Below are 72,089 nucleotides of genomic sequence, written 5' to 3'. Positions count from 1 at the left end.
TGAACCTCCTATGGATCAATAGAACCACTCAAACCAAATTTTACAACACTTTGATAACCGATGTTGTGGCATCAACTACAAGTAGCTCCCATGCATGGGATGCCATTATATCTCCTCGTCTCTAGTGTGGTGAACTACAGTACATGGCCCCTTCACTCAGCGTATTGATGGTGTTGATGTGAATTATTCTCTCGAGTCTTAATTATGATGAGATTGATCTCATGTCGGAAGGTTGTTTTCTTTGTGATAAATGAATGGCAAGGCTTGGCTCCTCCATTACTTTGTCTCTCTATATTTGGTGAGAATATCTTTCCCACCTAGATCTACTACACTCTTTCCCTCTTCAGAAAGCAAGGTGTCACCTTGCTCATGTCTTAGATGGCTTTGCTAAGAGATTAGTGGCACTGCCTCCATAATTTGTATTCATTTGCTATCAATAATCCTTCGCTCCATTTGGATTTGCAATCCCTTATTGTTGCATAGATATGTTCGAATTGGTGATTGTGCTTCATTCAAGTGATCTTCTCCCTCAAGATTCCCCTCCCTAGAGCTCAATAATGTGTTTGGTGCATGAGTCGCCATGAGTTCTTTGTGGTTCGATGAAATTGGGTATGAGGTCAATTCTGGTTGTCACTTTTTGTTGAAATATGGCAACAAGAATATTCCAATTTAATTTTCCCTTGAATTAAATTGTGAATTAAAATTGAATTTAGTTTTAACAACTACTTGGAAATAATTAATTAATTATTTCAAATTAATTACTTGGAGAAATTCAAGTTAGAAGCCTTTCTCAAGTCATGCAAGAGTTATCCCTTAAATTACGGACATAAGATTGAGTTATATTTGAGTTGTAATTAGTTAACTCAGTTTACTGAGTTAAGTCCAGTTAAATTAGTTCCAAACTGCTTGAGGATCTAATAGTGAGTTAAAAGTCAGTTGATGCATGCATGCACTCAACTAGTGCTACTCGAGTTAATTGAAGATTCCCTTATCAGAAACTCATGCATGTCTATTCTGAGAAAGACCCAGTTGATATTAAAGTCAAGGACAATGTACTATCAGTGCATGTGTTTTCTCAAAGAGAAAAATCATGCATGCAGTCAAGGATCTAATCCTTGAGGATTGCGTAGTTTTGGAAGAGATCATCCACTTAGTAATAGGAGAATCATCCACAAGGAACAACGCAAGGAAATAGGAACTTGGAAGGCAGAGAGGAAGGCTCGAGAGAAGCCAAGATTGCTTGTGAGCACCTGTGAGGATTATACTGAGAGTCGGCTCGCTGTGAGATCTAAGGCTTTGTATAATTCCTATGTATTTCCACCATGTATGATAATACAATAGTGTGGGGTTTTTAGCTGAGGATTTCCCAAAGTATTTTCATGTGTCTTGCGTGATTGATTCTTCTTCTGGTTATATTGATTAGCTCGATATTTAAGCTTCCGCAAATTGATAGTAGAAGTAAGTTATAGTATTATGCTTTGATTTATATTGCATTATCGAGTAAACCTACGTAGATTATTCTACATGGTATCAGAGCTGGATTTCTAGAAATCTTCTACATGTTATCGAAGCTATGAACAGTATACTGAGAACAGAATTCGAAGTTTGAAGTTCGGGGTTGCAGGTGCAAATCAAATTCATATCATACTTCAATATTGGCCAATAGCATTATATGGCTTGAGACTTGAGTATGCCTTGGAAGGTAGCTTGAATTACATATCATGGAAAGATAGAATGGAGGTTGTATTAGAAGACAATGGCTTGAAGGAATTCATTGATCAAGAAATCTCAAAGCTAGCTTCAACTAATGCACAAGAGTTGGCTGAGTGGAAGAAGTGTGTGAAGAAGGCGAGACGGATCATACTTGAGGGAGTTCAAGACCATATTGTCTCGAGTCTCCATATGAAAGACCTCTACCAGAATAGTAGCGACTAGAGGAAATTGACGCTCAAGGATAAGCTTTGAAGAATCAATGTGGAGAAGGGTGATACTATTTCGACATATCTGAACAAGCTCGCCACTTGCAGAGATGAGCTTGGCAGCATGGGAATAACTACTGTCGATGATGATATGGTGAGCCTCGCTCTCCTTGGCCTTCCAAAGAGTTGGAATAGATACCAAGACTCTGTGAATGGAATGGAGAAATTTCCGGATTGGGAACGACTATGGTTGGATCTTATGCAGGAGGACATCAGGAGGAGGACACAAGATGGTTCTTCATCCAAGAATGATGATGAAGAAGGGGAAGGCTTCCCATTTCAAATCAAATTCTTCTCATGGAGGGAAGAAGGGTGAGATGTCTAAAGTAAGATGCTTTAATTGTCACAAGATGGGACATTATGCAACTAATTTTTGATCAAAGAAGTCCAAGAGGAATCCTCGGCAGGATCGGAAGGTGAGGCATTAGCCTCTCAGTTCGAAATGGACTTTACCCTCATCACATGCATGGTCTCATTGATGATGGGTTGTGTCTGGTATCTTGACAGTGGAGCCTTATTCCACATGACCGATGATAAAAATTTATTCAATGCCCTGGAGGAGAAAGACCTCAAGATGCGCATAGAGATGGGTGATGACAGAAGGTATAGTGTTTCAAGAGTGGGCACGGTTGCTTTTCAGAGCGAGCATGGAGCTCCTCTCACCTTGACAAATGTGATGTATGTGCCTGGACTGAAGAAGAACTTGGTATCGGTCACGATGTTGGAGGAAAAAAGCTACGATGTTGTCTTCAGTAAAGGAAATGCATTCCTAAGACACATAGCCATGGGTGAGACCAAGAGGATATGGATTCAGGTGAAGAATCTCTATAAATTAGAGGTAGATGATTGTGCAATATTGAGTACAAAAGTAGAATTGGTGCAAAGCGAAGACATTGGCGAATTGTGGCACAGGCGGTTGGGCCAATTGCATCATGCAGCTTTGAAGATAACGCATCAGATATCTACAGGACTTCCCAAAGGTAAACTTCAGCAAGTTGACACATGCAAAGGTTGTACCTTTGGAAAGTACACCAAGTATTCCTTTCATGATCGAGACAGTCGAGCAGAGGTTATCTTAGAGAGAGTTCATACTGATTTGTGTGGACCATTCTCGATGGCATCCACAATGAAGAAAATGCATTATGTGATTTTTATTGATGACTATTCTTGTAAATCCTAGATTTATTTCATGCAGAAGAAGGACCAAACCTTCACAAAGTTTTGTGAGTTCAAATCTTTGGTCGAGAAAGAGTCAGGGAAGAAGATCAAGGCCTTGAGAAGCGACAACAGTGGATAATATGTCTCTCAAGAGTTTAAGGACTTCTGTGGAGAGGAAGGAATTAAATGAGAGTTGACGGCACCTCGTAACCCACAACAAAATGTGGTGGCCGAGAGGAAGAATAGAACTATTGTAGAGGCAACACAAGCAATGTTACATGACCAAGGCCTATGACTTCACTTGTGGGCTAAGGCAAGCAACACAGCGGTCTATTTGTACAATAGAATCCTGCATCACATATTTGGGATGAAGACACTAGAGGAAGCTTTCTCCGATAAGAGACCAGATGTGCGTCACTTCAGGATCTTTGGCTCATCGGTATATTTCCATGTGACAAAGGATGCACTGAAGAAGCTTGAGCCTACAGCAGAGATGGGGATATTTGTGGGGTACACTGATACACCTCACAACTATCGAGTGTACTTGCCTACCAGTCGGAGGATAGTGGTTCGCAGAGATCTCAAGTTTGATGAGCAGAAGGCCATGCGAATTTCCCTTCAGTGGGAGCTCCAACTACAAGCTATGGAGGAACTGGTGGTTCCTAAGGGGGAGGAGCCTCATACTAATGTGGAGCAGCTGCATGTAGAGGTTCCAGGGGTGGAGAGATCCACTCAAGCAGAGTCTTCTAGATATGGACGGAAGCGCACAAGAGAAGCTGATAGATTGTTGGAGGATGTGAGAGTGAATGTGGGAGCACCATCTTATCAGCGCAGATAGAGGAGGTCACCTGAGAGGTACGCTAGATACATGGCCCTTGCTAGGGAATGTGTTGAGACCAAGGAATCTTCCTTTGAGGAAGCAGTGCAGCAGCCAATTTGGGTTGATGCTATGGTGGACGAGTATGACTCCATAGTTCATAACAGTGTTTGGGATGTGGTTCCTAGACCGGAGAACAAGTCAGTTGTGAGTTCCCGTTCGCTTTACAAGGTAAAGCAAGCTGTTGATGATAGTGTGGAGAAGCATAAGGCAAGATTTGTTTCCCGTGGCTTTTCACAGGTCAAGAGGATCATGTTGTTGTAGTATGTTTCGACAGAGGAGCAAGATGTTGACATTTTGACATAGGCATTGTCAAAGTGTAAATTCGAGTTCCATAGAGACAGGATCGGGATGGCGGATAACCCTTTCTTGTTGAGAGGGAGTGTTGAAATATGGCAACAAGAATATTCCAATTTAATTTGTCCTTGAATTAAAATCGAATTTAGTCTTAACAGCTACTTGGAAATAATTAATTATTTATTTAAAATTAATTAGTTGGAGAAATTCAAGTTAGAAGTCTTTCTCAAGTCATGCAAGAGTTATCCCTTAAATTAAGGAGATAATATTGAGTTATATATGAGTTTTAATTAGCTAGCGCAGTTTACTCAGTTAAGTCCAGTTAAATTAGTTCCAAATTGTTTGGGGAACTAATAGTGAGTTAACAGTCAGTTGATGCATGCATGCACTCAACTAGTGCTACTCCAGTTAACTAAAGATTCCCTCATCATAAACTCATGCATGTCTATTCTGAGAAATACCCAGTTGAGATTAAAGTCAAGGACAATGTTCTATCAGTTGCATGTGTTTTCTCAAAGAGAAAACTCATGCTTGCAGTCAAGGATTTAATCCTTGAGGATTGCGCAGTTTTGGAAGAGATCATCCACTTGGTAATAGGAGAATCATCCACAAGGAACAACACAAGGAAATAGGAACTTGGAAGGCAGAGAGGAAGGCTAGATAGAAGCCAAGATTTCCTATGAGCATCTGTGAGGATTGTACTAAGGGTTGGATAGCTGTGAGAACTAAGGATTTTCCCAAAGTATTTTCATGTGTATTATGCGATTGATTCTTACTCTTCTGGTTATATTGTTTAGCTCGATCTTTAAACTTCTGCAAATTGATAGTAGAAGTAGGTTATAATATTCTTCTTTGATTTATATTGCATTTTCGGGTTAACCTACGCAGATTATTCTACACTTTTCTATACTTATGAACTTTGCCTACTCTGAGGTGGTGGACTATGCTCTTGAGCATTGCATGTATCCCACTGACCCTATTCGATTTTGGTTTATCTTGGTTGTTCCTTGTTTCTTCCCCTTCCCTGTTCCTTTGGGCATCCCCTTAAATTATTTAGGTTCTCTTTGAATTGTTTCACTCCCCTTGTTTTGTACATTTTCATCGCCTCCCTTCGAGCTCCCCTTGCATTAATTTGTACTTGACTTCGCCCTACCTTGCACACCTCACTACTGCCCCTCCATCCTGATAATCATGTCCTCGATCCAAAACTCGTAAAGATCCTATGAAGATTCTAGCAACATCGAGATGAATCTTGGACATTCTCTCCTCGTGGAAATTATGGATATAAAATGAAAAATCCTTCAACAAGACAATTTCGTAATCTTTGTTATAGATGAAATTCAGTGCCTAAAGCACAATTCAGCTCATTAGAAGGACAAGGTTGATGTTCTTCGGAAACAACTCCCATCAAGTGAAGTTAAAAGTCCTTCTCATGGCCCTCAAGAAATTTTGATTTGAACTATCCAACATATGAAAAGCCCCACTCTCCTCTTTGATGAGAACCTATTGTAAATTTGTTTATTTATTATTCCAAATTTACAGAATTTATATATGCCGGAATGATACTGTAATCCTTTGGTAATAAGAATTCCTTCTCTAAAAACCTTACAAAAATTGTAAAACCTAATGAATTTAGTATATTCACCATATCCAAGTACAAATTTAATACAAATATCTACTCAATCATTTTTAAAATAAAACCATATCATTTTAAAATATTTTTTTCATTTAAAATTGTGTATACAAATATTTTTAAAATAAAACCATATCATTTTAAAATATTTTTTTCATTTAAAATTGTGTATACAAATGATTAGATTAACTATATTTTAGTTATAGAAAAAAGTGAAAAAAATGGTCGTCAATAATAAAAAATAGTTTGAATTGATACATTTATGAATCATAAGATATGACAATAGATTAATACTCAAAACAATAAAATATGGAAATACTCTTTTAAAATAAATTAAAGAATTTCTACTAAAGTTCTATTAAAATTAATCAGAATCTCTATCAATAATTAAACAAAAAATATAGTAAAAAATATATTAGTTAAATTAAACATTTAAAACTTTAAATAAATAAATAAGATAATAGAATGAAAAGTGAATATTACTTTTTTTGATATTCTCATTCTATTTGGGACATCTTAATTTATTTAGGTCTATTATCAAAATCAAATATGTTAAAATTTAGTATTTCTATTTGGGACATCTTAATTTATTTAGGTCTATTATCAAAATCAAATATGTTAAAATTTAGTATTATATAATGTAATTTCATTTTTTAATGTTGTTAAAAATTTCTGAAAGTGAACTGTGTAATGTTTTTGGATAGATAAAAAATATTATACAAATCACTTCCAAAGATCTAGGAATAATGGTAAAACATTAGGCATGTCATTTCCGGAAATCTCTAATAATATAGAATAAAAGTAAAAGTCTGCCATCGCTTAAACCTTTTTATACATTTTAATAGTTACCATTTTTTTATTTTGTAAAGCTTCATTTGATAACCAAATTGACATGAAAATTCAGAGTTTATTTCCATCCGTCCTTTCCATAAGATCAGACAACGAAAGCTATCACTGCTTCTATGAAATATAAAACGAGCAAAAAATACGTTTATTTTTTGGTATTTTAATAATCGCATTTATCCGAGCATTACGCTTTTCATTGTACCGAACGACAGAAACAGAACGGTACTTTGACAAGGCTCTCTACCCATTTACGCATTTTTTTCGCATGGACATCCATCACATTTTCTGCTTTTAACCCTCAGTCGTCGCGAAACAGTAGTTTCAGAGATACCTCTGCGGAATATTTCGTGCGGCGGCATCTCTGGATAGCACTATCCAGATAGATCGAACGTACAATGGAAATCCAGAATGGAATTGTTGGATAACAAAGTGCGCACAAAATCCCTTACGCCCTCGTTAAATAATGGGTTTTTTGTGTGGGTGCATGACAACTATTTGAATTATCTATGGGTGAACGCAAAAGTGGTAACGGGAAACTTCGCGGCAGTTGCCACGTGGGTCCAGGGTAAATTGTGAGAGCCGTGCAACAACGGATAGTGCAATACATGCTTGCGTGGAAAACTAGTAACGGGAAACTTCGCTGCACTTGCGGCGTGGATCCGGGTATATTGTGAGAGACATGGAACAACGGATACATGATAAAAAAAAAATTTACATTATTGATAAAATGTTACAAAGAAGAATCGACTTTTTACGGGTGAGGCTTTTTCCGATTGTAAATTCCCAACTACATAGACTTTTTGTTTAATAGAAAGGTTTGAAATTTTCGATCAAAAAGATTCCTTGTTGCAATTATCCTCTCTGTACTTTAATTGCAGTGATTTTATTGATAGATATTAGAACTTGTTAGGATAATGATGGTCATATGAATAAATATTATATAAAATGAACCATAGGTATTTTTGGTGCCACGTATTAATAATTTATCATATTGATATATGACATTAGAACAAAGTATTTTTTATAAGTTAAGAAGTTTTATGGTAAAGTTTGGATGAATTTTCATTTTTTGATATTTTTTTTTCAAGTCAATTTTTCATTTAAAAGGTTCCAATTGTTACTATTCCACAATGAAATAAAAATTTTTATGGTAAAGTTTTGATAGATCTTTATTTTTTGATATTTTGAAAAATGCCTCTGATATTTCTCTCTCAACTCAATTTTTCATTCAAGAGGTTCTAATGATTACTATTCCATAATGAAAAAAAGTGTATCTTAGGTATCCTTTTACAATACAAATGGAATTTTATGCCACATCATTGGTATTTAGGCATATCTAGTAAATCTATACAAATACATTTGGACTTATAGAAATTTATGATAAAATGAGAATCGTTTATTTATTGTTGCTCCAAGATGTTCTTCACTGTGGTGTTTGATATTGTAGAAGACGAGGGTTTCATATTAAACTCAAGCGCTGATTTTGAGGAAAATATGGATTATGTATGAAACCCTATACCTCGGGTTTCGATCGAATGGTAGAAACACTATGCTTAGCACTTATGTGGGTTAGATTTGCAAATTTCCCTTCACTTATTTGTGCTTTACCCTCTATTTGATCCATTACCAATGTCCTTGGAGAATTCCATTACAAAATCAATGAAGAAAATAACCATAATATAGTAACATATGTTGGAATAAGTGTGGAAGTGGAATTCAACAAAAGTTTTTAGCATAAATAAATTTGATGAGTAAAAACTTATCCTTGACACAAAATTTGCATTATGAAAATGTATCTTTTCACTATAGAGTTTGTTTTGAAATATGGAATTCCATAGCACATTGCCCAAATAGGGCTAAGGCAAGCTAGGAAGCACAAGTGGAAATCACTTGATGGGTTGGCACCAAAGAAAAACATTAAGTGATTACAAAGTATGAGTTAGCTAACTTTGCCCCACGTATGGATGGGCCAAAATGGAACTAGAGGAAATTAAGAACACCCCATCAAAAGAGTGAGATGTGGCATGATAGGATATAGTGGAATGAAGCCAACAACCACCGGCAAAAAAAAAAATAGAAACTCTAGAGCTAGACAAACTAGGATTGGAGGGAGTACCACATAATTCATCCAAAGAAATCAAAGCTTGGACAATAGTAATGGAGAAGAAAGAGTCTCCTCTAATAGCATAGTTAGCGAAGACAAAAACTTGAACATGTCATCTAGTCTAGATATGTATTGTTTTTATATATATTATTCTAAGTAATCAATTTTTGAGAATTTTATTGTGGAAGAAATACTAGAAGAACAGGAGATAGCAATATCCAAGGGTATCATTTTCATCTTTGACTATAGTCTTTCATGTAAAACAAAATTTCCAATTTTAGTTTATAAACTAAAAAATCATTCTTTTAAAACAATGATGATGTACCGAATTATGAAAATTTTGAAGGTATATTCATTCCATCTTAGAATGATACAATTTAAAAAAAAATATTAAATTATAGATATAAATACACTTTAACTTATTTTACCAACATTATTATTATTTTGATCAAATGATAGTAAAACTAATTAATGTCACAAATATATATATTAAATACAATTAAAACATGATTTATACATGGAAATCCACTATCAAAATAAATAAGTTGACTTGAAGAAAACATAGAACTTGAAACTACAAGAACATAATAAAGATTCTCTTACTATTTCAATGATAAATAAAATATAAAAAAGTGTGGACTCACAATTACTCAGAAGGAAGATCATTAATCTATTATTGGCTTTTAGTATTTTGACCCATAAAAGCTCTTTGGGGAAACTTAGTGCAAGAACATAATAAAGATTCTCTTGCCAATTCAATGATAAATAAAAGATAAAAAAGTGTGAACTCACAACTACTCAAAATAAAGATCAATAATCTATTATTCGCTTTTAGTATTTTGACGCTTAAAAGCTCTTTAGGGAAACCCCGGCAAAATCCTAACCATGTATTAAATAAAAACCATGTTATGCTGTTGGATCTTTTGGAGTTAAAAAAATATTAACAATAAGGACCCAAACCATATGGAATTGAAGAAACAAAAATATTAACAATAAGGACCCAAACCATATGGAATTGAAGAAACATAAAGAGGGAAACCTTATTTTTTAAAACTTGAGTTTTTATGCGAATGAGAAACCAGAAAACATAATTATCATAATTATTTTTTAATTTTGTATTTAAAAGATAATAAAAAATGAAAATATTTTTTCTCCGTTTAAAAAAGAGACCAAATAAAAACTCAAATGAATTTTAAGAAAAATCCATTTGAATGGGGTAAATCAACAAATAAATACTAATATTGCATACGCAGAAATAAGTCGAAGAAATGGATATAGAGATGTCTCTGGCTAAAGCTTTTCTCAGTCTAATAAAAAGACATCACGAAATTAATACTTTTTATTCAAGTAAAGAATATAAATGTACAATAAAGACCCCAAACTATATGTAATTGATGAAACATAAGGAGGAGAATATAAATGTACAATAAGGACTCCAAACTATATGTAATTGATGAAACATAAGAAAGAAAACCTTATTTTTTAAAACTTGAGTTTTTATGTGGAATGACAAACCAAAAAGCACAGTTATCATAGTTATTTTTTAATTTTGTATTTAAAAAATAATAAAAAAAAAAAAGGTTTTTTTCACTTCTTAAAAAAGAGACCAATTAAAAACTCAAGGGAATTTTAAGAGAAATCCATTTGAATGAGGTAAACCAACAAGTAAATACTAACATTGCATATAAAGAAGTAAATACTGGCATTGCATAGTATCGCTAAAACTTTTATAAGTCTAATAAAAAGACATCATTAAATTCATATTTCTTATTCAAGGATTGTTACCTTTTAACAGCTTTAATCTCTTCCCTTCTGAGACTTATTTAGTTACCAAGAATCCTTTCTTAGCAACCTGGTAAGAAGTTTTCCTAGCAGCCCAGGAAGAAGTTAGTAAGATAAAAGGGAAAGAGAGAAAGACGATGGATTAGTCTATAAAGAGCAAGAAGTTACCAGTATATTAATTAACCTTAATTTTCCATATTTGTAGTCTCTTTTTTTTGTATCATGCTTTGAGCACATGAAGAATGTGGTCTTGAAGAATTGTAATTTTTATAATTGGGAAAAAAATTATTGTATGTGAGATATTTTGAAATTTAAATTTAATATTTTTATAATTTTATTATAATTTAATAATGTTGTTTTTTTTTAAATTGGTTATTATATATATAATATTTTATTATTTTCTTGTTTTCTATTTCTTTATTATATTATATTTTTTTTATAAAATGTAAATGATGATGATGATGATGGTTAACGTCCACTAAGACCAAATAATGGTCTATCGGACCTAAATAAACAAATTATCTATTTTGATTTAAGATTTTATTCCTATGCTCAAAAAGCTTGGAGAGAAGCCTCCCGAGCTCACTATAATTTTGACATTGTAAAAGGCTAGGAAGGTCAGTATTGTAACAAAGATTGTGAAACTGAGATCTAATGTGGTTATACGCGGGGCACTCTAAGAGGAAGTGGTTTTCATCCTCGATGTTCCTATTATCACATATATGGCAGATCCTTTCCATCCATGGCGTTTTAGGAACTGCCCAACGACCTGTCTCACTATGGAGCTCATGAGAATTCATTCTAATCTTTGCTATATTAATTTTCTTCTTTGAGCTAGTTAAAATAGAGAGATACTTTTGATCTTCTAGGGTGGGGTTGATGACCTTCTTATAATAACTTAATTTTCTTTTAGCCGCTAAGTCTTTCTCACACCACATTTTTTCTTTGAACTTAGAAGTAACAATATCTTTAATGTTATTTATGTTTTGCAATGCATCATTTTCGTTGATCTCCCAATAGTTTAACCAGGCCCTTGTGTCTTTATGCCACCCTCGATTGAGCCTTAGGTGGTTTTGGCTAGAATTTAAAGCTAGCTTAGGAAGTCTATGATCGTCTATGTTACTGATTTTGTGCTTGTACAATAGAAACCTAAGCATAGCTAGGCTCTCAATAGGGGAAAGACCTGCTTCTATAAGGAGAATAGGATAGGGTGTATTACTTTTAATTTTCAGGTTATAAGTTATAAAACGCTTCTGGATTTGCTCAATATTTCTCCATGATTCTCTAGAGATGCTGCAACCCCAAACCTCATAGCCATATAAGATAACAGGAGTGACTAAAGTTTCAAAGAGGAACTTCTTTTTATCCCACATTACAAGGTTTGCTATTTTACAATTATTTTCAAGACCAAAGTAAGCTTTCCACCCCCCATTAATCCTTTTCTCAATGCTATGGTTCCAGTTGAGCTTGTGATGAATATCAATTCCTAGGTACTTGTAAGAATACACTTCCTCCAAGTTATTATTGTCATACATAAAATTAGCGTAAGTGTTCTTCTTGGATTTGATAATCATAACTTTTGTTTTGTTAGTGTTAACAGTCATACCCATGGTAGAGCAGAAATCCTTAAGAAGCCTGAGTTGCTTATTAAGATCAGATGGGCACCTTGCCAAAAGAACAATATCATCAGCATAAAGAAGAAGGATGACGACTATCCTAGCTAAGATCATGCCATCACATCCTGCTTCCTCTAAATAGCCTTCGAGCTTATCGATGTAAATGCCAAATAGGGTAGGGGAGAGGGGGAAACCTTGTTTAACTCCGATGTTATACTTAATATCTTTCGACCACCTTTCATTGCTCTTTAGCTTGGCAATTACATTCTCGTATAACCTTATAGCGGCAGCTCTCAATATAATGGTGTTGTTTATAGTAATTATATATATATTTTTAATAATATTTTTTTTTCTATCATAAAAAAATGAATTACATTACATCACAGTATATTAGGTTTTCTCTAATCACTCTATATTAGGTTTTCTCTAATCACTCTACACACTCTATAAAATTCTATTTTTCTTTCTTGGACATAGGCTCTAGGATTATACATTGGCTTGTATTTCGTGCTTTTTCTCTTCCAAATGTCTATCCAAATAGAGGAATTGTCTAAAGCAGTCACCCCCTTTCCTTGAGATGTTTCCATTTCTGAGTGCTCCTGTGTATTTCTTGGCTCCTTGCCACTATTTGAATCGTCTGATTCATGGGTACATTTTTCCCCACTCCTTGCAGATGCAAAAATTATGGCTAGAATTGGTGTCATACTAAGTGACGGTTGAGCTTCCTCCCCTCATGGTTGAGATGGAATATCATAATTCTCACCTGGGTATGAAAGAGCAATGTTGGCATCAATATTCTTCAAATCTAAGAATTGTCCTACCCATGAATCACAACGGACTCATAACCATTGGGTCCTTTTGCACCTTGCCATCCACGGTTTTTCTTCTTTTTTTTAGGGTGAAAAGAGGTTCCTTGTGAATATGGTGAAACATTCTCTAGGTGTTCGTGCTACTGGTAAGAACTACAATGAAAAGACGTATTTTCATGATCCATCTGTTGGGAATAAAACCTATCTCCCCATTTATTGAGGATTTTATATGTCAAACCTTTATTGAGGTCCACTTCAACATAAATGTGAGTGAATATGTGAAATCCTTTTAAAATCCTTTTTGAATTAGTCTTTATGAAGTGGCCTAAAAAAATTACCAAATCTTCTAAAACAACTGGATGTGTCAAATGGATGGGAAAATTGGGAAACCTCACCCACACTAGAGTTTTGAGATTTTACAAAGTTAAAATATTAAAAGTTGGAAACAAGGGTTGAAGGGAGAGACTAGATTGACCCCACCAGAGCCCCAAATAAAAAAAACCTTTGTTGGTCCTTTATTTTCTGAAAAATAACAATACAAAATCCATTTGAGCATAGATTATCGTAGCATTTGGATACCAATTCTGGTGAACCTACTCCTGCAAGCCAATGAAGAAGGCTAAAAAAAAATTAAATGACATATAAGCACTTTCTGCTCATAGTTTGCAACTATGAAATTAATTGAAATAATTTTCACCTCAAGAGAGGGGGTTTCAACTAATTTCTCCACCATAAATGTTCATCCAAAGATATCTTTAGGGTTCCATGAAGGAGGCCTTAGTTTTAAAGCATATTTAAACAAGATTTGTGGGGTGAGATGGATGCACCTCCCCCTTTGACTCCACCTTGAATTCTTGCTACCGTGTAAATCACGACATCTTTGAAAATATCATATTCACTTAGGACTTAAATGCCTTCAATCATCAATTTTGCTTAAGGAAAATGTGAGTTTGAAAACTCGATGGAAGGATTATGCCTCTGAACCAACACAACCCAGGTCTGATCTAGATAAAATCACATTGTAGAAGCTTTTTGCACCAACGGCACGACACGGCACAAATTGTCATTTCCTTATCCCCTTAGCCTAGAGTGACAACTTTCTTATTATGATGGTGTGGGGATCATTGGATCAAAACTGCTTGAATTAGGAACTATTCTAATCCTGAAATTGTCGTCCTTCATGAATGAGTCAAAATAATTCATGAGTAATGTGCATCTTCTCTTGTACCCTTTTCCCAAGCAAGAAAACAAGATATGAGTTCGAAACCTGCAAACAAAATGATTCTTGTGAGATTGATTTCACTAGGATCAAGAAACTCTCCAAATCTCGGCTCTAGATTGTTGCAAACCTTGCATTTCCAAACCCTTCAGCATTGACCATTCGTGAAATCCTAGGAAAGCAATTTTTTCCCATCTCTATTTTTCATCATACTAAGATTGTTCATAATAACAATATATATATTTTTTTATTTAGTCAACTAAAACTTTATATCTATATGATAAACCAATTTCAATTAAATTTATGTAATTTTAAGCCATTAAAATTTTTGAAAATTCATTTTTATTATTTTAATTTTAAACGAGTTTAAACATTAAATATATTGTTTAAATATTTAATTATTGAGTTTCACAAATAAGAAAGGAACAACTCATTAAAATTGAAAATCAACGTTCATAATTAAACATACAACTTCACATGTATAAACTGTTTGAACTGTGGATTGGCATATTTATTATAGTGAAACATTTTATAATGATGATGTTGAGAATGAATTTTCACTAAAATCTATGTAAAATAAAAAATTATTTTGATTTTTTTTAATTTTATTTTTATATTTGAAAAATAATTAGAGAAATATCAACAAATCACTATACATTAACTAATTTAAAAAATCAAAATTATTAGTAAATGACATATTTTGAAAATCAAATTAAATATGAATATTAAATGAACAAAATAACTTCAAAATAGATTCACAAATATAATTATTTAAATTTGGCTTTAACTCTCTTGAAATATTTCAATGAGTATCATTATATTAATATTCTAATTTTTAAACGTATTTTGATTTTTAAGAAGGCAATACATTATTAGCTTCAATAAACGAATTTTAAATTGATTAAATTATAAATTATAAACATATGAAATAAAGATTATCGAAAATGCTTTTTTAAATTTTTATTATTATATAATTTCTTATGATAATCTAGAATTTATATATTAAATATACTTAAAATAGAAACTACACACCATAATATTCGATTTTGTTTCTTAATTTCCCACCATCTTAAATGCATTGACATAGTTTCTTGATTTCTCAACATCTTAAATGCATTAACGTTATATAATCTAGAATTTATATATTAAATATACTTAAAATAGAAACTACACACCATAATATTCGATTTTGTTTCTTAATTTCCCACCATCTTAAATGCATTGACATGGTTTCTTGATTTCTCAACATCTTAAATGCATTAACGTGAAAGGCAAATAGCATTCATACTTGGAATTTCAGTTTTATTTCCTTGTAAAATGAAAATTTCATAACATTTTTACATTTTTCATGCCTTTCATTTTACGTTTTATTTAAAATTGTGAGTGTCAATTTCTTGATGCAAGAGCATCCAGCTAGGGCACCATGACCGGGTGTTGGTCTCCACCAAGGTGGAAGTTGTGTTAGCAAATTGGTTTCTTTATATTCACTTTGTCAAAGTAGAGTGTAAGACTTTGTTTTTCTTTTAATCTCAGTGTTAGTTAGGGATAGTTTGGTCGGTTAGGGTCACTAGTTTGTTTGTCTTTAATCAACAGTAGGATAATAATTGTTCTCTCATTTTAGAGGAAAAAGACAAATCTGTTCAATGTAAAATATTGCCGCATAGGTAGAACCGAATACAAGCATAGTTATGTAACTAATAAGAATTACAATTGAAAAAGTAACTACACAGTTCAAGTAACTGTGAACATAAGCTATAAATGTACATGAGAAAATCATTGAAAAGGTTCAGCATTTAGCATACAAGCATTGATAATAAAAGAGCAGACAATTCGAATCCATCTGTGTAACCAAAATATTTTCTATATTGCTTCCTAATTCACTGCACAATCATAGTAATTGACACAGTGCATGCAGACTAGATTATCTATTTTTCTTTTGCTAAAGAAACAGAGTCTAGACAGTGAGACTGTAACGAATTTCCAAAATGAGGGTTTGTAACCCCTGAAGGGGAATGTACAGGAGCAAACGCATGCAATTCAGACGAAATTTAACACATACGCACAGTCATACAAATCAAAAACTATTTTTCTTAATTTCAAATCCGTCCACCTGAACGAATACAAGAGTGTCTACAGTGCTTTCTGTTCATTAAAGAAATTACGAATACAGCCACAAGATAACAAGCATAGTTCGAGGGCGTTCCAGTTAGAACGAGAGTAGTAGTAGTCAGCAATTACCATAAAACCAGAGGTAATTCAAAACCAACGATTTCCCTGTAATTACTTTCTAATTATAAGATAAAATGTCTGAATATACATAGCAGAGTTCGAACATAGTCTACGAATAGTCACAAACCCAACGACCGACAAAACCTAGATGAGGGTTTTGGGAAACGGCTCCCATATTATACAAATTACAGTCAACAAGCATAGAACCGAGGAAGCCTACATTAAAAAAAACGACCAGGATGCTGGACTACAGCCGAGAGATATCAATGACAAGTATTGAGGAAAACCAGACCCTCAAACTTACAGGCCCTAGTTTTAAAACCAAAAATCCTTAACGGTAACAGAGCCTACCAGGCAGAGGCTGAAGTGATTACTCTAGGCACGCTCAACTGCAAACCCATAACCTGCAAAAGAACAAAGACCAGACTGTGAGTAAATTGTCGGCAGTGGGAGGAAAAAGAAATGCATGATTGTATACAAGGAAGGGATACATTTCCTTACCTGAAGGGTTCGCAGCAAGAACATAGCACAGGCCATTGAGCCATGAATTCCATACCTCGATTGAGACAAAGGAGTGACTACATTAGAAGTAGAACAACGGAAAGAGAAAATTGAATCATGGACAGACGAAGTTACCTGCAGTGAGGCCGAAGATCGGAGAGCACCATTGTTTTGCAATCTGAGTGCATGCCAAACCACTAAGATTTACCAGCAAGACGACCTCATACCAAGACAGAGACTGTGGAGCAAAGACCAATTAAAATAGTTGCAAAAAAAGCACAAGAATATACTCACACGCGACAAAACCGTCTTCGTTTGCATAGCGAACCAGGACCATAAGCTAACCAAGCGAATGTAAGAGCCAGACCTTCAAAGAAAGAAACCTTCAACATCACACCCAACAGTTGCAGCGTAGCTACATGTACAGGTAGCATAGCCTTACCAGAGCAAACCCTCAACAGCAAGGAGCAAAGAGAAGAAAAGATCGAGTGATAGACGGAGGGAAGGTCTTGGTGTGAACGAGGAGTGGGAAACACAACACAAGGCACAGTACAACACATTAATTACACACATAATTGCCACCACACCAGATTCCAGAAATATCCAAGGTCGAGTCGTTAATCATAACCTAAACCACAGTTAATCATCCTTTATATCATTTAATTATTGATTAATCTAAATAGTGTTGGGCTGGTCCCATCACTTCCCCTTATCCAAAAATTCTTTTTCTACTACTTTTACATCTCTACTTTCATTAATTTCCCTCAAAAAATGGTGGTTTTTTTCCTAAATTAATATGGGTTTCGAGATATTATTCATATCTTAATATTGGATTTATATTTTACTCAAAAAGAAAAGATTATATTCTCTTGATGCTTAATAATTCGATGAAGGATAGGAAGCTAATCCCTATCCACCATGTATACCTTAGTACACTTTTGTAGCCTCTTTGGGAAATGACCGTTGTCAAACTCCATCTTAAAATTCCATTTGTGTGACACAAGATTACTCTCATCTTAACAAAGGCCTTGCCAAATTCTACATGCTAGATAACAATTATTGGGAAAATGTGTATTTTGATTGTTCACTATTGAAAAGTACAATATATGAGGAAAAAATCTAAGGGATGGGTGCAAAATTTAAAGTGGAATGAATTAAAGGTCAACAACCACCACTCCATAAAATTGAGATACTCATAATAACAACTCCTCTTTTACAAAAATAAATATAACAACTTAGGAATAAAACACTCATCTATCTCATACTACATGAAAACATTCACACCCTAATGGAGATTATAACTTATCTCTTTATAATATTTTTATGTACACTTTCTCATATTCTATCAACACAATTTGTTATCGTATCCAAAAGGGAAGGATTGCTATCCACAGCTACAATCACCATAGTTCATTGCTTCAATGGATGAAGAGTTGAATGTGAAAATAACCCTTTTTTACAGCACAATTTTTGTATTGTATCCAAAAGGGTAGGATTTCTATCCACAACTACAATCACCATAGTTCATTGCTAGAACTGAATGTGGAAATAACCCTATTTTATGGGGCTCCCAATAGACACCTCTATGGCTGAGCCCTAGCCCTGACTTGAAATTACTAACATGTTCCCATCTTAATAAAACATTGTATTTTTATGAAAAGTTATATTATTAACTAAAAAAGAGAAAATCAATCTCACTAAATTAAACAAAACAAAATAAATATTTGATTTTTTTTTTATATTTATTAAACTTTTTATTTTTGAAATTTCTTTTATATTTAGTATAACTTTTTAATAAAATTTAGCTGATTAATAATTTTAAAATGAATCTACTTTTTATTTATTTATTTTCCAAACTGTGATTAAGCAATATCACAATTTTTTTTCTATTGAAATATGTTATCATCATTACAATCTAATATTTAAACTATGAATACATAATATTCTTAGACTCTATTCATTTCAAATTTTTCCCATATTTAAGGATTCTAAACCTAAACCTAGTGTTTCTCTAATAAGACAAGCATTCATTATGTTATAAAGTTAGTATTGGAACCATTATGTTCATTGAGATTCTGACAAAGTCAACCATGACAGTTTATGAGGCAAGCCATTGATGATATTTTCATTGCCATCCATTCCAGTCCTTGTTACACTTTTACTGGAGTATAATAATGATTTCGAGCTAGAACGCTGAAGTTTATATTCAATGATTGTACAAAGGTTTTTTAATGTTTGAAAAAAAATTTATATTCAACTATTGTACAAAAGTTTTTTATGTTCGAAAAAAAATTTATATTCCACGATTGTACAAAGGTTTTTTATGTTTGAAAAAGTTTATATTCAACGATTGTACAAAGGTTTTTTTTATGTTTGAAAAAAATATATAGTTGAATGGAAAACAAAAACTGATTTGTTGAAACTAGGTCCTTGCTCGAGCAGTTAACCTTTGTATTTAATCATTGTTGTTATGTTAGAAAATCTACAATTTTATCAAGAAAACCAATTATAATCCTTTCTTATGAAAGAGTTGGCAGAGTTTTCGTAGCTTGGAGAGATGTTGATAATTTTCTCCTTGGTCATTTATAATAAAAAATTGTACATACGTTTTCCATTTTTGAAATATGTAAATTAAAAGAAACAATTGGTTTGGTGAAACTCTTCATTCGTGAATTAGCAAAGCCCAATAATAATTGCAATTCATTGACTAAGTTCACATTGCACGTTGTTCTAACGCTTAAGATACTCTCTCAAAAAGGCTACAACAAATCCAAATATAAACACAAACTATTATTCATTTTACTCTGTACAATATCAAGAAAACTAGGTAGAATCCACTCATGTGATTGTAATAGAAAAAGGTTATTAATTTACACGGTTTACATTCATTTTCTCAACACAAGTCTCTCTAATTTATGTATTGATTTCATTTTCAAAACATTACATTACAGTCAAAGATAAAACCATGCTAAATACAATTACTGCAACCTAAAGAGTTGTGGATCACTTTGTGGCATGCAACTATATTGTAGGGATCCTTTCAATGGGTTGAGAATAAAATAATAAACCAAGTGGACCTTTTAACCCATGGTTTTATAGACGAGGCCTACAAAGCATTGGATGAGAGAAACCTATTCTCTCAAAACCACCCAAATGTTTTAAGTGGTATTCTTGTACATCCCTGCTATTCATAGAAAATGGGTGTGATTTCGTTGAAGATTTCCCTAGGGTTAAGGACCGAGACATAAATCTTTCACTCAACACTACCTCAAAGTATTACATTGTCTCATAGCACTGAAGCATGTTCCGAGTGATGGGACCCACCCTTTATACTTCGGTATAAATAATTAATCATTGATTGTTTGGGTGTTATTTGTGTAGCTGGTTGACTTCATGACATTGTATCTTGGTGTTAATGATTTGAGGATAGGTGTCCTGGCCTTGGGGCTCGTTCCTTCCCGCCTCTTACCAAACCCCCGAAACCCTAAGTCAGGTCATTTCACTACTGTTTCACTCTGCTGCTTGTGAGGGAGGTCTCTGGTCCATTTGCTGTACTGTTCTTCGAAACAAGGATTCTGGCTCTAGTTGTTTTACATGGGTTTAGCTTCACCATGCCTAGACATGCATTTCTCTTAAGGTCTCCTCCTGCGTATGCTGTCAATGTTGCCTATTTTGTTCTCGTTTTCTTGGCTCTGGGTCTAGAACCCTCAGTCTCGGCCTCTAGTTTCTATTTGGCTCAGCTCTAGTTACGCTGTCGGCTGTAGACTTTTGTTATATGTTGCAGGGTTCAATGCATTTGTTCCTCTATTTGATTGTTTGCTTGGTTCTTGCCACAAGTTGCAGTTGCAGAGTGGCTCAGCTCTCGGCTCTCATTCGAAAATTAACCAGAGGTAAGTTTGCTGCCCATGTTGGCCTTTTTCTCCTCGTTTTCTTCCGACGCGAACAACCCTTGCTCCTTGTGGGCAGTGAGCACTCTATGGTCGTAACCTCTGTTCATGGTTTCTCTCCTCTGGTTCGCATGGGCTCAGTTTTCTCAGGTGAGTTCTGTTGCTCTTTTCCTCTACTTTCAACCCTGCGTTTATGGCTTCATTTTATTATTTCTAATGGCCTGCTTGTTGGCCATGTAGTTGCGTGACTGGGCTCCATTTGTGGACCTCGCACCCTGACTCCGACACTCAAATTGGGTAGGGTTGCTCCTTGAAAGTTCTTTGTTTGTCTGTTTGAGGGTTTTTCTGTTCGTAGGGTTTATGAGACTTTTTTCGTGGTTTGGCTTCCGCCTTGCGGTTTCTTGGCCTCACTGTGCTTATGGCTCCACTCTATATTTATGGCTTTACTGTTTTTAATTATGGCTGTAATGACATGGTCCTGTGGTGACCTCGCGGTGGTTTTTGGTATTGTCAACTCCATTTTATTTACTGGTCTTTGAAAATTGAACTGTGGATGTTCGGCTTTGACATATATATAGATATAGATATAGATATATATATATATATATATATATATATATATATATATATATATATATATATATATATATACAGTGATTTCGGTTGATAAAAATTTGCAAAGGAAATTGTTATGAGTTTGGTTTTGTACCTGTAGCTTTCTTTTCTTGGGTATTCCTTCGACAGTGGCTCTCTTGTTTCTCCCGTAAGCTTACTCTGTTATCTTGCTGACTTGCTTGGATGCTCTCCTTGTTTTGGTGCTTATTGTTCACTATCTGTCATCATTATACTATGGAAAAGAAAATGAATTTAATTGTATTATGCAGAAAAATGCTAAAGCTGTAATATGTATATGGATTCAGATGTATATGTTCTTCAGAATGTTTCTGTGCTTATCTCTATTCAATTCTATGATGGTTAAAAGATTACAATAGTTGTTTCCTTTTTTCATTTTGTAGAGAACACTGGACAATTATCAAACTGCCAGTAGTTACATTAGGTTGTTTCTAAATAACTGTCCTTTCTTGATTTGAAATCTAAAAGTAAACTTTAAATAAGCACGTAATAAAACACTAATAGTGGGCTGAGACAGCCATTCCTAGAAATTTAAATGAAAATGAAAGTAACGAAAACTAAAATTGTTAGAAGAGACAAACTCCCAGCCATGACCTCCCTGAGTTGGATGCTTCTGCATCACTGAGGTTCTAGGTTGTTGTAGAGATGCAATTACAAAGTCCATGTTATATGTTTCTAATCAGGCAGGATTTTGGTGAGGTAATAAAAAGTGTACATCATTATAGATTTCTTCACGTAATAATCAAACACTCAAACTAAACTCTACTCAGAAAACAATTTAGTGTTATCATTTGACCTGAGAAACTTATTACAAAGCTAGTTGAAATGGCGAGTTGGCTTACTGGCGAATAAATTAACCCTGTTGAGCATCCAGGCCTACTCTTAAATTACAACTTGAGATCTTCAATCTGTCAGGGAGCACCAGAGCCACATGTCCAGAAATAAACATCCAAGCCAATCAAAGTACAAGAATTTCTCTTATGTGAGATTATGGCAACAACTTACAAGAATAAGCCTTCGGGAAATGGCCACGACAAGGATGAAAGTATATTACCTCAGTGATGACACATGAACATGCCCATTGTCTATTTCTTCCTTGCCTGTAATTGTACTTCCTCCATTCTAATGGATGGATCATGGAACAAAGCCACCATTCCATTTTCTTGCGCAATCATGCAGATAGCTTCAAATTCATGCAAGTTGTTCATAGATGGTTGACATTAATCTATCTGCCAATGGTCTGGACATTGAACATTTTCGTCAAAATGATAGTGAGCTTGCGAGCACACAGTCCTCAGCATCTGAGTGACGAATAGTTAATATTGAAATTTGCGCATCTCATCAGATTAGGTTTAGCGTGGCATCAAAGCAAACTTTAAAACTGCATTCATCTCCGACTCTCCACTGAGTACAAACCAGTAGCAAATGGTAATGGTAGATCTAGATTAAATTTACACATATCATTCATTTGGGCAAAGCTACAGATGGTAGTTGAGAGAGTTACTCCTATGAGGTACTAGCATATGGTAGATGAGAGAGTTACTACTATTACGTAGTAGGCTAGTAGCCAGTCAGAGGCAGGAGCATTTAAATAACAATTAATTCAAGCCGTGTACTGTTACCAAGCCTCCACTCCCATGAAAAATAGGTATCATAGTTTTTTATGGTTTAACTTTGAAATTAGATGTCAAAACAAGAGGCTGTATAACACACGACGTGGAAATTTTTCAGCCACCGTCAAATACATCCTCAAACGCAAAATACGTCCTACAGGACGTCAAATTCTTGGCCTGGTAGCATTCTGTCCAAAAATGAGCACATCTACTTTCCAGTCCCATTTCACAAGTCATTTAAGAAGCCATTAGCTTTAGTATTGAAATTGGTGTGGTCTTAAAATGTGGTTCAATGGCTAGTGGTTAGGAGAACTTGTAGGGTTGGAATTTCAAGAGAGGTCTACTCGACGTTTTTAATAGTTTTTATGATTTGTTTTGATAGTTTTAAATCAAGATTTTGATGTTTTGTTTTTTTAAACTGTATTTCATGAATAAATTATTCCACAATGAACAGTTCACCCTTAAACTATATTGGACAGACAAATCACTCTATAACTGACAATTTAAACCATTTGCTCATTAAATTCCACCCCTAAATCTTTCATTTAGTCGTCATAGATCTAGAAGATTTTATACATCCAAAATAATCCAAACAGAAAAAAGCCAATGTGACTTTTCACAAAATAACCCAGTGGAAAAAGCCAAAAGGACAAACGACATCCGAATATAGAGTCCCAGGAATGGAATTTGACGGTTGCCCGTTATAACGCATTTTACCCGTATTTAACGTTTAAAATTATCTTGTACCCGTTTTCTCTAACATGCTTCAAACACATGAAAACGTATTTTTGAAGTTCAACTATTTTTCAAAAACGTCCTTACAGTCATTTATATTCACTGTTTTTTTACCACCTACTAGTACGCCCATTTATTTTCACTTGTTTTTTTCCACCTACGAGTACCAGTGCCAAATGCTCCAGGGCCACGCGGCATTGGCAAGTTGGCGTTTATTTGGAACTTGGAAGATATGCCCAAATGGTGGCGGTCTAATTTCGTTAGCTTTTGTATGGTGGCGGTTGTATTCAATCATGCAGCTTTATTTTAATAGCAGGTCACTCATATAACTTCTCATTTTACTTGGACAACTTTCATATTACTCTCAGAACTGTCGTCATTTTTGTAATCTGAAATACATTCTGCAGATATTTGTGGTTATTGCTAGAGGCAAAGCAGCTCATTTGATATTTAATATGCTTTTTGGTGTTTGATATGATTTGGGTTTTGGAGAGCACTAGCAGGCCTTGGACATGATTGGGGTGATTTGGGTTTTGACTATCAAAGAAGAGAGGGAGGCCAGAAATAAGAGGACTCAGCGAAATAAATGACCAGAAACATAATGGGGTTTGATATGATTTGGATTTTAACGAGCAGTATGGGGGACGCGAGGAAAAGAGGTTGGACAGCAAAGAAATCAAGAAATTAGTGAAAAAAAATACCATGGTAACTGAAATCGACACTCAGAGGTACAATCTACACGGGCTATAACTATCCAACATTTGCTTGACTCCCACAGTGGAATAAACAAGAAAACAGAGTCGCAAAGGATTCAACACTCATCCAAATTATGTCGATTCATGGTGGTGCCCTTTCCTTCCCTGCGGATCGCGGCCTTCACTTGTATGGATGGTGCTTTTTCTCACAATTCTCTTGCACGGTCTCTCACTAAGTCAACTATATGCAGGTTTTTTTTTTTTAAATGGGAGGGGCTAGTTCCCTTTAGAAGCATATATGGGCCCTCTTTTCTTTACATATACGTGTCAGAACTATACGTAACTGACAGCCGTCACATTGGCCCTCTTTTCTTTACATATACGTGTCAAAACTATACGTAACTGACAGCCGTCACATTGGATTCACATTACAACGAATATGCTGCAGGCGCAGCGGTACATATCAAGCTGGGATCAAATACACTGCAGCGCGCAGCACCACAAGACTCGAACGCGGCCGGGGAGCGTGCAAACCGACTGTCCCGACCGCCATATCATGAATTATGCCGATTCATGGTGGTGCCCTTTCCTTCCCTGCGGGTCACGGCCTTCACCTTTGTGGATGGTGCTTTTTCTCACAATTCTCTTGCACGGTCTCTCACTAAGTCAACTATATGCAGGGTTATTAGCTAGAGAAAAAAGGTTTCTATCAACAAGGAGTTTTAGGGTCTTCCAGAGTCCAGACAGTCAACAGAGGAAAGGGATTCGCCTCCAGCCTGATAATCTGCTTCCGTCGTTCACAACACTTGAGAAATGTACAAGTACTTAGCGCAAATACAAATTATTAGCATCTAGGTTAGCTTTCCCTTTCAACCATGAAACTCATTAATACAGAACAAACTATAATGTTCACATAATACATTTAAGCACGAAATACAATGTCTACAGAAAAATACAATGTGTCGCCAGAAACCTCCCATTTAAGTGGTTTGATTTGAAATGGATTGTTAAAATCAAAATGGTTTAATTCAAAAGATTAAAATCTCATTCGATGAGGGCTGAATACCAATGCATCAAACTTTAAAAATAAACTTCAAAAATAAGCTAATTCGATTGGGTTACGCCATTTTCTAAGAAAATGAGTGATGGTCTAAGGTACATGAGACAAAACAACATTGAACTTAGGCATATCAAATCAACATGAAGAGGATCTTATGGCATAATAATCACTTAGCGAACGTGTAATGCCAACCATGGGAATTAACCGAACAACCTCTCATGATAGTCTCATCCACCGAGGGAGTGCTCTTTGCTGCTCTCGGAAATGATTTTCAATATGGACAACAAAGCCCTGCATACGGGTGAAGTCAGTTTTGAGATGACCGACATTTTCCCCATCTCAATGATATCCTTCATTTTTTGGATGACTACACCGATAATAGGGACTGCAACGTTGGCTGCCGCTAAGTTAGCTACCGTTCCAATCCCAAAATTTGCCGTCATAGAGAAAATATATGTAGATAAAAGAAAAAGCACTAAAAGAAAAAGAAGGGGCAAATGCAAGCGCAGCGCGAGACTGTGGCAGTCCAAATCCTGTAACAATTGTACATCTGTACATCCTCTCTTTCATTTTGGCATCATATATGGGTGCAGCAATATGCCCATCAGTTCGATATGGGAATATCAACACGCGCACACTTTGCCTTCCGGTCCTGTCTCCACAAGGACTATAACACCGCGTGAACTTTTTCAATAGCAGAGCACTATTACTACTTTTGATCATTGATTAATCTAGGCATTCAATTTCCCGTTCTTTCAATGGAAAATTTTAATGGAAAAATTTTTGAATCTCATTAATTTTTTGTGGCCGTAGCAATTTGGGTGGATTTAGCAATCATGGGAGGGCTTGAATCTCATTAATTTTTTGGGGCTGTAGTAATTTCATGGATTTAGCAATCATGGGAGGATGGGAAAATTTATGGCAACTTAATTTTCAAATTAGTAGTCTGGTAGTCTTGTTAGTATTATTGGTTGATATTTTTAAATATAAGTTTATCATTACTGTTATTCAAAGGAAATCATGTTCGCTGGAACTATAGTCATATTTCCTAGAACTACTCACTGATAGTTAAAGAAAAACATGTCTCTTGGAACTTCTCATTGATGGTTCGTAAAGGGCAAGCTTACTCACTGATGGTCCGTAGAAGGCAAGCTTACTCACTGATGATAAGAAAATCATATCTCTTGGAACTACTCATTGATGACCTATTAAAAACTAAACTTACTCACTGATAATCAATAAGAAAGTAAGTTTACCATCTTCCTAAATACACATGTAAAATTATCCAAAAATCTTTAATATAAGCTTTCACTCTTACCAGATTCCTTGAACCCCAAAAATTAATCTAAATATAAAAACACTTTAAAACCTTAAAAAATTAATCTAGATCAGAAAAACAGAAACTCTTAATCTTGAAACATAATCTATTTCCTTAAATCAGAATAACACAACTTAAAAAAACACAGTTTCACAACCATGAAAGACATTTACATTACAGTCTCATATCGATAAATGTGTAATTTTCAGGGTTTTTATATTTCGAGTCTGAAATCTAAACTGCAACAATACTTTAAAATCTTTTGATGCGGGGTGAGATTAAAATTTTATTTCCTGTAACTGTCATGTCAATGTTTTTCTGGCGCAAGGAAATCTGTACCTGACTGCTTTCGCAGTATAATTGTCATCTTTTACCAAACAAGAAAAAGTAATGGCCGTGTAAGACGAGTGACAATTTTTAAATTATGTTATTGAAAGGCAATTTTTTAATAAGTATTTATGGATGAGAGTGTCACTCTTGACGAGAATAATTTTATATAAAACGTTTCTTGACGGGAATAATTTTATATAAAACGTTTCTTGACGGGAAGTATAAAGTCCCAACACATCAAATAAAAATTATATAAAAAAATTTCCAAATTCCAACCCTGCATCCGATAAAGAGTTTGTGTTTATTTGACTTTTGACAAAATAACCCATTAAAAAACTTCAGTTGAAAAAAAAAGAGATCGAAATTGGTGTACTGTCACTGATTCTGAGTTCACGTATTTATGTGATTTTTCACAAAACAACCCAGTAGAAAAAACGAAAAGGACAAAAGACATCCATTAAAGAGTTTATGTATTTATGTGACTTTTCACAAAATAACCTATTAGAAAAAGCCAAAAGGACAAAGGACATCCAATCTCTTATTGAAGGTAAATGACTCACCCGACCCTGAAAGACCACGAAGATTCACACTGTTACCTCTGGCTTGGAAAAGTCAAGTGAAGGAGAGCAAGATGCAGAGTGACACCGCCACTAACATTACCACAATGGCAGCCTTTTGTGCAATCCAAGCGCGGTATTCTTCCTTTCGGAGTTGTCTGAACTGTTGAGAGAATTTCGACACTATAACGACAATGATTGCGGTGCTCACAAGCCCAGACAGCAGTAATAGAATCCATTCTGTTCTTCTCCTCGCAGAAGACACAGTAGCTAGAATCCCGGCCTGACTCACGGCATATATATTTAATAACTTGTATATGCCATATGACCGGTTAGAATGGGCTCCATCTGACTGCGAATTGTGTCCATTTTCATCCTCTATAACGTTTCCCGGAAGTAGTTCAGATGTCGGATTGGCATGCTCTGGATCTAATTGTGAATTCTCTCCATTCACATCATCTATAACGTTTACTCGAAGCACCTCATTATTATTATGAACTTGCATGAGTTGCATCATAGCAATAGCAATAACAACATGATTTATAGCACACTCCACTGGTATCTGTGCATACCCCACTTCTGGAGGTGTCAAGACGACATCGCTGTCGCCGTTGATCTCAGCGTCTCTTTCCAAAATGTTCAGATCTGCCATGAGTAATCTGATCCGCCAAATCAAACGTACAATTAGTAACTCAATTTCATATGTATATTAGGATGAAACAAAGCTATGTAAAATATTCAATTCATGAATGACCAAAAGACATGAGCTTCAGATCTGAAAGCATTCCCAATTGCTATTCTCTAAATATTTCGACACCACAATGAAAGAAAAGCATGACAAGGTTTAAGTTGAACTTTAGGCAATGGAAGCTTACCATACTTGACACGTAGACTCTTTTTTGAGAGCAAACAACACCCACTATTTGGCGAAGCATTACGAAACTCTGGGGACATGATGTCGAGCTGGGGATTTCCACGGCGATGAGGGTGACAGAAGGGCTGAAAACTGAAGCTGGGCTGATATAGAAAATCTGACCCTGGTCGACTAAACCAGAGCCCAACATGGACCAGAGAGACCAGTTGATGCGGAAACTCAACATGCTGCGGAATGTTCTAAATGCCGGCAAATCACAATATCTTTTGCAGCTGGATGGGCCAGTTGATGCAGAAGTGTTCTAAATTGCCCCAAACCCCAACGTCTTTTGAAGCCTGAAAGCCTAGCTGAAGCAGAAACTTACAATGCCTCACGGATGTTCTAAATGCCGTCAAATCACAATTTATCTTGCAGCTACGTGACGAAAGGCATCGATCTATACATAGATATTGAAATAAGTCGAAAGACATGCCAGAAGAGTTTTGGGAAAAAGCCATCACAGAAGTTCTTCCAACATTTGTGCAGCGAAACGTAGATCTAAATGGCCACATGGGACTGACTGATACATTAAGCTACAGAAGAAACTATTGAGATGAATATCAGAGGAACTCAATATGGTCAGCAAGGGTATACCTAAACTAACCTGTGAGGTTTACTGTACTTTTACTTCAACTGGTGACATCTGTTATGAACAAGGCAGAAGCACCCACTTACTATATTTGTCCAATCCAACGGTGATCATATATTTGTCCGCTGGACTGAATACCTACGGCTTCCTTGTAAAATGACTCACAAGACTCTCTCCAGGATTGATAATCTCATCAGTTCAGTACAATTTATTCAAACAGAAGCCAAAGATGAGTATTAGAGTGACCTTTGAAGATGCGTTTCTTAATATAATAATATTCAGCAAATGGCGTCCCCGAACAAGAGCAAACGAATGAACAGAGCAGCACCACTGGATCGGTCAAAGAACTAATCGAACTCGTTCTATTCTCTGTAATCAATGATAATGATACCAGTTAAATAATGCCTTTTATCGCACGATACCTATGAAAATGCGCTTCCTAGTATAATATTCAGCCAATGGTGTTCCCAAGCGAAACTGAACCGAGAAAAAGAGGCAATGAAGGGGCAGAGCAGTACCACAGCATCGGTAAAAGCACATTCGAACCCTAGTTCTATTCTCTGCATTCAAATGATAACAATACCAGTTAAATAATGCCTGTTTTTGCAAGTGACATCCAACCCAACATATATTGTACTCCACTGCACTGAATCCCTAAGACGGCATTGTAAGATCTCACATGAGACTCTCATTTCCTTATCAGTTAAATAAAGTTTCACAAATTAAACCACTGAAACTAAAGACTAGTTATAAAGATACCTCTGAAAAACGAAAGCTTAATATATATCCAGCGAAAGTGTCCCCGGAACAAAACTGGATCGAAATAGAACAAAGGAACGAAGAATGGACCGAGCAGAACCAGAGTGGAATAGATGGATAATTGTGAAACGAAACCCTTACCCCTGATGGTTAAATAATATTATTTTTGCGCGTGATCAGTAGGTGAATTACTGACGGGTGTACCCTAAAGCAGTCCTTGGAAATTTCCAAGCAATCGCTGGGTGGGTCCAAGGTATGAAGTGGGAGTCTGTAGTGCAACGGAGTAGAAGCATAGTTGAATGCTGTGGCTCTAATTGCCGTACCCATTGAGAGGCAGGTCCAAGGCGTAGTATAGTATTCCAGGAAAAAGTTAACGGTGAAACCCTCTTGAGGACGCTATCGTATCTATGTCTATTCGTAGACTCCTATGACGTTAGGAGGAGAGCATCCAATGTCTAATTGTAGACCCCTATTAAGATGGAAGGAGGGCAGCCAATCCTTAGATACAGGCTCGGGGCATAAGTGATATATCCCATGTGCATTGTATATATTGAGTCTTGACATGCACTAATAATAGTTTCTTTTATAAAATAAGTTTACCATTTCTTAACAAATTTATTTTGATATAAGGTCAATGGGTAATTAGATTTATAAAATTTGATTTAATTTTGATTTACAAAATGTTAATGTTTATTTTCCGATGATTTAATTTGTTTAGAATTTGATAAGAATTTATTGAAATCACAAGTTTGCTTGGTGAACTCTTCACAATTGAAGTGCCTCAGTGGTTTTTGCGGGTGCTCAATACATATATATAGTCAAAACCCAGTTTAAACAATAGAAATCAATATTTTGGCACAATTTTTTCCCAAATACTCACTAGAAACCACTAGAAACTCCAAAAAGTCGCACTTAAAGACTACTCCAATATAAATATAATATATATAATAATATATTATATATTTTAACAAAATCAATTTAACATCCCAAGATGATAACTCGGTGAGCAAAATAAAATAGATTTAATATAATATCAATTCCTCATAAAATGGAAAAACAATAAGTAATGAAATACAATTATATATATAAGTTGGTTCGCATTTGATTTCTCTCGTTGCGACATTTGATTTCTTGGTTCGCATTCGATATCTCTCTCTGCGGCATTTGATTTCTCTTGTATTCACTCGGGTATCATGACCAGTTTTTCTGCAATGGTGTGCCTAGTCTGTGGCGCATACAGTGAGTCTATCATGACCAATTTTTTGCGGTGGAGTTGCTAATCGGTGGTGCATACAGTGATCCTATCTCATGTGTGCTTCTGCGGTGCAAGCATGCGAAGACATTTGATTAGTCTACGGTCCAAAGGCTTTCAATTTCTCTGCACACTTTGATTTTCAAAAATATCTCTCTGTGGCTCGCTCGTAATGTATCTATACAAATTGTTGTATTTGATCTTTGACGCTTTGGCGAACCCCGACAAGAACTTTGCTATGGTTCTATGGTTCCAATAGTATATATTTCTGTGGTTGAGTAATCACACTTATCTCTGCAATATGTGAATCACATTGATCTCTGCGGTAGGTGAATTTTTTGTGGTCTATATAAATTCAGCGGCCTATATAAACACTGAAATATCTAAGGTGGCATATATATAACTTAGCATTTCGGTGGTGGGTATCTAAACTTTGTGGCATATTTAAACACATAACTCTGCAGCGGCAGATCGAAGTCTTTTGCTTAGATTTAATGAAGATAAGACAATGTGACTCAAGTGGTTCTTCTCTGCAGTGGTTTGATTTTCATTTGGGGCCGAAGTGATTTCTCTTACAGATGCATAAGTTCCTACTTACCTTCCTCTTCTTAACTTTTTCTTATTTACACTATGGGTACTTCGCCTCACATTTCTAAACCCCCTCTAGCAAAGGGAGACTAAGTTAAATTACCCTACATAGTTATTATGAGTAGATTGAATCATTAGAGAGACGAAGAGAAGAAAGATAACCATTTTAAACTAGAATTAACTACAATGCTTAACAACAACCACAAATCGGTAGAAAATAAAATAATCGCACTTGATACTGAACTCCAAGGAATGAAAGGTAGAATTCAAGATATAGAACATACTGAACAATCAATGGTTCAAGAAAATGACACCTTGAAAAGCGAGAATAAAAATCTAAAAGAACAACTACATAATAAATCATCCCTAAATAACACGGAGAATAAATTAGATCTTAAACCGACAAAAGAAGAAATTAATAAACTAATTGTACTCGACGATGAGTGCCATGAAAGAGCCTTACACCTTATAATTGCTGGTATTGAAGAACAAAACAATGAAGACACATTAGAAATAGTAAACAAACAACTAAAAACAAAATCTCAAATTCAAACAACTTATCTCACAAAAGAAATAAGGGTAGGAAAGATATTTGAGTATAACCAAAGACTAATATGTGTCAAGGTTAGTTATAATGACCATAAATTAGATATACTCAGGAAATCAACAAGCCTAAAAGGATCAGAAATATTTATAAATGAATATCTCATTCCAGAAAACCAAGATGAACTTAGGAAAGAAGTTAAAAAGGTCAAGGAGGCAAGAAAAGAAGGGAAATGAGCAATCATTAGGAATAGGAAAGTTATTATTAGAGATAGAGTCCCAAACATCAGTGATAAATAGGGACTAGCATCACTCCAAATCCTCTTCTGGAATTGTCGTGCTTTTCCATGGTGTAAAGGTCCTATGTTAAGTTGGATATCGAGCGATATTGATATTATTCTTTTAGTTGAAACTTGGGAGCATGACAATTCTAGGGTCCCTCACCTTCACTTATTCATTCTTTGGTCAACTTGGAATAAGAAATCCTCCTAGAGGGTTTTGCTGGTATAGCCTATTATATAAGGAACAATGTTTCCTCTCACAGTCGATTTCATAAAATCAACCCCTTCGATTAATACATTTGGATCGAGATATTTAATTCTACCATTAATAGGATCTTTCCTGCAATCTGCTATTTCGCTCCTATATACTCTACATCTTATAAGAAAAACAACTTTGATAAGAATTGTCCTTTCAATACCTTAGAAAAGGACATCTACAACCTAAGGAATGAAGGCAATATCATTTTTCTTGACTACTTTAATGCTAGAACTACTGCTAACCAAGCTATTCTGTTAAGTAACAACTCTAACCCTGACCCCTTGTGGCTTGACGAAGATGGTAACTTAGCTAATAGATTCAAAAGAAATTCTGAAGACATGACTGAGAACTTATTCGACACCGAGCTCCTCCAACTTTGTAGCTCACAAGACCTAATAATATGTAATGGTATTAACCAATGGCCTTCCTCTAGTTAGATGACCTATTTCCATGGGATGGGTAGCAGTGTCGTGGATTATGTGATTTCTGACACACATTTCCTCAATCATATTACAAACTTTGAGCTACTTAGCGAGTACAAGCCTGAATCTGACCACAAACATTTGTCTTTATCCCTCAATATTGTTATGCATACCACCCACATGCAGGAGACCAATTAAAGAACAAGACACATTCGCGTCGATAGAAGTAATGCCAACCTTTTCTTAAGGGATTTAGAAAGGGGTTTAGGCTCCCTGACTTATAATAACAACATTGATAAAATTTATTACCATTTTACTACTACCCTTTCCACTACCATTAGAAAGTTCTCTAATGAGACTTCGTATAAGCAAAATAGTAGAACTTCCAATCCTTGGTATGACAAGAACTGTAAAATTGCCAGAGAGAGATCAGAGATTCTCTTAATGAAATCATTAAGCTCCATAATATAAGTATATACATAGCTCATGAAAAGGAAAAAGAGATCATATATTAATAAGATATAAGATCATCTTCTCCACCTATCTAAAGTTGCACCCAGAAATTTTTCGCGGAATGTTCTTGTTCGTAAAACTAAAGATAATCATTCTATCCCCTTAAAAAAGTGGGACAACTATCTCAAGAAGTTATATGACTCTCCGAACACCATCGGTGCCATTTTAAACACTCCTATTAAGGATGATATATTTTCTCTAGAAGACGTTGAGTATGGGATTTATAAGCTCACTAATGGGAAATCTAAAGATATTGAAGGATACTAAGATGAGATCTTTAAAATGGGAAGATATACCCTCATTCCTCATCTCCACAAGCTTCTCAATTTGGCTGTAAAGCATGGATTCCTTAAGCTTTTTATGCAAAGCCTTATTTTTCCTATATTTAAAAATGGGGACAAAAGAATTACCTCTAATTACAGGACCATTATGATTAGCCACATCCTAGCAAAGCTATATGGGCTCATTTTGGAAAATAAGCTTAGCCTTTGGCTCAAAAACCATGGTAGAAGAGATAAAGAGAAAGATGGTTTTAAGAGACATCACTCGACTATCAACCATCTTGTCACTCTCAGGATCATTGTAGAGGAATGTCGCAATAGTAAAGTCGATCTCTTATGTTATTTTTTGGACTTTAGAAAAGCTTTTGACATTGTTCCTCCAGATAAGCTCTGGGAGAGACTTGAAGAGATCATGGTTCCTCATGAACAGAGGATTGCTATCATACGATACTATCATTGCCAAACTTAAGACCAATGAAGGGTGGTCTAAAGATATGAAATGCAATATCAAGGTTAAGCAAGGGTGTCCCCTATCCCCTACCCTTTTTGGCATTTTCATCGATAAGCTAGAGGAGTGTCTAGAAACTGTAGGTTGCAAGGGCACCGGGTTTGTTGGTATAATCATTACTCTTCTCCTTTATCTTGATGATATCGTTCTTACAAAAATACATGATGACCTAGAAAAAAACTCAAACTCTCCATGTCTACTACTCCAAGATGGGTATGACAGTTAATACCGACAAGACTAAAGCCATGACCATTAAATCCAAAATGATCACCCATGGTAGTTTCGCCTATGATAGCCATTTCTTAGAGTAGCATTCTTCTTATAAATACTTCAGTATTGAATTTCCTCATCAGATTAACTGGAATTACAACATCAAGAAAAGTATTATTGGAGGCTATAAATGTTATTATGAGCTTGAAAACAATTGTAATTAATTTTATCTTTGCATTTGGAGTAAACAAATGTTCCTCTTTGAGACCTTTGTCACCCCTGTTATCTTATACGGATGTGAAGTTTGGGGTTGCAGTATATCTAGAGAGTCGTGGAGAAATATTGAGATGATTCAAAAGAAATTCATAACCTACAACCTCAAGATCAAGGGAAATAGTCCCTATTGTATTCTCTTGATCAAAGTTGGTTTGTCCCCCATTAAAAGTACGACTATGTTTAGATATGTGATGTATAAGAAGAAGCTTTACAACAAGGAATCCAAGAGGTTCCCAGAAATTTCCTCTAACTTTAGTCAAAACCCCCACCTTTGTCTCAAGCGTGGGTGGCATAACGATGCCTAGTCTTGGCTCAACCATTAGGGGATTAAGGAGGAGATCATCATGGGAAGCAAGGATAGTGTTAAAGATATTATTACCTCCAATTTTAAGGACAACTTATGGGATGATAAGGAGCTGAAGGGTAAAAGAAAGCTAAGATACTATAAGGAGGTGATCAACCCCACCCTCAATAACCACAATTATCTCTCTCTATTGGCCAACACTAAGAAAAAAATGAACATCACTAGGATAAGAACTAATTCTCATGGGCTTTGAAGTGAAACTCGGTGATGGTCTACTCCCAAGACTCTCTGGGATGATAAAATATATCATATTTGCAATACTAATAATGTGGAAGATGAAAAATACTTATTAAGTTAGCCCAAATATATCAATTTTCGAGCGCTTCTTTCCCTTCTTTTTGATCATAGAAACAAGATTTTTAAGAATCACAATTAGATTCTTTTTCTTGTCTTGAGGTCAGATATACTGCATTGGACTTAGAGAATGTTAAGAAGTAGCAACAACAACATCATCATAATATATATAAAATAGTTTTTGTGTTATTTTTTAGAAAGCTTCCCAATTTATTTTCCAATCTAATTTGTCTAAAATATGGTAAAGATTCATTGAAATAGGTGAACTCTTCACAATTGAAGTCCCCCAAAGGTTTTTGCAGGTGCTGAATCTATATATGCAATTAAAAAAGCTAATATTTGGCGACAAATTTTTAACCAGATTCCAACTAGAAATCCATAGAAAAATCCAAAAGTCATACTTAAAAATTACTCCATATATTATATATTAGCACAACCACGTTAATAAATGTGGTTAAGATAGGTTGCATGCATCGACTTAATATAGCTAGGACAACCACGTTGGTAAATGTGGTTGAAAACCACGATAGGTGTTAATGGTATAGATCTAATATTAATGATAATAATAATAATATTATTACACAAATAACTATCATAATAAAATTATTATTATTATTATTAAGTATTAATTTATCTAACCACAAGCCTTTGTCTTTAACTGTCATTCTTGTTATGAATACGAGCCACATGTAGGATAATAGTGAAACCCAAAGACACACTCGTTTCAATCGGAGTAATATAGATATTTTCTTAAAAGAGTTAGAAAGGGATTTAAGTTCCTTGACTTATAATAACAATATTGATCAAATTTATCACAATTTTACTACTACCCTTCCCATACTATTAACAAGTTCTCTACTGAGGATCATATAATAAGATTAATAGAACTTCCAACCCTTGGTATGACAAAGACTATAAAAGTGCCAAGAAAATTATTCGAGACGCTCCTAATGAAACTCTAAAGCTCTAGCCCATGGGGCTTTGGATTGACGGCGAATGGGTGCATTGTTAAGGCACTCCTTACGATAAGTCACTGGTTCAAATCCCTTGTGGGTGTTTACCTACAAAAAAAAAAAAAAAACTCTAAAGCTCTGAAATATTAGCATATACACATCCCTCAATAACGAGAAGAAGCGGTCATATATTAATAAGGGACAAGAGCATCTTCTTCACCTTTTTAAAGTTGTGCCCAGAAAGTTTTGGTGGAATGTGCTTGTTCATAAATCTAAAAATAATTATTCGATCCCCTTAGAAAAGTGGGACATCTACCTTAAGAAGTTGTATGACTCCCCAGACACCATTTTTTTTTGGAGCATATTTTTAACACCTTAAATTTTTATATATATCAAGTATGAACATTTCTTTTAAAATGTTAGTGATTTTCATACTGATTTTGAAAAGTGCTGATACAAAATCAACCGCTTTTCTTAGAGGGCTTATTTTTTACACTTTAATTTGTCTAATGTATTGAGTGTGGATAAGTTTTTTTAAATATTTGTGATTTTCCTGCCAATTTTGAAAACCGTCAATTTTTTAAAGCATATTTTTTACATTTAAAATTTTCTTATGTCCTAAGTATGCATAATTTTTTTTTTAAATGTTGATTATTTAACAATTTTTCAAGTTATCTTATTCCTCTTCTTGTTTTTCATTCTAAGATATTTGTTTTTTCAAGGGATTTCAAGATATATGGTTTTTTTATTTTTCTTTAATGTTTTTCTCCAATGAATTTTTTAATTATTTTTGTAAAAGTTTAAAAAAATAATGACATTAATATTTTGAGGTTAAGATTTTTTATAAATTTATATATAGTTAATTAATACTTTAATACAAAAAATAATGGTTATATATATATATATATATATATAACCAAAAAATAAAAATTAACTTAACAAAAATAAAAATTATGGGAAAGAAAAGAAAAAACAATTAAAAAAATGTTTAAAGAAAAATTTTAAAAATTTAATAAAAAACAAATAAATAAAAGTGAATTAAATAATTACAAAATAAACTAATAAAAAAATAAAAAATATTTTTTTTAATAAATTAAAAAAATAAAACCATTAAAAAAAACTTGAAAAAAAACGAGTTAGAAAACAATTAAATTATATATATATATATATATATATATATATATATATATATATATATATATTAAAAAATAAATAAAAATAAAAACATTGTAATAAAATATAAAATATAAAACTTATAAAAAAGATATTGAAAAAAAAAAACAATTTTTTTGTAAACCGTTTGAATATTTAAACAAAATTAAATTTAAAATAAAATATATTTGAACTTAAAATTTGATAAAAAAAATAATTTTTAAAAAATAAATTAATTATGACTTTATTAGAAGATTTTTGGGCTAAATCACATTGGGATGTTTTTGTCGACGCGTTTCGAACCAACCAGTGTGGTTCATCGTCAAGATGAGTTGAAGAACCATATTCTGGCTACAAGTTAAATAGAAGAGCAGATCATTCACCAACTGTATTAGATCAGGTAACAACTATATTGGACTGGACAACTAGACTTTCTAACGGCTATATTTGATTGGGAAACGGCTAACTAGATAGGACTACAGGACAGGGGTAGGAATTAGTAAGTTAGTTAGATATATTTCTCCTACCCCTGTGCCATAGTCCTGTCTAGTTAGTCATTTCCTAGTCAAAAATAGCCATTATAAAGTCTAGTTGCCTAGTCCAATATAGTCATTAGCTGATCTAATACAGTTGGTGGATGATCTGCTCTTCTATTTAACTTGTAGCCAGGGTCTGGTTCTTCAACTTGTCCTGACGATGATCCACTCTCACTGGTTCATAACGTGTCGACAAAAGCATCCCAATGTGATTTACACCAAAAAATCTTCTCATAAAACTTGATATGGATCGCAGAAGCCTAAATTCAACAATATAACTTTATTATTAAAATATCTTTAAAAAACTATTAAATAAAAATAATTAAAATTAAATTAATTTTATTTTAAAGAAGTATATAAAGATTTTGAAAATTTATAAAAAATTATATTTTAAAATTTTTAATTTAACAAATTTTAATTTAAAAAAAATTATAGCATGGAAATTTAAAATTTTATAATTTTATAGTTTTAAAATTATAAAACTTTAAAATTTAAAATTTATAACTTTAAAAAATTATAATTTTAAAAATATAAAAATTTATAATTTTAAAAATTTAATTTTTTTATTAAGAATTAAAAAAAAAAAAAAAAAATTTGCCTTGGCCTCAGAATCGGCCCTCGTCCAAGCACAGGCCTGAGGGCCAAATGAGTGGACACTAGGCTAGCTTGGCTAACCCTTAGGACCCCGCCTAGACAAAGGTTGATTCCTGGAATCTGGCTTCAGCCAAGCGAGGGCCTAAGGGCTAATTTGGATTATCAATTTTAATAAAAAAATGTTTCAAAATTAGTTTATTTAAATTAAATTTTTTAAATTTTAAATTTTAAATTAAATTTTAACTTAAATTTTTTTAATTTTTAAATATATTTCAAATTTTAAATATAGTTGAATTTTTAAATTCTTTAAAATTTGTAATTTGTAATTTTTTGTTTTAATTTTTTAATTTTTTTATTGTTATATCTATATATATATATATATATATATATATATATATATATCATTTAAATATATTTTCTTAGCTCATTTTCTTTTAAATTTTTATTTTTTGAATATTTTTTTGATGATGATGATGATGGTGGTGGTTAACGTCCACTGAGATCAAACTTTGGTCTATTGGACCTAAAGAAACAAATTATTTAGTTTGATTTAAGATTTTATTCCTATGCTCAAAAAGCTTGGATAGAGGCTTCCCGAGCTCACTATAATTTTGACATCGTAAAAGTTATGAATGTCAATATTGCGAAAAAGATTATGAAACTGAGATCTAATGTGGTTGTACATGGGGCACTTTAAGAGGAAGTGGTTTTCATCCTCGATGTTCCTATTCTCACAGAGATGGCAGATCCTTTCCATCCATGGTGTTTTAGGAACTGCCCAACGGTCTGTTTCACTATGGAGCTCATGAGAGTTCATTCTAATCTTCGATATATTAGATATGCTTCTTTGAGCTAGTTAAAACAGAGAGATACTTTTGATCTTCTAGGGTGGGGTTGATGACCTTTTGATAATAACTTAATTTTATTTCAGTTCCTAAAACTTTCTCACACCACATTTTTTCTTTGAACATAGAAGTAACAATATTTTTAATGTTGTTAATGTTTTGAAATACATCATTCTCGTTGATCTCCCAATGGTTTAACTAGGCCCTCGTGCCTTTATACCACCCCTGCTTGAGCCTTAGGTGGTTTTGGCTGGAATTGAAAGCTAGCTTAGGAAGTCTATGATCTCCTATATTATTGAGTTTGTACTTGTACAACAGAAGCCTAGTCATAGCTAGGCTCTCGATAGGGGAAATACCTACTTCTATAAGGAGAATAGGATAGGGTGTACTGCTTTTAATTTTTAGGTTATACGTTATAAAATGCTTTTGGATTTGCTCAATCTTTCTCCAGGATTCTCTAGAGATGCTACAACCCCAGACCTCACATCTATATAAAATAACAGGAGTGACCAAAGTTTCAAAGAGGAACTTCTTTTATCCCACATTATGAGGTTTGCCATTTTACAATTATTTTCAAGACCAAAATAAGCTTTCCACCCCCCATTAATCCTTTTCTAAATGCTATAGTTCGAGTTGAATTTATGATGAATATCAATTCCTAGGTACTTGTAAGAATACACTTCCTCCAAGTTATTATAATCATACATAAAATTAGCGTAAGTGTCCTTCTTGGATTTGATAATCATAACTTTTGTTTTATCAGTGTTAACAGTCATATCCATGGTAGAGAAGAAATCCTTAAGAAGCCTAAGTTTCTTATCAAGATCAGATGGGCACCTTGTGAGAAGAACAATATCGTCAGCATAGAGAAGAAGAATGATGACTATCCCAGCTAAGATCGTGCCAGTGCATCCTGCTTCCTCTAAATAACCTTCAAGCTTGTCGATGTAAATGCCAAATAGAGTAGGGGAGAGGGGGCAACCTTGTTTAACTCCGATATTACATTTAATATATTTTGACCACCCCTCATTGCTTGTTAGCTTGGCAATTACATTCTCATATACCCTTATAGTAGTAGCTCTCAACTCAAAAGGAACCTTTAGCTCTTCTAATCTATTCCAAAGGTTGTTTCTAGGAACCATATCGAAAGCCTTTCTAAAGTCCACAAAGCAACAAAAGAGATTGGATTTATCATTACAACATTCCTCCACAATGATCCTAAGCGTAATGAGGTGGTCTGTTGTTAAGTGATGCCTTCTAAAACCCGCTTGGCCTTTGGCCCACTTACCTTCACTTTCAAGCCATATGCTCAACTTATTTTCCAAAATACTACCATATAACTTGGCTAAGAGAGGGCTGATCATAATTCTCCAATAATTAGAGGGGTTATTTGTATCCCCACTTTTAAAAATAGGGATAATGAGGCTCTCAGTCCATGGTTTAGGAAACCCTTGCTTGACTGCTTGATTGAAAATCTTGTGGATGTGGGGGGATGAGGAAGGGACCTCCAATTTTTAAGATTTCTGCCTAGTAACCTTCAATGTCCTTAGCATTCCCATTTTCCAGGCGTTTAACCCCAAAATCAATGTCTTCTAATGAGAAAATTTCTTTTGTTCTGAGCAGGGTTTCAAAGTTATCCATGACATTTGGAGATTCATAAAGCTTTTTCAGATAGGAATTCCAATCGTGTAAAGAAATTTTATTATTTTCTTCAGATTTCCTTGTCAGAATCTGCCTCCAAAATTTCTTAGGAGCTATCTTAGAGAGGTGTAAGAGATTCTCTTATATTTTACGAATGTACTACCTCTTTTTCCTTTTAGTTAGGGCTTTGTATATTTTATCTTGCCCATTTTAAGAGATTCATCAACAACTTCCTTAATTTCTCTCCTCGCCTTTTTACAATCTTTGTCATACCATGGGTTGGTTTTTCTATTTCTTTTATTATTTGAAACTTCAATTGAGAACTTGTTAATAAAATATGATAGGGTTGTAGTAAAATTGTGATAGAGGTCTTCTATGTTGTCTATACTAGATAAAGGGAGCAAATTAGTTTTTAATTCATTTATAAAGAGATCGTTTTTATTTCTATCAAATATTAAGTTATTTTGGCTATAAGGATTATTTTCTATGGGATCTCTATGCATGACAAAATTGAGAGTTATAAGTAAAGGCCTATGATCAGAGTCACGCTCATGGTTGTTTAAGATGTCAAAATTTATTATTTCGTTGTATAAATGGAGATCGAAAATAACATAGTCTACCACACTGCTACTAAGCCCATGGATGCAGGTCATCTGGCTAGAATTGGACCACTTCTTTAGACCGTTGCAAATTATGAGATCCTGAGCACTACAGAGCTTGAATAGCTCCGACCCAAATGAATTCTCCCCGAGGTCTTCAAAGTTGGTTTTGTACCTACTAGCCAGAGTAGGGTCCTCATCTAACCAAAGAGGATTAGGGTTGGAATGATTGCTTAGAATAATAGCTTGGTTGCTTGAAGTTCGAGCATTAAAGTCACCTATTAAAAGGATATTACCTTCATTCCTTAGGCTAGAAATATCATTCTCTAAACAATTGTAAGGAATATTTTTATCTAGATTCTTCTTCTTATAGAAGTTAGAATTGATGGGGGGAAAATAACATATCGCTATGTAGGTCTTCTTATTATTAATGTCAGTGATCTGTATCCAACTATATTGGTTGTAAGGGTCATTTTTATAAATCCTAGCATGGGGGGAGATGTTCTTCTTAATGTAACAAGCTATTCCCCCAATGCCTCTATGGAAGGATCACTTGTTCCAGGTAGACCATATCGTAAAGCCATCTATGTTAGGGACCTTAGATTCTTCATGCTCCCAAGTTTCAACAAGAAAAATAATATCAACATCATTTGAGATCCAACTTAGCTTGGGGCCTTTGTTCCATGGAAAACCTCAGCAGTTCCAAGAAAGAATCCAGAGCATGTTGAATTGCTATTTATTACTATTTTTTTGGTTTCTATCTCGAATAAAGGCTTTTCTATTTCTGATTATTGCGCATTTTCCTTCCTTCCTAGCTTCTTTACCTTTTGAACCTCCTTTATTAATTCTGCTTGATCTTCTGGAATGAGATCTTCATTTATAAATATTCTTGTTCCTTTTAGACTTGAGGTTTTACTAAGTATGTCATACTTATGATCAGTAGAGCTCACCTTTATTCGGATTAGTCTTCCTTTATTCTCAGTTAATTTCCCCAACCTTGCTGCTTCTGTGAGACACATTGTTTCAATTTGTAATCTATTATGTAATTCTGTCTGGGCTATGGCTAAAGCATCCTCATCTACCTCCTCTTTTAAACCAAAGATTATAAGGTTCAAGGCCCTTTTGTTATGCTTATGGTTTAATTCTATTAAATTTTTCATTTCATCTTTAATTGGTTTGATATCTAATTTATCTACCACATTATTTAGGGTGATGCGGCTATTAACTTTTTCTTCTAGTTCTTTAATCATGTCCTTCATTTTAAGACTCTTTAAAGTATCAGCATCTCCTTGCTGGGATGTTTGGTTAGTATCTTGGTTTTGTTTTTCTATACCCTGTAACCTAGTCTCCATTGCCACCATTTTATTCTCCAATAGTTCTATTTTATTTTCTATTTTTTTTGGATCATGTCTTCAAGAGATGCAAATTTATTTTCCAGCATGACTTCTAACTCTTTTTGTAGAATGACTTCTCTTTCTTCTCTACGTTTCTCTAAAGACTATATATACTCATAAAGGCCTTGTAGAGTAACTGTGCTAGGTCTGCCTTTGGTAATCTTTGGTAGCTATGGTGAAATATTCATACTTGAAAATATATGAGAAAATATGTATTATAAAAAGATAAAGATAAGGAATGTGTGCACTTGATATTAGCAAACCTGACCACAAATCGCACTTGCCCCAGATTGAATTGACCGCAGATCCAAAGGTAAAAGCCCACAAGTTTCTAGTCACATCAAATGGCTTGTTATAAAAGTCCTTCGCGCCTGGTGCTGAGAATTCTATAAAGCTTCTGTGATTTGAATATAATCAATTTCATAGGGAACTTGTTTTGAGCTGAAGTATATATGCCGCAGAGAGAACTAAAATCATTTGCATAAGCCGCAAAGAGGCTATAGAGATCAATGGCACGAGCCCTCGCAGAGATCAACGGCCGCAAAGATCAAATGGTTCGTATTAATATTATATACTTAGCTTTCTTTTTTACCTGCTGTAAAGATATGAATGGCCGTCGAAATTAATGGCACGAGCCCTCGCATAGATCAATGGCCGCAGAGATATGAACAACCGCAAAGATCAAATGGTTCGTATTAATATTATATACTTAACTTTCTTTTTTAGGTTGGAAAGATATGAATGGCCGTAGAGATAAATGGCACGAGCCGAAGTATATATGCTGCAGAGAGAAACCATGGATTAAATGTTTTGTATTAATATTATATACTTAACTTTCTTTTTTACCTGCCGCGGAGATATGAATGGCCGCAAAGATTAATGGCACGAGCCCTCACAGAGATCAATAAAATATATAAATATAAATATATTTTAAATTTAGTTTTTATTTTTATTTGATTAATTGTTTTTTTAATTATCAAATTCACTTTATTTATTTGTTTTTTAGTTGGTTTTTTAATTTGTTTTTTAGATGGTTTTTTTATTATTAAATTTTTAATTTTTCTTCTTCAGTTACAATTTTTAAAATTTTTAGTTTTTTTGGTTTTCATGTTTTTTTTTTCATATTTTTTTGGTTTTTTTTATTTATTTTAGAATTTTTATCCGTTTGCTTTAATTTTTAATATGGTTTTAAATAATTTTAATTGTAAAATTTTAGTTCATTTCAAAAAACAATTAATTGTTTTATTTTGTATTAGGTTTAAATTTGAATTTTTTTTTATAATGTCTATTTTTTTATTATTTAAAATTAATTTTTTTAGTTTTTATTTTTATTTCAACTTCTTTTTTATTTTTCTTTTTTTCCTCATTGGATTTTTTTAATATTTTTTTAATATTTATTTTTAACTTTGTGATTTAAATATTTTTTAAAAAAATTTAGTTTGTTTTTTTTATCTAATTCACTTTTATTTATTTATTATTAATTTTTTTAATTTTTTCCTTCATTTTTTTTAATCTTTTTGTGTTAATTTTGTCTTTTTGAAATTTTGTGTTTGTTTTTTGTTCATGTTATATATATGTTGAAAACTTATAATTTTGAAAGATGTTTTGTATTTTTTTTATGTTTTGAAATTTTTTTGGACATTTTTTATCTTTTTAATTTTCTTTTTGTATTTTAATATATTGTTTTATTTATTAGTTGTTATTTTTTAAAACTTTTTGTTTTTTTGTTTTACTTTTAATTTTTTTCATTCTTTTAATTTTTGCTTTGTTTTGTATTTTTTTATTTTTATTTACTATACTTTTTTCTTGTCTTTGACCAAAAATTTATGACGCTTATCCATAGTTTAACATTAGGAATTCAATTATTATTATTATTATTTACTATTATTTAAATATATTTATTTGTAAGGTGATTGGTTGAGGTCTTATTATGGGTTTTTTAGTCTATTAGTTACTAATTTTTGTTTTTAGTTTTATTTCCTTTTTGTTTAACTTTTGGATTTTTGATTTTTCTCTTTTTCTATTATTTATATTTTCATAAATTATAAAATTTTCACAATATTTTCAATTTGAAGTGAATTATTATTATATTAAAAACATACTTTAATAAATTTCATTATAAACAATTGTATATGTTAATAAAAATAAAACACACATACAGATATATGTATCTTAATATAAACAATATTAGTTAATCACATTTCTTAATTTTTTGTGATGGCATTCGATAATACAATATTTTATTAGTTATTTTATTTTTTTGATCAAATCTTTGTCTTTGTTATTTTTTGTTTAATTAAGCTATATTTAAACTAAGCGCCAAGTACTAGCTACTATGTAGCTCTTGTCTATCTACTTATTTATTATTATTTTTTTCTTTTTTTAAGGTTTGTGTCAATCATTAACTAGCAACCCGACCTCATTATGTGTCAATTTGATAGTTGATTTTAAAGTTATCGTTATAATGGATACGTTTGCCCCAAAACGTATCAATTTCATGATTCATTTTTGAGATTTCATTGCAATAGGTCCACTTCACCTACACCACATGTCAATTTGATGGTTGATTTTTAAATTTTTGTTGCAATATGTCAAGTTGTCTTAGGCTAAGATTTTAAAATAGCTATACTTTTAGCATTTAAATAAGAAATTACACTTGGTATAATGACTCTTTTATTCAAGTGTTCATTTTTAAAGATTTTTTAGTCATATATTTTTTCGATAATACCATGGTTGAAATATAATGAAAACTTAAGGTTTTTTACAGTCGTGATATTTTGTTTTAATCCCATTATTGAAGAATTGTCAAAATTTTAAGGTTTTTCTAATCACGATATTTTATCTTTAATGCTATGGTTGAAAACCATTATAAGTATTTTTATCTTTAACGTCATGACTGGAAATTGTTTTAATTGTAGGGATTTTCAGAGACATGATATTTTATCTTTAATTTCATGATTGAAAAAAAACACTATTCCAGCATCAACCCTTTTCGATTTCAAGGTGTTTTTTGCACCAAACAAAATGTCTTTTATTGTTTTTACTATTATTTTTAAAAAATATTGAAAATCTACTTTGAAAAAAAGTGGTGATGCAGAATCAAAAATTTTTGTTTTCGGCTTGTTTTTTCATGTTTTTTTTTTTGGTTTTTTGCTAGAGTTCTTGTTTTGAGGTAATAGTTCTCGTTTGATCAGTAATTATGTTGTTTTCAATCATTGATATCATTCTCTCCTTTTCAACATCTAGCGTTACTTCCACATGTTTAGTGATTGGAATATTGTTTCGTTTTCTTTTCCCCTCCAAAAGTTGTTAAAAACAATTATGAGATTTTGATTTTGCATGGCCACTTAGGCCATTAACTTAAAGAGTGGTAGTTCCCCTTTTTGTAAATGGAGTCTCACTTTTAAATTCAACACATCAAGAGCATTTTATCCTTTCATTACCATTACAATATTTTACAACATTAGCCCACTGAAATCTTGTATATCATTTAGATTTGAATATTATTTTGTGTTTCTTTGATGGGTTTTCTCTTTCAACAAGCTGTACACTATTTGATTCATCATATTCATGTAGATCAACATCAACTTCATTTTGAATATTACCTGGCTGATTAGAATGTTATGCAAGGCCAAATGATTCAACAATGGACAATTGTCTTTTATCCTTCTTAGGATGAGAAATAAGAGACATTCTTTAATATTTACACCTATTAAATAAATTAAAACAATAGAATAAGTAAATACATAAATTAAAAATCCCATAGCAAGATTGAGATAGACAAAAATAAACCTTAGCAAGATGCCATAGGATTTGGCTATAGATTTCCTAATAGGTTATCCATTGCTTTGTTGAATTATGTTTTGTAACATTCAAGAAAACATGTACCTTTATGACAAAGAACAAAGGCTTCATGAAAAATGGTACTTTAACAAGAAATCTGTATGGATTCAAGCAACAAAGCAAAACAAGCAATAATTTCAATGAGAGCAGTATAGTTGTGGAGTCTAATACCCTTGGTATAAGATAGATATTATTTCCATAGTTGGTATATTGATATAATTATGAGAATAAAAATGTCCACCATTAACAATGTATAAGAAAACTCCAACACCCATGCCTCAGATGGAAGGATGGAAAGCAGTTGCAATAAGGGTATCTAGCCACAATGTTGATTTCTTGGGGTGTGAATTCTATGGTGCCTAGGATACATTTTGTGACCATGAAGGTTGGCATTACTTCAAGGAGTGTTGTATTAAAGAATCCATACAATGAAAAACCAAATGCTAATGAAGATATGAGGTGGATAATGAAGAATACCTTATAGTCTAGCGTCGAATGATAAATTTTCTTCTGCGGATGATGGGTTGGAATTCAAATGAAAATGCAAAAAAATGGATGGAGGGAAATAACGTTCAAGGATAATTTTGGAGGAGCGACAGCACGCATAGAGTTTTTGAATGGGTATTCAATGTGCTCCGCCACCCTATGCTAAGTGTAATAGTACCGTGAATGTTGCATGTATTATTGTTGCAGGTTACATCATGTTGGCGTAAGTTGGGGGCCTCAGGGAAATATCCCCAGATCATGACATAACTATTAAATCGTATGAGGTCATATGGGATTTAACTAGTCTCTTCTATGAAACTATCACTGGTCAGAGCGATTTATGCGTTTTGAAATTTTAAAAATATTTCTATTATTTTGAAATATAGAAATTTAATCAAACCTTTGTAATTGATAAGTGATTTTGATATTTTATTTTTTTTCGAAGTGTTGAAGGAGTTTGAACACTATAACGCCAATGATTCTTGTGCTTACAAGTCCAGACATCAGCAATATACTCCATTATATTTGTCTCCTCACAGAAGACATAGTAGCCAGAATCTCGGCCTGATTTGCGACATAGATGTTTAATAAATTATATATGCCATATTTCGAGTTAGCATGGTCTCCATCTAACTACAAATTCTGCCCATTTCCATCCACTATATCATTTACCCGAAGTAGTTCAGATGACGGATTGGGATGTGCTGGATCTAATTGCAAATGATCTCCATTACCATCATCTACCACATTCAATCGAAGCACCTCATTATTGTTATGAACTTGCATGAGTTGCATCATATCAATATCAATAACAACATGATTTATAGTATACTATGTTAGCATCTTATCATACTCCAACTCTCGTGGTGACAAGATGTCATTGCAATCACCGTTGATGTCAACATATCTTTCAAAAATGTTCAGATGAGCTACCATAAATAATCTGATTTTCCTAATGAAGTGTACAATTAGTAACTCCATTTCATATGTATATTAGCTTGAAAAAAACCATGTAAAAAAAAGAAATTTATGAATGACAAAAGATATGAGCTTGAGATCTAGAAGCATTCTCAATTCCTATTCTCTAACAATTTTGACACCATAATAAAGGAAAAAGTATGACAAGGTTTATTATGAAATTTAGGCACCGGAAGCTTACCATACTTATTCATAACCTCTTTTTTAAAAGAATAAAATATCCATTATTACGCGAAGCAGGACAAAACTCTTCGGACATGATGTCAATCTAGGGATTTCCATAGCGATGAGGGTGGTAGAATGATTGAAAAATGAAGATGGGATAATAGAGAAGATATCCCACAAGTCGACTAAACCCGAGCCCAACATGGACCAGAAGGATCAATTGACACAAAAGCTCAACATGTTGCTCGACATTCTAAATGTTGTCAAATCAAAATATATTTTGAAGCTGAATGGGCCAATTGTTGCAGAAGTATCTTAAAATCCCAAAACCTTTTGAAGGCTGAAAGTCTAGTTGATGTAAAATCTTACAACGCCTCATAGATGTTCTAAATGTTGTTGAATCACAATTTATGTTGTAGTCACGTGAGGAAAGGGATGTATCTATACATAGATAATGAAATCAATTAAAACAACTTGAAAGATATGCCAAAAGGGTTTTGGGAAAAAGGCGTCACAAAACTTCTTCCAAATTAATATCGTCTACGAATATTTTATTTGGTAACACCCATTACTCTCCCAACATTTGTGCAAGCAAACACAAATACGCTTACTAAACCTGAGGAAAATCTTGTAAATGGTGACATGATACTCACTGATACATTAAGCTACAAAAGAAACTATTGCGATGAGTATTAGAGGAACTCAATATGGTCAACAAGGGTATAACTAAACTAACTTTTGAGGTTTAATTTACTTTTACTTCAACTAGTGACATCTATTATGTACTAGGAAGAAGCACCTACTTCAATATTTGTCCAATACAATGGTGATCATATATTTTTCTGTTGGACTGAATACTTAGGGCTTCCTTCTAAAATGACTCACAAGAATCCCTCCAGAATTGATAATCCAATCAATTAAGTACAATTTATTCACAGAGAAGCTAAAGATGAGTATTAAAGTGACCTTTGAAGATGTGTTTCTTAATATAATAATATTCAACAAATGGCGTCCCCAAACAAGAGTAAACAAATGAACAGAGCAGCACCACTGGATCGGCCAAAGCACTAATCAAACTTGTTTTATTATCTATAACCAATTACACGACACCTATAAAAATGCACTTCCTAGTATAATAATATTCAACAAATGGTGTCCCCAAGCGAAACTGAATCGAGAAAAAGAGGAAATGAAGGGGCAGAGTAGTACCACAGGATAAAAGCACTAGTTGAACTCTCATTCTATTATCTGCATTCAAATGATAACAATAGGAGTTAAATAATGCCCTTTTTTGCAAGTGATATCCAACCCAACATATATTGTACTCCACTAGACAGAATCTCTAAGAAGACATTGTAGGATCTGACATCAGATTCTACTCACCCCGATAGTTCTTTTCAGTTGAATAAAGTTTCACAAAGTAAGCCATCGAAACTAAAGACGAGTTATAAAGATATCTTGGGAAAAGAAGAGCTTATCCAATGAGAGTGTCCTAGGAACAAAACTAGATTGAAATAGAGGAGAAAGTGACAAACAAGGAACATATCAAAACCAGAGTGGGATGGATGAATAATTGTGAATAAACACACTTACCCACCATCCTTAAATAATATTTAGTTTGTGCCTGATATGTAGGTGAATTATTCACGGGAGTACGCTAAAGTGCTCATAGGAAATTTCGAAGAAATTGCTGGGTGGATCCAAGGGATTAAGTGGGAGTCTGGTACTACATTTGAGTAGAAAAGTAAAAGAATCATTGAATGTTGTGGTTCTAAATTCCTTACCTATTGTTAGGCGGGTCCATGATTGGGGATAGTATCTTAGGGAAAAGATAACAATGAAAAACCCCTCCTGAGGACACTAGTATATGTATTTGTAATCATAGACATTAGGGGCATAAGTGATGGATCCCATGTGAATTGTGTTTATTGAGCATTGAGATGTATTAATAATATTTTCTTTTTAATAAAATGATACACATCAAACAAGATAAGTTTATCGTATGTTTACATAAATTTGATTCAACATTTTATATATATATATATAGAATATCTATATATCTATATATATATATATATATATATATATATATATTGAATTTAATTTAATTTTAATATATAATTTTGTAAAATGTATTATTCATATTTATATAAGATTTAATTAATATTGACGATGATGATGATGGTGGTTAATGTCCATTGAGACCAAACTCTGGTCTATCAAACCTAAAGAAATGAATTATTTAGTTTGATTTAATATTTTATTCCTATGCTCAAAAAGCTTGGAGAGAAGCCTTCTGAGCTCACTATAATTTTGACATCATAAAAGGCTAGGAAGGTCAGTATTGCAACAGATATTTTGAAACTGAGATCTAATGTGCTTGTATGCGGGGCACTCTAAGAGGAAGTGATTTTCATCCTCGATGTTCATATTCTTATAGAGATGGCAGAATCTTTCCATCCATGGTGTTTTAGGAACTGCCCAATGACCCGTTTCACTATGGAGCTCATGAGAATTCGTTCTAATCTTGGCTATATTAATTTTCTTCTTTGAGCTAGTTAGAACAGAGAGATACTTTTTGATCTTCTAGGGTGGGGTTAATGACCTCCTGATAATATCTTAATTTTTTTTAGCTGCTAAATCTTTCTCACACCACATTTTTTTCTTTGAACTTAGAAGTAACAATATTTTTAATGTTATAAATGTTTTCCAATGCAAAATTATCGTCGATCTCCCAATGGTTTAACGAAGCCCTAGTGTCTTTATACCAACCTTGCTTGAGCCTTAGGTGAATTTAAAGCTATTTTAGGAAGTCTATGGTCTCCTATGTTATTGAGTTTGTGCTTGTACAACAAAATCCTAGTCATAGCTAGGCTCTCGATAGGGGAAAGACCCACTTCTATAAGGAGAATAGGATAGGGTGTGTTCGTTCTAATTTTGAGGTTATACGTTATAAAATGCTTCTGGATTTGCTCAATATTTCTCCAAGATTCTCTAGAGTTGCTACAACTCCAAACCTCACATCCATATAAGATAACCAGGGTGACTAAAGTTTCAAAGAGGAACTTCTTTCTATCCCACATTATGAGGTTTTCCGTTCTACAATTATTTTCAAGACCAAAATAAGCTTTCCAGACCCCATTAATCCTTTTCTCAATGCTATAGTTCCAATTGAGCTTGTGATGAATATCAATTCCTAGGTACTTGTAGGAAGACACTTCCTCCAAGTTACTATTTTCATACGTAAAATTAGCACAAGTGTCCTTCTTGGATTTGATAATCATAACTTTTTTTTTGTTAGTATTAACAATCATACCCATGTTAGAGCAGAAATCCTTAAGAAGTCTAAGTTGCTTATCAAGATCAGATGGGCACCTTTCAAGAAGAACGATATCATCAGCGTAGGGAAGAAGGATGATGACTATCCCAGCTAAGATCGTGCCAACACATCCTGCTTCCTCTAAACAGCCTTCTAGCTTGTCGATGTAAATGCCAAATAGGGTAGGGGAGAGGGGGTAACATTATTTAACTCCGATATTACACTTAATATCGTTCGACCACCCCTCCCTGCTCTTTAACATGGAAATTACATTCTCGTATAACCTTATAGCGATAGCTCTCAACTCAAAAGGAACCTTTAGCTCTTCTAATATATTCCATAGGTTGTTTCTAGGAACTGTATCGAGAGCCTTTTTAAAGTCCACAAAGAAACAGAAGAGATTGGATTTATCATTGCAAAATTCCTCCACAATGATCCTAAGAATAACGAGGTGGTCTGTTGTTGGGTGCTGCCTTCTAAAACCTGCTTGGTCTTTAGCCTGCTTACCTTGACTTTCAAGCCATATCCAACTTCTTATCCAAAATATTACCATATAACTTGGCTAGTAGAGGGCTGATCATACTTGTCCGATAATTAGAGGGGTTATTTTTATCCCCACTTTTAAAAATAGGGACAATGAGGCTTTGAGTCCATGGTTTAGGGAACCCTTGCTTGACCACTTGATTGAAATGCTTGTGGATGTGAGGGATGAGGACAGGACCTCCAATTTTTAGGATTTCTATCTGGTAACCTTCAATGTCCTTAGCTTTCCCATTAGCCAAACGATTAATCCCAAAATCAATGTCTTCTAATGAGAAAACTTCTTTTGTAATGACCAGGGTTTCAAAGTTATCCATGAAATTTGGAGATTCATAAAGCTTTTTAAGATAGGAATTCTAGTCGTGTAAAGCAATTTTATTATTATCTTTAGTTTTCCTAGTTAGAATCTGCCTCCAAAATATCTTAGGAACTACTTTAGAGAGGTGTAAGATATTCCCTTGTCTTTTACAAATATACTGCCTTTTTTTCCTTTTAGTTAGGGCTTTGTATATTTTTATCTTGTCAATTTTAAGAGATTCATCAATAACTTCCTTAATTTCTCTCCTCAAACTTTTACAATCTTTGTCATACCATGGGTTGGTTTTGTTATTTCTTTTATTACTTGAAACTTCAATTGAGAATTTGTTAATAGAATATGAGATGGTTGTAGTAAAATTATGATAGAGTTCTTCTATGTTGTCTATACTGGATAAAGGAATAAAATTAGTTTTTAACTCATTTAGAAAGAGATATTTTTTATTTCTATCAAAGATTAAGTTCTTTTGGCTATAAGTATTATCTTCTATGGGATCTCTATGCATGACAAAATTGAGAGCTATAACTAAAGGCCTATGATCAGATTCAGGCTCGGTTGTTTAAGATGTCAAAATTTATTATTTCGTTGTATAAAGGGAGATCAGAGATAACATAGTCTACCACGCTGCTACCAAACCCATGGATACATGTCATCTGGCTAGAATTGGGACACTTCTTTAGACCATTGCAAATTATGAGATCTTGAGCACTACAGAGATTGACTAGCTCTGACCCAAATAAATTCTCCCAGCGATATTCAGAGCTCTGTTTGTACTGGCTAGCCAGAGGAAGATCTTCATCTAACCAAAGAGGATTAGGGTTGGAATGATTTCTTGGAAGGATAGCTTGGTCACTTGAAGTTCGAGCATTAAAGTCACCCATTAAAAGGATATTACCTTCATTCCTTAGGATAGAAATACCATTCTCTAAACCATTGTAAGGATTATTAATATACTTCTAAATAAATATATTAATTTTTTTACTTTTAACCTAGTCATACAAGTACACAAGAATGATGGAGTCCGTCTATGGTGACCAAGGTTTTGTAGATGGTCTTCACTATTCGACTCCATTACATGGAAGGAAATTATGCATTCGCATGTTTTTGGGTCCTCTACTGGTGACAAGGGTAATCATATCTTCATCGACGCCTCTACACGAGAGCCATGCAACAGATACAGAGTGGATCAGATTCAGATCTGTTACATTGGTGTTTCAATTTCTTTTAGGGTTTCAAATGGTGTGACCCAAATAATTCTGAATCGTACATTGGGGAATATGCAACTTGCATTATGGGCTAATCCCAAACCAGTTGGAGCGCATCGGAAATGAGGAAATTTAGGGAGTATAAATATGCCTGATCTACTAGCACCTTGTTCTCTCCCTTTATCATGGTAGCCAGATCAGAGTCATTGTGATCGAAAATTTATCAGTTACATCTCTTTTGAAATCAGAATGGTGGATCGCAAGTTGGATCCTCGTGCTTCAATCTTGTGGGGAAAGTTATTGCAATGTGCTACAAGATCAACTTTTTCTCCCATCCTTTACTCACCAGATCTTCTATTCTAAACGATATTTAGAGGAGAGACAAGTAGAGAAGAAACTACAATGTCCAAGTCTAGCCATTGAGGAGATTTTCCTAGTTTTTTTCAAAACCCTTAATGGGAAATTGATACTGCTAGGTGTCTAGGGAATAGATCTAGTAAAATATCTGAGTTAGTGTGTTATAAATTTATCAGGTATGCCAATATCCTTAAAAAGTCTGATTTTAAGAGGAAATTGCTATACAATGACATTTAGCTAGAAGACTATGGCATGCAACCATTCTACTAAACTTAAGATTTTGAGGTGGAGCTTCGAGAGCGAGATTTTCATTTAGATCATATTTTTTCATAAGGGGTTTAAGTTCGTTTAAGGACAAATTGAAAGGAAAATATGCCACACCACACAAACAATCCCTAAATATGACAATTCCTGTCCCCTACCTAGTTGAGAAGATGGAAAAAGCTCCAGATCTGTCAATAAATTTGTAAACGATGTGTGGTATTTTGACTGTTCTACAGGAAAAATCTATCATTTTCCATTTTAATGGTTTCTAGCCCAAGTATAAACATCTCAATCAGTGGGTCTATCTCAAATGGACTAGAAATTATGATATTTACTTGTGCGCGAAGGGATTTTTTGTGGTTCAATTTGACAATTAAAAAGATTTGGAATATGTCATAAATGAAGGACCATGGTTTTGGGGAAGGGTGAGTCTCTTTGTAACTCCATGGTTTCATGGATTTGATGTCAATATAATGGTGGTTACAAAAATGTCATTATGGGTAAGGTTACATAATATCCCTCTTCCTTTCTAGCACCACCAAGTCTTAGAAGGCATTGGAAATTCAATGGGGAGATTCCTAAAGATGGATTGGGAAAGAATGGACCAAGGTATCTTAATTTTTTCATGCATATGTGTGGATATAGATTTAATAAAGGTCTCCCAGATCGTGTCCACATGAATCGCCAAGATTTCAAGTGAAAACAATGATAATATTTCAAAAATACCGCTTTTAGGTGTCAAATTTGTCATGAGAAAAGGAACTTGCAGAATACATGCCCACGGGCAAAGAAAAAAACAAAAAAAGGACAAAAAAAGCCAAAAGGATGGAAATTTCTAGTTTTTCACTTTATTGATGAAGATGAAGAAACAAACAAGACCCAAAAACAAACGGCATAGACTAAAAAAGGCTCTAAAAGGAAGGCGGGAGAAGAGAAACAAAAGGACTTGACCAAACATACAAAGGAACCCAATTTCCTAGTGGTGGTCCAGACTCCATGAAATTAGTATGAGGAAAAGACCAATAGACAAGGTATAGGTGGAATGAAGTGAACACACATTTCCGAGCGTTTGTATGTTGACAAGGAACTTCCAGCAATAGTAGAAATAGAAGATATGGAAATTGTTATGACTACCCCATCTTCTAGGGCATGGCACAAATTTCAAAAGAAAAATGGTAAAAAGGAGAAAACCAATTTATCTCGATAGATGTAGATTTTGGTAGCTTGGCTACGACGAGGGCTTCAAGAACATACAAATGTTCCTAAGGGACAGTTTATGAATGCTCTTGTGAATCTTCTTATGTAAATTTTAATTTCTATTAATAGAACATTGCGATTTTTCCTAAAAAAAAGATATAAATTTTTTAAGTAAAAGATATAGAAAAAATAAAAAGGATTTTGTACTAATTAAGTAATATATAATTTCATCATCTTATTGGTGGGATGGATTGTAGGATTTGATTAGAATTACATGAGAATTTTATTTTTTGTGGGTATAGGACCTACATTATATTAACAAAAATTTGGTACATAAGATACAAATAGAAATGCATGAGGATTCATGTCTGAGATGTTAGGATATTTCGACACATAGGATAAGTTAAGTATAACTTGGTCTAGTGTAGAGTTAGGTAAAGTGTGTTTCTTTACTATGTACTTTTGTAACTTACAATCCGATGGTCACGATATGTTCTAGACATGAAGTGATCTGAAAATTCATTCTCTCCTCGGTATTACTGACACTTGGCTCGTGGCTTAAAACCCAATTGGTCCATGATCTCTATTTAAAGGGCATGGAGGATCATTTGTAAGGTGACCATTCATGATAGAATCTTATGTAAATTTTCTTTCTTTTACATTAATAAATTGCCTAATGTGGTCGTGTTGGCTTAGGCCATGGATTGTTTCCCTCTTTGAGGGTTCTAACCACATCAAGAATATTGATGTATTGATCTATGATCTGTTTGTGACAGATATCCTTTGGTATACTATCCGAGGAACTTACCTCGTAAATTCCTACATGGTATCAGAGATATTTGAGGGCCGCATCCATTAGTCATCCAAATCTAAAGCCGGTACAACTACATCCAACTTTCATTTCTTAGATCTATTGTTTCTAACTGCTTTCAGGCTGAGATGAATGGTTTATTGTGTTAGGATCATTTGTTCCAGTGAGGAACCCCTTTCTTTTCACATAAAAAGGTTTTAGGTAACCCTATCTACGTCATTTTTAAGATATGGAGGTATACCGTCTTTATTTGTAGTTTTAGTTGTTTATCTCTCTGTTTATTTCAATTTATTTATCACTCTATTTTTTATTACCGGATCTATACCTTTCATTTCTGCAAATGCTCTTTGCCCCGCGACTCTGTGTGATCTGGGCAAATTGGAAACATAAAGGAAGGATTTCTCTCATGCGTATTCTCTTTTCTGCCGCGCCTTAGCGTGATCTTGAAAATTCAGAAACATTGAGGAAAATATTTAGTTTCCAGCGAAATCTAACTTCAAGCCATAAGGTTTGCTTTTTTTTCATTTCCATTTTGGGTTGTGTGGTTTTTTGTTTTGTAGGCAGAAAGGACTTTCTCAAGTAAGCACGCACTCCAAAGCTTCAACGAACAAAAAAAAAAAAACCCTTCCTCTTTTGCAAATATTACTAACCTTTTAAACTATCTCACTTGGTCTGAAGTAACTTTATGAGAATAGAGGTCTTGGGTTCAAGTCTTTCCTTTTGTTGAGTTACTTTTTCAAAAGGCACATGTATCTTATGTTTTAAAGTTACTTTTTGTAAAAATGTTCTCACCCAGTATAAAAAGTGAGTCACTTATAATTCTAAAGTCTCTTTATCTTTTATTTAATTTACAATTTAGTTGGTAGCTTATAAAGTACCATTGTAAAAGTGACTTTCACTTGTTTATAAAAGTGGGTCACATAATTTATTTTAAGAAGTGAGCTAATTAAATTAGGTTTGGAAAGAGGGGGATTTTTTTTTAAATATAACATTATCATTCACTTCTGCACATTCACATTCTTCGTGAGCATATTCAACAATGTTTCTTCAAAATGCCATAAGTTCTTCATTTGGAAGCCATTTTTAGAGCCGTTTTTTTTTAATCGGCCTAATTTTTTGAGATCTTTCCATTGGAACATTTAGTTTCATCATCTACAACTTCAATTTCTATTAAAATGGAAATTCTATTCCAAGTTATTCTTGAGAGCACCAACTACTTCGAATGGGTGTCCTACATGGAGGGTTTACTTATAAGTAAAGGTATTTATAGAATAACATCAGGCCAAGAGTCTAAACCAAAAGATGAAGATAAGGTAGTCAAATAGTAAATAAGAAATATCAACATGTCAGTTGATAGGGATGTCTATGTCTCCAGACCTTAGATTCCGTATCACAGAACTTGATACCCCTGATGAAGCAATGAAACATATCAATAAAGTTTTTGGTATTTAAAAATGAAATTAGAGCCCATCAACTTGGAAATGAGTTGCTTACGTTGGACCCCAATAATGTTTCTTCCATTGAAGATTTTTTTTCCAAGTTCAAGACCCTTAGACTTCTCTTAGAAAGTGTTAAGGTTAAGAAAGAATATGGTAGCCTTATCTATTCCATTCTTACTAAGTTACAATCAACCTACTTTGTGTTTGTTTCCACCTTCAATTCTACTAGAGAAGCCTTATTTCTCAAGGATAAACCTACAAGTCATCCTCTTTTGGTTCATTTTGTGATTCTTTAATAAGAGAACAAGAAAAACTCTTACATTTTGGTCTTCTTAATCTTGGAAACTCTTCTAAGAAAGCCTTAGCCGCCCAGTAGCAACATAGTTCAAAGAATCCTAAGAAGCAACATCCTAAAAGGAATGGTCCTAAACTACCCAAGGGTCCTAAGCACTTTCAGTGACAAAATGAAAATCAATTCAACAAAATGATAAGGAAAATAAAAACAAATGGAAGAATACTCATAGACATTGCAACTTTTGTAATTGAGATGGCCACTTAGAATCGAAATGCTTTAAGAAGATGGAAGCCTTAGAAGCAGCAATGGAGAAGCATAACATCCATTTGGAGCACTCTTCAACTTCAACTTCATCTTCAAGAATAACACTTTGTGCATGTGATTCTCAAGCATCTCGGACTATTTATGCACTAAATGTATCTTCTTCTTCTCATTCTCATGAGTGGCTCATTGATTCTGGAGCTTCTTATCACATGGCCAAAATCAAAGTCATGTTTTCTTATTTAAATGATTGTAACACCAAAAATATATATGTTGGTGATGATAGATCTCTTAGTTTCGTAGCAACTGGATCTATTCATCTAGACAATGGTAAATTTAATGATGTATTATGTGTTCCAACCTTATTCTGCAAACTTCTATATGTATATCATATAACTCATTCAAGTGAAGGAAAAATCGTTGAATTTTCACCTCACGATGTTGTAATTAAGGACCTAAGAAATCCTAGACAGATTTTAGCTACTGGTATTGCTGATGATTCTACAAGGTTGTATAAGTTTAACAACTTTGGGTCATCAACTCTTCCCTCAATATTTGTTGCTCAAAACGAAGAAGTGAGAAAACTTTGCCATGGGCAATTTGCTCACTTAAACTATCACTCTCTTCAAAATATATGTAAAGAAAACATGGTGACAAATCTTCCTATGGTATCTTGCAGAGATGGTGTTTTTTCTGGATGTGTACTTGGAAAACATCATTGGGATAGTTTTGAAAAATGTGCCTCTTGGCATGCCTTAGCCCCTTTATAGCTTGTGCATAGTGATTTATGTGGTCCACTTCTAGTTGTTTCATTCTCTGGCTACAAGTATCTCTTAACTTTCATTGATGTTTTCTTTAGACGCACTTGGGTATACTCCTTAAAACTCAAGAGTGAAGTATTTAACATGTTCTTGGCCTTTAAGGCCTTTGTTGAGAAACAATCTAGACATCAAATTCTGAAGCTACGATCTGGTAATGGCAGAGAATATGTTAACAACAAATTCATCAAATTTAGCACTAAGCATGGAATTCAAATGCAACATACTGTTCCATATACTCCACAACAAAATGGTGTAGTTGAAAGGAAGAATCACACCTTAAAGGAAATGGCTAATTGTATGCTTCAATCTAAAGGACTTAGTCTTAATTTTTGGGCACAATAAATTAACTGTGTAAAATTACATAGAAAATTTCACTCTTACTAAGGTTTTAAAGAATATCACTCCGGAAGAAGCGTGGAGCTCAATTCTAGATGCAAGTCACTCTCGTGTTTCTAGAAGTGAAGCATGGATCCATATTCCCGATGAGAAACATAATGCCTTAGAACCCAAGAGTGAAAAATGTTTTGTTGTTGGATATTATGAAGATGTCAAAGGATATATACTTATTCCACCTAAGTCCAAAAATGTTATGGTTAGAAGAGATGTAAATTTTGCTGAAAATATATCGGCCTACGAGCCTAGTTGGTGGATGTGCCACCTCTCTCTATCCCTTCTACTTCTGAAAATAGTTATTGTTCAGATGATGACATCGAGGATCACAATCCTCCCCAACCTTCTCAGCATCCTCCTTCAGCTCCTAAGCTTCGGAAATGGGCCTGCACTACTCGAGATGCAGCAGGTGCTCTTACAAGTGATCCTACAAATCAGCGACATACATGTTCTCAGTTCTATAAAGCGTCTTCTTTACTGGCTCAAGCTTCAACAAATTGTGATCCTGACACCTTTGTAGAAGCTTCAGGCCATCCAAATTGGGACGCCACTATGAATGAAGAATATCGTTCATTATTGACAAATGATACATGGGATCTTGTTCCTCTTCCAAAGGGACAAAAACTTATTAGATGCATATGGGTTTACAGAACCAAGTTTGGAGCAGATGGAAAAGTTGATAAACATAAAGCTCATCTTGTTGCTAATGGTTTTTCACAAGTTGAAGGCATTGACTATACTGAAACCTGCTGCCTCTTTCAAATGGGAAGTACATCTGATGGATGCTAAATCTGCCTTCTTGCATGGGGACTTACATGAAGAAATCTATATGGAACAACCTCCTGCCTTTATAAAAACAGACTCCAACCTTGTATGTCAGCTTAAGAAATCCCTTTAAGGTCTCAAGCAAGCCCCTCGAGCTTGGTATGCCAAAATGGATAGCTTTCCTTTAGACACTAGCTTTTCTAGGTGTCATTATGAAAATATTGTCTACACCAAGAAACTGGGTAAGTCTCTTATCATTCTTGTTCTTTATGTTGATGATCTTATCCTTACTGGTAGTGATCCCAACCTTATAAACCACGTGAAGCATATCCTTAAAAAGCAGTTTGAAATGACAGACTTAGGACACTTGCATTATTTTCTTGGTCTTCAAGTCTTGCAATCCAAGGAAGGTATTTCCCTTTCCCAGTCCAAGTATGCTTGTGATATTCTATGCCACTTTCACATGGAAGACTATAAGCCAGCCCCTTCTCCCTTTCTATCTGGAGCCAAACTTTCAGTGACTTGTACTTCCCCTAAATTTGATGATACCTTATACATCAGCTTGTAGGAAAACTTTTGTATTTTACCCATGCCCATCTTGACCTTTCCTTTGATGTTGGACTTATTTCTTGTTTTATGCAAAACCCACATGAAATACATTGGAAAGTAGCTAAAATAATACATCATTATGTTTGAGGTACAGTTCAGTTTGGGATTCATTACAGTGCAAAATCATCTCCTCTATTGGTTGGTTTCACTAATTCCGATTGGGTTGGTCACCTTGATGATTAGAAGTCTACTGCAGGTTATATCTTAAATCTTGGTTCTAAATTATGACATGGGCTTGTAAGAAGCAATGTGCCATTTCTCTTTCTCCAGCAGAAGTAGAGTATCGTGGTGACATAGAAGCTAGTAAGGAAGCATTGTGGCTTCATCAGATCTTGTCAGAGTTTAGCTTTCAACAACGACATCCGACTACACTTTGTTGTGATAATCAAAGTGCCACTCAACTATGCAAAGATCTAGTCCAACATCAATACAACAAAGACATTGAGCTACACATGCACTTCATCATAAAGCTCATTCATGACCATGTTATTGAAGTACAATATTTTTCACACATTGTTCAACCGATGATCAAGTTGAAGACATCCTTACAAAGGCTCTCACAAAGGTGAAGTTTACTAAACTTTGATTTATGGTTGGAGTTCAGGAAATTGTCACTAAGGGGGGATATGCTCTAATGCCTCCTTCCTTCTCCTATTGTGTCATATTTATACATCCTTCAATCGTATCCCAAGTTGTTCTTAAGGGGGGATGTTAGGACATTCTGACACATGAAATACTAAAGTATAACTTGGTCTAGTGTAGAGTTAGATAAACTGTGTTTCTTTACTATGTACTTTTGTAACTTACAACTTGAAAATCACGATATGATCTAGACATGAAGTGATCTGACGGTTCATTCTCTCCTCAATATTACCGACACTTGATCTGTGGCTTAACACCCGATTGGTCCATGACCTCTATTTAAAGAGAATGGAGGGTCATTTGTAAGGTGACCGTTCGTGAGAGAAGCTTATGTAAATTTTCTTTCTTTTATATTAATAAATTTCCTGAAGTGACCGCGTTGGCTTAGGCCATGGAATGTTTCCCTCTTTGAGGATTTTAACCATGTAGAGAATAATGGTGTATTGATCTATGATCTGTTTGTGAGTGGTGCCCTTTGGTCTTCTATCTTAGGAATTTAACCTGTAAATTCCTACATGAGAGGCTCTATTGGTAGAATCATAAGGGTGACCATCTTCCCCAAGAAGGGGAAACCAAATGGTCTTTCAAAAGTAAGAAAGTTTGCAGCAAATACATTATCGAAGAAAAATAAAACAAAGATGAATTGAATGGTTCTTTTGCAAAGGATACTATAGCTACAGATTCTTGAACATTGGCCATTGAAAAAAGAATATGAGAAAAAAGAGAGAGATACAAAAAGTCGAAACTGTTCATCCTTGTCGAGTGCCTCATAGTTTGTTAAGAATTGATTCCTTATTGCTTAGACCCACTTCATTGATGTTCATGGTGCTGGAAGGACTGTGTTATGGAAATTCCTCTTCAATATAGCAGAATAAGAAGTTGGGGCACTAAGGAGTAGTCATATTACCAACTAGCAGAGCAACAGATGATTGAATTAGAGTTCCCAAAAACCCATGAGCTAGAGAGCCATGCCCATCGCCAGCATAGATGCTTGAGGGTGATGGAGAGACTGGCTGGATAGAGTTTGATTCAAAGGGGTTAGATGAGGGTAATGAAGAAATATCATGTGGGAAATTCATAATAAGGTCACGAGAAAGACGACAAAGTGAAGTATCAATGTGGTTGTTGTGAGCATTGGACTTAGTAATTCCCTGAGTTTCATCATATATTTTTATTTCTTAGGTCTAGAGGTGGTGGGCTAGAATATTTCTAACCACCTGAAGCTCCTTTCCAAACCTACAAGTTTCTACCACTTCTATGACTGCAACTTTTTAATTGATGTTGTACAGGATGTCTGTATCACAGACTTCGAGGTGCTCTTCCAGTGCAACTATTGCAGGTGCATGGCCCCACCCTTTCCCTCCACGGTAGACATAACTCCTTTCCTTCACCATTGATTATGTTTGGGAGGCATAGGAACTTGTTGAAGGAGTAGGGAGAACAATAGCTAAGGGAGTAAAGTCAGTGAGATTACAGAGAGGAGAAAAGAGCTTAATGTGGAGAGTGAGAGGATGGAAGTGGAAATAAGGAGTCATGATGAGAGGCATTAATGGAGACATGCTCATTTCTAGAGGAAAATCAATTTTGAGTGTGCAGAGAAGCAAACAAGGATGATAGTTAAAGTTGTGAGGACTACGCATGAAGAGTCAAGCCATAATTCTAGGCCACAAGATGCATAATGACGTCATGCTAGGCATTGTGAAAATTATTAGGTGTGATCATCTAGAGAACACCTAGATATGGCTGTAAAATTACATGAAAATTACATTATTTACCATCATGTATTACAATAAATAAAAATCAATCTTGTAAGAAGAGTGACATAGTTCTATATAAAAATACACATTATGAATGAATTTAGCATATAGATATATAGATATATATATAGATATAGATATAGATATTTAATTTATTGAGAAAAATCCATACATATAAACAATGAAATTACACAATTATATTTTGTTTGGGATGAGATATAATGGAAAGCCCAATATTCACCACTATTTATTACAACAAATAAGGACCATTTTTTAAACTAAGTGACTCGGTTTTACATAAAATAATTATAGGTTTTAATCCCATACAGAAATTACCTGCATACAAATTCTAAAACACAGAAAATAAACAATGCAAGAGCATAACACATAAAACACATATACACAGAGAATTTCCCCTGGATCCCAAAAACGGGACAACCAGCTTGATTTTTCATTATGTTCATTTCAATGTTACAATACCTATTGATACATGCCCAAGCATCCAATACCATGGACCAAAAACCATCGTGTCCAACACCATGGACTGAAAACCATCGCGTCCAAAACCATGTGTGAAAATCATACACAAAACCATAGGTAGGTCCACCCAAACTAATATAGGGTCCAAAAAACACCCATCGGACCCCATAGAGGGGGGTTACCTACACTCGTCAAATCCCCTGTGACCCCCCCGCTACGCAATCAACGCAACGAAGGGAGGGCTCTGCCACCCCCCTCTAACCCCCCAGTTAACTACATGGGCTAGTTTTGGAAAGAATATAACAAAACCCAACATTCTCCCATTTGTTGTTTTCTTTCCACAAGGGGCCACAAGATAGCTTAGTCATTTATCTAGCCCTGCAGCACCCATTGTTTCTCTAAACCAAGAGAACTTCTCAGAGCTCACAAATTTTGTCAATGCATCTGCAGTATTCTTCAAAGTGTCCACCTTTACTAGCAACACCTTTTTTTCTTCTATCATATCCCTTGCAAAGTGATACTGAACATCAATGTGCTTTGTCTTTGAATGATATGCAGGGTTATTTACCAAGAAAATTTCACTTTGGTTGTCACGGTCTATCCTTATAGCTCCCCGTACTAACCCCATACTTGAACACAATCTCTGCAACCAAACTACTTCCTTGCTTGCATGAGTGGCTGCCATGTATTCTGCCTCTATAGTTGATAGTGCCAATATAGATTGTTTCTTACTCATCCAACTGACTACACCTCCAAATAGGTTAAACACATACCCACTTGTAGATCTTCTCTGATCCAGATCTCCAGCCCAGTCTGCATCAACAAAACCACGAATATCCAACACTCTGTCTAATCCTGGTCTTCCTTCGTAGCACAAACCATAATCACTAGTGCCATGCAAATACCTAAAAACCCACTTCACTGATGTTTAGTGCTTCTTCCTTAGTTTTGACATAAACCTGCTCAATACTCCCACTGCATGTGAAATGTCCAGTCTAGTACAGACCATTGCGTACCTCAGGCTATCGATTGCACTTGCATATGGAACATGGGACATGTCCTCTTCCTCTTCTTGTGTCTTGGGACACTATTTATCCGATAACCTCACACCTACAGGAATAGGAACCTTCACCCGTTTACTATCCTACATATTAAACCTCTGCAGTATTATCTCGACATACTTTCTCTGGTTTAACTAGAGCTTCCTCTTTTCTCGGTCTCTTTTAATTTCCATGCCCAAAATATAGTTTACAACACCAAGATATTTCATGTCGAATTTGGAGGACAATTAGGTCTTCAAATCCTAGATAATTTCTTTGTCATTTCCAACCAGTAACATATCATCCACATACAAGACCAGATAAATAACATGGTCACCAATTAATTTAAAATACACATAGTAATTTGCTTTACTTCTGGTGAAGCCAAGTCGCCGTATAAATGTATCAAATTTCTGATACCACATCCTTGCTGACTATTTTAACCCATATAGAGACTTCTTTAACTTGCATACCATTTATTTCTTACCCTTCACTGCTAAACCTTCAGGTTGCTTCATGTAGATCTCCTCTTTCAGATCCCCGAGAAGAAATGTTGTCTTCACATCCATCTGTTCGACCTCAAAATCAAAAGTAGCAGCAATAGCTAACAATAATCTAATAGAAGCTACCTTGGCAACAAGAGAAAAAGTATCACCAAAATCAATTCCTTGCACCTAGGAATAACCTTTTGCTACCAACCGAGCTTTCTATTTCTCCACCTTTCCTTCTGTATTTGTCTTCTTCTTGAACACCCATTTGCTGCCAATGGGTTTCCTTCCAGCCAGCAACTCCACCAGATCCCAAGCCTCATTTTTGTATAAAGATGCCATTTCACCATGGCCTCTTTCCAGAGTTTGCCATCCTCTGAATCTACTGCTTCCTTCACAGTTCTGGGATCATCATCAGTAACAGATAAAGCAAAATTTGAACAGAAAGAAGATGGACTATACCTTTCGAGCTGCCTTCTTTCTCGAACTGATCCTCTCACACCTAGAGTTTGTGGCTCTTCATCTTCTAATTCCTCCTCTGTTGTAGAGTCTGATTCTTCCTCCTTAAGCCCAAACTGTATCTTCTCAGGTTCCTTTGGTTGGACTTCATGTTTAATAACATATTTCACCTCTCTGAACACCACATCTCGGTTGTACACAAACTTCCTTATTATTGGGTTCCAAAGCTTATAACCCTTTAAACCATCCTTATACCCAATAAAGATGAACTTTTCTAATTTACTGTCCAACTTAATTCTTTTCTCCTTTGGAAAATGTACGTACGCATCACATCCAAATACCTTCAGATGTGAAAGAGAGGGTTTCTTACCAGTCCATACCTCTTGTGGAGTCTTATCCTACAATGCTGATGAAGGTGATATGTTGACTAGGTAACATGCTGTCTCCATTGCCTCTACCTAGAATTCCTGTCCTAAGCTGACACCACTGAGCATGCTTCTTGCCCTTTCCATCAATGTCTTGTTCATTCTTTCTGCAACTATGTTTTTCTCAGGTGTTCATGGAGCAGTCTTTTGTCGTGCTATCCCACACTTCTTACAAAATTCTTCAAATTCCTTGCTGCAAAACTCTCCATAGTTATCTGTCCTCAACACCTTTATCTTCTTTTTTGTCTGGTTTTCTACCAGAGCCTTAAATTCTTTAAACCTGTCAAAGACTTTAGATTTTTTCTAAAGGAAATATATCCATGTATTCCTTGAGAAGTCATCTATAAATGATACATAGTACATAGACTTACCCTGTGATGGAACCTTCATAGGTCCAAACGCATCACTATGCACAAGTTCTAATATTTGTTTTGCCCTCTTACCACCAGAGGCGAAACTCACCCGATTTTGCTTACCATATACACAATTTTCACAGAAATCAAAATCCAGAGAGCTATTACTCATACCTTCTACCATACCTTTACCATGAAGTATTCAAAGGCCCTTCTCTCCAATATGTCCAAGCCTTTGATGCCACAACATGGTCTTCTCTCCAAAGACCACTAGATTTTTTGCTCCACTTTCAGGAACCACAGAGTTGTTGCACCCATCAACAACAGTGCTACCTTGTAGCTTGTATAGAGTTCCAATCTGAACTCCCCACATCAATACCAGTGCTCCCCAATCCATCTTGCAAGTATCCTTCTTGAACACTGTTTTTACACCTGCATCATTGAGCTTGCTTGTCTATACTTAGTTTATTTTTCAACAGCTAAGCATATCATTCATTAACACAGTGGAAAATTTCATCATTAATCATGTATTAACATCATTAACATTCAAGTGCACAGCAGAATATCATGGGAGGGGAAACTCCCTATAATTATGAGTCTACCCGTATCAATAATGTTAATATTCAGAATTCACATATAAGCTTACAACCAAGGGAAACCCCAATTTTCACCTTCACACTTATACAAATTCACCTTCCTGCACTTGTCGTGCCACCTTGCCCAGCCACCGGGCAAAGTCACTCGTTCGATGTTTCGCCATGCCGCCTGTCGTCGTTCACCCATGCATGGCCCACCGTTCACCAACGCCTTCTTCACACAACTTGACCTTCGTCCAGGCGCGCCCATCACGACCGCCCAAACTTCCATCGTTTACTCATGCCCAAGCTCATCTCGCCGACTCACTCGCCAACCGCACGTTCCTTTGTTCACATTTCTCCATGCCCAGGCGCGTTCACCCAGCTCACCCTCCAATCATGTTGACCACCAATCGTTGACTATGTCATTGTACCGAGAGCACCCGCATGAATCACCTTTCAGCACACCTCCGCACACCCAACGCTTGCCAGTTCACCCATTCATCGATTCTCCCATTTAGCCTCACCCAACGATCCTACCACTGAGCACTCGCACACAAGCTCATCTCATCGACTCACCCTTCCACCATGCGTTGCACCACCTGTCCACCTAACTGTCCGCCGAACACCATCGTGTGTGCTCGCCCTTGTGCTGCTAAATCGCGCCTATCAAAACCATTCGTCATTCGCCTTGTGGATAGCACGCACCTCTATGATACCCAAAACTCATTTGCAGCTTGGGTGCTTCAGCCTGTGTCCGCCTACACCTCCGCCTTAACTCCAGAACCCTTTCTCTACACCTCACCTTTTCTTGTATGCTTTGCACCTTGAGTTCGTTGTTCAAATGATGATCTGATGATGGTTAAACTCCTCCCCATCGTCATGTTCTTATACACTTCATCCACCATGGTTATCACATTAGCTTGCCTAGCCAACCCACCCATTCGATCTATGTTTTAACCTATCAACACGTCGGCCCATTGGTTGGGCGCCCCTACCCCAGGACTGCCTCACCTTATAAACTCTATGCAGCTCCCACACTTAGCGATTTTTACAAGTGATTTCATGTGTTTCACCTCTGCGGCTATGTTTTTCTAACCGGCTCGCCCACGCTCTCCGTCGTGCGCCCGCACCCAAACACATTGAAGCTCTAGGTCATCACATCCTCCTCCATTGGAAGTCATTGTCGCCCTTAACAATCTTTCATCCTAGTGACCATCTGTCACCAAGATATCCATACCAATACCACATAATCCACTTGTTATGTCCTCTATGAACAACCACCTTCTTGATCCATGATTTCAACTAGTCTATTTATTGCAAACATCCCTGCAACATATGTAATACGACCGTCTCCATCATGTGTCATTCCATCATGTGAACTTCTTTTCATAATACTCCAACCAACAAAACATCTTAGTTGGAACCAAGACATCTATTTGACACAAACCCAGTGCACTACGTGCCCCCATGTCATCAAACTAGTTGGGTAGCTAATCCAACCATGACTCTCAACCCATAAGAATGTACCTTCTCCATGCCACCATTGGTTGTTTCTTTAGCATCCTGTCACAATCCCAAACTCAATCAAGAATTCGTTCAAAAGCCATGTTCAGGTCCATGGTATCTCCATCCCATCTGCAACATCTTGTCCATGATGCTAATTCCAATGTGCTGCCACACAGTTGCATTCGTTCCTGCATCATTCACATGTCAATCATAAAGAAGCCTCCTCCAAGGCCCCTTGTCAAGGTGGTGCACCCCTTTCCAAACAAGGTCCCTGCACCAACCCATCTCCAAGGTTGTCTACTGAGAAAGGAGGGACAGGAAGTTTCCTCCCTGACTCTCATCCACCCATGTATCAGATTGGTGCTACGTCCTAAAGTATCCGTGCACAGCCTTAACCTCTTCACATCTACACCCAAGCTTTTGAAGCTTGTCTTTCGTCAACTAAAAGTCATATATGCCCATGGCATACCTGCAAAACTCCACTATGCCAGTTGGATCTCTACCTGCATAATCCTCCCCAACCACTGCCACTGAAGAATTATTCGAACTTACTTCATCTGTAACTCCATTGTGAAGACCTTCGGTAGAACATGCTCCTGCCAAGTGCTTCAAGATTCGTGAGATTGATATCCCACTTCCTTCTTTCTTCTTCACTCTCGCAAAAAAGTCAACTAACTTCTCTTCCTTCATTGTTTGAGTCATACTCCCAAGTCTTCTTTGCTCCACATCCTCATGCTTCACATTTGGATCTTTGGGATACAAAGTCATAGAAGCCATCCTTGTTCTATACCCCAAGCAACTCCTTCTATTCATCGGAACCAACATGGTTCTCCCTTCAGCTGTGATCAAGAGAATGTCCCAGTCGACCATCGATATGGATTGTGCACGCCTAAGAAAATCTTGCTCCAGCACCATAGAATGATCACCCAAGTCCACGATCCTCAAGTCCAACTTTCCAAACCATGAGCCCATTCTCTCCTGAGTGTTCTCCATTACACTAGTAACAACTTTCATGGTAGCGTTGACTGCATTGAAAGAACTCCACTCTCTTCTCATCTTAACTTTCTTCACAAAAGACTTTACTGCTTTCCTACTCATGAAGCTATGAGTAACTCTCGTGTCCACCAAAGCTGCAAATTGCTTGCCATACATAGTCACCTGCACAAAACTCAACTTCAAGGAATTACCATCTCCCTTTGGCTTGATCTTGTACCTTACATCAGCAACCTTTTTCAACAATTCAACCTCAAAAGAGTCTATCAACTTGTGCTTCGACCTGACTTCTTTCTTAAGGTACTTCACTTCCTTGTTTGGCTTTTCTAAGCAATTCGATCCTAGTTTGGCTTGACTTCCTTCAAGCTCATCCTCCATCGCATTCTGCTCAAGTGCACCAACCAAGTATCCATTGACTCCTTCCATCTGCATTGATCTAAGCCTCCGAATATCCATCTAATTGTTTCAGTGGTAGTCCCCAAGTCTCTCAATGTAATCAAGCTCCCCCTGCTCTATCACAATGATCTTTCTATCAAGAAAGTCCCTCTTCATTTCATCCTCAAGCTACTTGACTTCAATCTCTGCCATGGCACTTTTCTCCCTTAGTCGAACTCTCTCATCCAAGACTAAGACCATTAAGCTGGATCTTCTCATCAAGTTCCTTGAGCTCATTAGCTTCCACATGAATATTATTCAAGTATTCCCACAAATTGGCCATGCTGCTCCCTATCTGCATCAAGGGTTCACACACTTGGATTATAGGTTCATAGCATTTCTACGATCCATCTTTCCAACAATCACCCATGCTTTTCAACCATTGAAGTGCCCCTTTGACCGCCCTCATATTGTTTGGCAAGTATTCGTTACTTGCTACACCTTCAACAATCATCAACCTTCAACCCTGAAACTTCAACTCAAATCACCTGCAAACCTGAATCACCTTTTATATTTTCTTTTTCACGTATCAGCCTCTGAATCAACTTGTCAAGTAGTGAAGTTTGTGCTTCAACTCATTCTCTAAATTAGGGCTCTAATACCACCTGTCTTCTCTCTAGAGACCACTAGATTTTCTCCTCCACTTTTAGGAACCATAGAGTTGTTGCACCCATCAACAACAGTGCTACCTTGCAGGTTGTACAGAGTTCTAATCTGAGCTCCCCGCATCAATACCAGTGCTCCCCGAACCATCTTGCAGGTATCCTTCTCGAACACTATTTTTACACCTGCATCATCGAGCTTGGTTACAGGAATCAGATTTCTGGCCAATGAAGGAATATGCAAAACACCCAGAAGTGTTCTAACCCTTCCACCTTGCAACTTCAACTTTAATTTTCTGCAACCAACAATTCTAGCCTTCCTATCATCCCCTAAGAAGACATCACCACCATCGTATTTCTCATACTCGCAGACACACTCTCTATGGGGAGTGAAGTGAAAGGATGCACTTGAGTCAATTAACCATGCCTCATGATCTACATGTGTACTTGAAGAAGCCAAGTACGCATCCCCACCTTCATTTGAGGTGGTTTTCGCCTCTGCAGAAGGATCATCATCAGATCCCTTTCCTTTATTAGGAGCTTTAGATTTACAGTCCCTTTTGTAGTGCCCTTCCTTTCAGCATTTCCAGCACACCACCTTTAGAGGTTTTCCTGGAGATTTAGAT

The 72,089-nt window shown here is 35.0% G+C and overlaps 1 protein-coding gene across 2 annotated transcripts; it reads right to left on the bottom strand.

Annotated features, from left to right (window-relative positions):
• Nucleotides 1-27,774: 27,774 nt before the first annotated feature.
• Nucleotides 27,775-30,293, bottom strand: LOC149255646 (uncharacterized). Of its 2 annotated transcripts, XM_089460547.1 has the most exons (4): nt 30,140-30,293; nt 29,899-29,940; nt 28,754-29,749; nt 27,775-28,537 (listed from the first exon to the last, which is right to left on the bottom strand). In XM_089460547.1, the coding sequence occupies exon 4, from the start codon at nt 28,528-28,530 to the stop codon at nt 27,934-27,936; it is 597 nt and encodes a 198-aa protein (XP_089316673.1). In that variant the 5' UTR covers nt 28,531-28,537; nt 28,754-29,749; nt 29,899-29,940; nt 30,140-30,293; the 3' UTR covers nt 27,775-27,933. The 2 variants fall into 2 exon arrangements, with proteins under 2 accessions (XP_089316673.1, XP_089316674.1); XM_089460548.1 differs by having other exon boundaries at nt 28,754-29,940.
• Nucleotides 30,294-72,089: the final 41,796 nt, after the last annotated feature.

The sequence above is a fragment of the Pinus tabuliformis genome, chromosome 7 (genome assembly GCF_031772625.1).
Source record: "Pinus tabuliformis cultivar Carrire ecotype Pingquan chromosome 7, CPIR1, whole genome shotgun sequence".
NCBI classification, from domain to species: domain Eukaryota; kingdom Viridiplantae; phylum Streptophyta; class Pinopsida; order Pinales; family Pinaceae; genus Pinus; species Pinus tabuliformis.
The sequence above is the reverse complement of the archived record's forward strand: the minus strand, read 5'-3'. Positions and strand labels throughout refer to the sequence as shown.

Bases quoted from the DNA above. Each gene is read 5' to 3' on its own strand.
- LOC149255646 (XM_089460548.1), bottom strand. From the start codon at position 28,530: ATGGCAGATCTGAACATTTTGGAAAGAGACGCTGAGATCAACGGCGAC.